We start from the raw sequence: 72,089 nt of genomic DNA, 5'->3' as shown, positions 1-72,089 counted from the left end.
AAGTATCGACACTTTATAGGCGCTAAAACTACTTCTCTTTTAAATTCACAAAGTGTCGATCCTTATATAAAGTTTCGACAATTTCAATATATCCGATAGCGTTTTACCGGTTTCATCATTTTGATACCAGTTTTATCATATTTTTACCTGTTATATCGTTGTTGATCGATATATTTTTTGAAAGTATCGACACTTTATAGGCGCTAAAACTGCATCTCTTTTAAATTAATGAAGTGTCGATCCTTATATTAAAGTACCGACACTTTAAATATATTTGGTACCGCTTTATCGGTTTTATCATTTCAATACTAGTTTTGTCATAGTTTTACCTGTTATATCGTTGTGGATCGATACATTTTTAATTTGGATCGACACGAACCGACAAGTTAAGTTTGCCGATTGCACAATTTTTTAATATTCCTTCATGACTTAGACCTACTACATTATTATTAGTCAACATTTCCAGTAGCACTAAACCAAATTTATTAAATATCTTTTAATATATCCGATAACACCGTATATTAACCCGCCGTTCTTGAAATATTTCCTGCCTACATTTATAAACATGTTGTAGGGCAAAGAGGGAATCCTACTTTATTACATAAAAGTAAGGGCAAAGAAAGGTTACGTGCATGAGTAGCCCAATTATAATAGCCATCATTTCCTACTTCCTTTTCTTTTTCAATCATATCCATTAATTTAATACTATAATAATCAATATTTTTAAAACCGGATCGAATATTGAACCGATAAAGGTACTGGTTCATTGGTTCACTTGTTTAATTGGATTCAATCGCGGTTGAATCGGATTTTATATAAAATAATTTTTTTTTAATTTTACATAATATTCAAAGCAATATTAATATATATGTAACACTTCTTTTAAGTTTACAATATTAAAATGTATAAAAATATCACAAGTCATAACATATATAAATTAAAAACCATAAAATCAAGTGAAACAAAATGATTCAAATCAACTACAACATAATATTTAAGGTAAAACATATTAAATAATAAATATAATTATATAACTATAATAAAAAAATAAAATTGGGGCTTAAAAAAATCATAACAAATGATGTCATTTGGTTTAATTTTTTTTTTTAAATAATCTCACATGGCTAAGAAACATAGAAGAGCATCCCAAAAGTTTAAAGAGAAAATATGAGAACAAAACAATCCTACATAGCTAAGAAACATAGAAGAGCATCCCAACTTACTTCTATAAATAATAGAGGTAATTTAACATTCAAAATCATAGAGTTTTTGGTGAGCACAGAGCGAACTATTATTTTGCTTCAATTGAGCTTAAATTTTAGGCTTCAATCGAACTTCTAAATTTTTTTTTGAGTTCGAGCCTTTTCGAGTTCAAGTTTTAATATTATATTTCGAGTTCAAGTTGAACTTGATATTTTTTAGCTCGTGAGTTTTTTAGTCGAGTTGAGCTTACTTTTAAAATTTTCGAGTTCGAGTCGAGCTCAGCAATACTCAAATTTGACTTGGCTCGTTGAACAAACGACGTCGTTTGGTTTAATTTTTTTTAAAAGAAAAAAAGTGAACCGGCGGTTCAAACCGGTTTTGCTGGTTTTCAGTCGGTTCACCCCGATTTTACTGGTTTTCAGTCGATTTTACCAGTTTTCAGCCGGTTCATTGCCAACCCGATTTTGTGAGGTAACCGGACCGGACAGGCCATCGGTTCACGGTTCAACTGGTTGAACCGGCCGGTATGGTCCAGTTTTGATAACCATGATAATAATGCATGGGTCAGGATTAGTCTGGAATTATGTTTTGTGTATAACAGCCTAAACTAGAAATTTAAATGTTTTATTTTATTTTATTGTAATGTTGCAGCAAAATCTAGATATGGAGAATAAAAATTGTATCTGCTCACGTTGTTTTAATTATTAAAAATATACAATTATTGGTGGTGCTGTAATGTTTTTTTTTGTTTATTTAAGATTGAATTTTGAAATTTAATGTTAATATTAGATTAAAATAATATTTTTATCAACATATTATAAATTGGTAAATAAAGTTATCTTATTATTTTGGAAGTTTCGTTAATCTTAAATCATAATTTTTTATTCTTATTTTTTTCCAAATAAATTTTTAACTTTTCATTATTTTATCCATCCTACCAACCAAACTTAAAGGGAAAAGAGAAAAGATAAATAGAGTGGTTCATTTCGTAAATGTGGAATGTTAAGAACTTTTAGATGACTAGTTTATTTTATTTTTTGCCTTTTGATTTTAAGGTTTTGTCTTGATTAATTCGGATCGATCTACCTGAATCAACCCCTGTTTATTTTCATTGTTAATAATATTATTATCGGTTAAATATAAACTCTGCACGTTATTAACAGTACAATAGCCATGAACAGTCAGCAAGATGATTTGATTAATTAGTCTAATCATATGTTTATTTTATGAAAGACATCGACAGTATTTTCAAATTTAAGTTTTAACCTAACCATGATCTTCTCCTCACTATCTATTTTACTATCGGTTTCATAAAAACTTGTTATAATCTTATCAAATCTCCAATGAGTTGTTTTGTTTGAAATTTTAAATGTATTAGACTTAGATAAATGCCGATATTCGAACTCTTTCAATGTGAGATAACATAAGTATCATCAACCATTCAATCAATTAATAGATCTTGTTTTGTCCGTAATCTTTCAATAAATTTATTGAATATTAGTATGGTGCGTGCATGCATGGAGAATTTTACTATTTCCCGTCGTGGAAGCACACAGACACAGAGAAAAGTCTTAACGTGCGTGCCACGAGTTCTTAGTTGTGCTCAATTTTCAGCGCTCACTGTTTCTTTATCAATCCCGCTTGGACCACGTTTTTGGATGGTTTTGAAGTTAACAGTCTGAGAAGGGGGATTTCTGCAACGGAAGATAGCAGTGTTTCGAAAACGATAAAAGGCGGCCATTGACGAAACCTTACAAAAAAAAACACATCAACCTCCCTTTCAAAACCTTGTCTCTGTCTCTCTGTATTATTAAAACACACACATTGCCGCATTGCACACTCACCTTGCAGTTCAAAAAGATTCTCATCCAACTGGCTTCTCGACACCACTTGGAAACTTCTTCCTTTTGCATTAACATTTGCCAAACTCCATCTGTTTAAATAACTCTCTTCACAATCGACCTGTCTGCAATTACTCAAATTTCATATCAAATGGCTCGGTCCATTAACGTTCTATTTGTGCTATCGCTTTCTCTTAGTATCTTTTTGCTCCCTGAGACAGCATCAGCTCAACTAAGACGAAATTACTATGCTAATACTTGTCCCAACGTAGAATCCATTGTTAGAAATGCCGTTACTCAGAAATTCAGACAAACTTTTGTCACTGTCCCTGCAACTATTCGTCTCTTCTTCCATGATTGCTTTGTCCAGGTTCTTTCAAGAACACCCTTTCGAGTTTTTTTCTCCATGTTGGAGTGAGTTATTGAAGTTTAATCTTCGTGTTTTCTTGGCTTTTTCTTTTTTTCTCACTTAACAGGGATGTGATGCTTCAGTAATCATTCAATCCACAGGCAGCAGTACAGCCGAGAAGGATCACCCCGATAACCTGTCATTAGCCGGAGATGGTTTCGATACCGTGATCAAAGCTAAACAAGCGGTCGATGCAGTTCCTGGGTGCAGAAACAAGGTTTCTTGTGCTGATATATTGGCAATGGCAACTCGGGATGTTATTGCTCTGGTTTGTATTCCCCGTGTTATTATTATATTTTCAATCAATGTAAAGAAGAAACGGGTCATGATATGATGAAATGTGATGAAAATTGCAGTCAGGTGGACCATCTTATGCTGTTGAATTGGGAAGATTGGATGGGTTAAGCTCCACAGCTACTAGTGTCAATGGAAAGCTGCCTCAACCATCTTTCAACTTGAATCAGCTCAATTCTTTGTTTGCAGAAAATGGACTCTCCCAAACAGACATGATTGCTCTTTCAGGTATAATTAATATTAATCGCATGAGTGTCGGATACGAATAAATTTCTACGAATATAATATTTATGATTGTGATATGAATATCTGCATAGGAGCACAAGCATGATCTTTGGGTTTTACTGCTTGTTTTATATTTTTGCAGGTGCACACAGCGTCGGATTCTCTCATTGCAACAAGTTTTCAAACAGGATATACAACTTCAGCCGTCGAAATCCGGTGGACCCGACACTCAACCGGGCGTATGCAACCCAACTGCAACAGATGTGTCCCAGGAATGTTGATCCCCGGATAGCCATCAAGATGGACCCAAACACGCCCAGGACATTCGACAATGTTTACTTCCAGAACTTGCAGCAAGGCAAGGGTCTGTTTACCTCCGACCAGGTTTTATTCACGGACCAGAGGTCTAAGCCTCTGGTAAACGCATGGGCCACCAATTCAAATGCTTTTAACAACGCCTTTATCACTGCCATTACTAAACTCGGCCGTGTAGGTGTTAAGACGGGGAGGAACGGGAACATCCGTACAAGGTGTGATGCTTTTAACTGAGAATGTTTCTCAGAGGTATGAACTGTTGGTAGACAATTTTTCAGGGTTTGGGACAAGTATTGTTTAGCTTCTGATGAGATTACTTGGCACTGTAATGAGTTAGATAAGGGGTTTCATTTACATTGTCATAAAAGTAGCAATAAAAGTGACAGGGTGACGACAACAAATTAACGTTATCTATGGCTATGAAATTGTTAAATTAACAAAAAAATATATAATTTAAAAATAAAAAACAAAAAATTTCCAGTCTTTCATGAAGGAGCATTTATCATTAATGATCTCAGCTCTTATCTATAATTACAAGAAGAAGAAAAACTCTGGAAAAAAGTTTCAATGCTTCAGCTAAATCAAATGTTTGTTACTATCCTAACATAAATACAAGATAAAATCTTTCCTAAAACGAACTGACCTCAAATCTTGCCGATGAACCTTCAGTCATTCAAACTGAATCACTAATAGATAAACAATGCCTATAAGACGCATGCACTCATAGTAACTTTACATGCTAATTGATCCGAGTTATGGAAAAGTAAACAATACGGAAATCTACGAGCAGAGCTACATGTAAAGTGAATGAATGAAACGTTGCCTATAGAAATATGCTCACCATTACACTACCTTGTTTAAGATATCAAGTTAGAACCATTTGTCTCTTCCTTTCAAGATATGCAAGATAATAACACAAATGGTTTATATAAAAACCATTTCCTTTATGGTTTCATCTATGACCCCAAGCAGGTGAATCTCAAATGCCATAGAAGGGGCAAGCAGAAGAAAATAAGTGAAAAGCATCCAATCTCATGTAAGGATATACAGCTCCCTTGAAACAAATGATTTTCAAATTCTATTGGTACGGTTCCGATATAAGGAACCAAGTAGATTAAAGCTCAAATTACTAGATCAACAATAGCAGACCCAAAAACTCAAATATAGCCTTCATTATTAAAAAAAAATAAGTGTTCAATAAAGCAAACAGAAAACTATAAATATCAGAGTGAGATATTTGCTAACCTGTTCGTGACTGGTAGATTCCTACAAAGTGTCGATATAGTTGCATTTCACCATGTTAAAGTGTCGCGCCTCCGGAATCGATGCCTTGACCTATATACAATCTAATCAGATTGATCTGAAACCCTTGTAACTTTTATAATTATTTACTTCATCTGTTATATATAAATGGTACAACCAAGATCCATACGAGAATGGACTTTATAATTGAAATGTCACAAAATTGCTCATGATAGAACCTGATCCAATTCAAGTCATTGTTCACTCTTCTGAGCAGGAAGGCAAACCTTCTCAAGTTGTGTTGGCCAGTCTACTCCAAGAATGAGGGTATTTAGCTCCATTGCGACTTGAAAGTCTAACAGCGATGTAGAAATGTACCGACTTTGTTTTCGGGAAAATTGGTCATGTTGCATTGCATCCCATTCAAAGAGGCAATGGACCAATTACGACCTTGCTCGATAAGTTTCTCCTCAGATCTCGAACCAGCTAGTTCCAAGCATGGCGTTATCAATCTCTTCATGAAGATATCAAGACTATTGTTCAACACATCAGCACAATCTACTGAGATGTTTAATCCTTCCAACTCCCGTTCCAATCTCTTTCTCAAAGAGATGCTATCAGGCAGTACACCTCTGCAATAACAAGTATCAGAAGCAGATTCCAACCCGTTCCAAGGAACTCTCCGTATTCCTTTAGCATTAAAAGAGATGCCAAGCGGGGCTCTAACAGGACTCCTACTCTGAATGCTTGGACTTCCTGCAGCTTGATTAACCACTTCTCCATCCTCCACCGAACCAGGCGGTCGGCTACTCGATGAAAGTAATTCAGTAACAATCTGTTCTTGAACTTTAGGAGGCGCATCTCCACAAGCAGTACTATGGTTCTTCCCATGAGGCCCTAAAGGACTTGGGCGGTCCCTCAACTTCCAGTCTTGAAGATTTAGGGTCCGGCCTTTGCAAGGGGATTGAGAAATGTCTTTGCACAGTGACTGAAGAATATTTCTTTGAAATCTGGTTTCCAATTTAACACTTAAAGAACCTTCCAATTTGTTCTCTCTTGCTGGAGCAGTCTTTGAAAGTGAAGCATTTCTAATAACTGATCTGAGGAGGTGATTATGAAGAAGAACATTTTCTCGCCTTATTGTATCAATGCAGAGCCTATCGAACACGTGTTTTTCGATCTTAAGACTCAAAAATCTAGAAAGCAGATCGAAGTATTTCCCCACATTATTACGATCAATCTTCCTTTCAATCTGAGATTTCAACTGTAAAGTATCTAATCGAGAGAAATGCTGATCAGCGGGCATTTCAGTTTCCAAATTCCAAGTTCCTCACTATCATCCAAAAGCTAAGATTTCAACCAAAGAAATCAATATCCAGATATAGAATAAACATAAGTCTAAATCAAAATCACCAAAAACCCTAATGTCATCTATTAACTAGCAAATCAACAGATTGATCAAATTCAAACAGTCTCAAGTGAAATCACAACAAAGTTGCTAAATTCAAACAAGATGAACAAACCCCACATTAAAAACTACACAAAACAAATAAATGAACTTCGTCTAACTAGCAAATCAATTAAAAACCCTAAATCCACGAAATCTAATGCACTAAAAATCCCAGCGTTAATCATAAAACCCAGATAAGAAACAAAAACATTAAAATGGAATTAAAGCTATAGCTGAATTCAGTTGAGGTGAACTGACTTTAATAAAAAAAACAAATTGATCATTATTATTCCATTCGAAACTTGAGAAAGTTGAGAGAAAAGAGATAGGGGAAAGAAGCAAGTATGATCCTTTTTCTTGAGAAGCTTCTTTCGAAGTCAATATAGTCAAATGAACACGTGCGACAACAATAAACTGGATTCCTTCGTTTTAACCTCATGCTATTTTTTGCTCTGAAATCTTAAAAAAAAAAAATTAGATTTTAATTTTTTTATTTCTTTTTTAAGTTTTTTAAATTAATTGATGAAAAAAATAATAGACCTTTAAAAAATTTATACTTTTTATAGAATATGTTTTTATAAATTTTAATATTTTAATTATATGTTTAAACTTTTAAATAATTTTATGGCTTAATACAAAAATAAGTGATTAAACTATGCATTGAAAAACTTTTTAGTATATAATGTTTTCTCCGTTACCATTTTAGGTGCCTGTAAATCTCCATTAAGTAACATGTGGCACATTATATTAATTTTGAGAATTTTTTTTTAAAATAAAAATATAATTTTTTAAAAAATCAAATCATAAAAAACCCCAAACTTTTAAAACCTTAATTTTAATCCCTTTATCACTACCGGCCACCACCAACACCATCAATCGGACGAACACCCAATGACATATGAATAAAATCAATCGACCAAAACCACCCACTAAGAAAACTTCCATACTTTAGCAACCCTAAAATAAAATCTTTCATTTATATCATTTTTTGGTGTTTGATCGGTTGCGAAAGTATAGGGTTTTGGTCGTAGGTAGTTGGTTGGTGACACGTCGTTAGGTGTTCGATCGATTAACGGTGTTGGTGGCGGCTGGCGGTGGCAATGGGATTAAAACTAAAGTTTTAAAAGGTTTGGATTTTTTTAAGATATGAAAAAATTTAAGGTTTTTTAAATATATTTTTTATTTTAAATAAAAATTCTCAAAATATAATATGTATCACTTAACGATGATTTTTAACGGCGGTTAACGTCCGAGCACCTAAAATAGTAACAGTGAATAAGTTAAACACATATTTTTAGTAAAAAATTCTTTAAACACTAAAATATTTTTTAAAATATAATTTGGACACTATTTTTGTATTAAACCTAATTTTATTATTGTAATTTTATTTTGTTTTCACACAAAGGGAATGTGTGCGACAACTGTAAGTTGAATAGTTTTGGCTCTCGAACCTTAAAAATTATTTATTTTAAACTTTTTTCTTTCCATATTTTTTGGTCTCGAATATTTTTTTGTTATATTTAATTAATTAATGAATTTATATTTTTAAAATTACAAATATAAGATACGAGCATAATCATAATAACAAGATATACATATTTAAATACAAAAATAATTAATGTAACACACTGCAATACATCACTAAAAACAACATATCAAAATATACTACTAAATAATTTTTTTTTATTAAGTAAATATTAACAAAATACAAGGATCACTTTAATTCATTTTAAGAAATTAGTTTTAAGGGTAAACTATACGTATCAGTGGTCAATTTAATTTTAAGGGTAAACTATACGTATAACCACTTAATTGTTGTCTCTTTTCAGTTTGACCACTATTTTTTTAATTTTATCAATCAGATCACTTAATTATTTAAATGATGTCAATCAAATCACTTACTATTATATTTAACGTAAGTGTTGACGTTACAGATAATAAAATTGATATAATCTCACATTTAATCATTAATATTTATATATTCTACAATTTTGTTCCTAAGTTAAATTTAATTCAACAAATTTTTATTCAATCAAATAATGAAACATGTCACTTCTAATTGGATAGAAAATAGCTAAAAATGAATTGCACTTGTGGGAGTTTGAACTTGGATTCCCTTTATTGATGAATAATGCCCTAGTCGCTAAACCAAATGTCATTTGATTAGTTATTTATAACAACTATCTATTTCATAACATTATTAATGATAGAAAAAAATAAAAATAAAAAATATACAAATAATATTTAATTTTAAATGTTTTTACATTTTTTAACAATGCAAGATAAGTTTATTGTTTTTATATTTTTAAATTAAATTTATAATTTTTATATTTTAAAATTAAATTTATGGAAGAAGTCAAGTAATATAAAAAAATAAAAATATTTTAATTGGTATACCAATTGTTTTAGTTATCTTATGCTTTCTATTAGAAATTTTCTGGTGTGTTTATTACGTTCATTTTAATTTAGAATTTTTCTGGTGTGTTTATTACGTTCATTTTAATTGGTTTAATGCGTAATTGTTGTAGTTTGACATTAGAACATCTTTTAGTTATTTTCCCGTTGATTTTTTTTTAAATAATTCTTTGTCGTTGTTATCTTATGCTCATATAAAAAAATATAAACTTATTCTGTTTAAAAATATAGAAATATTTTATTTTTATATTTTTTGATTTCTTTCATAAATTTTGTTTAAAATATAAAAATATTAATTTAGTTTTATCTTGTTTTAAAATGTAAAAATATATAAAGTTAAATATCATTGAAATAATTTTTTATTACCAATATTATAAAATTAATAAATCTTGGTGTACTTAACCAACTAAATGATGTATTTGGTTCAGTGGTAAGGGTGCTGATTATCACACATTTGAACTTAGGCTCAACCCTCAACAAATGTAATTCATCTTTAGCTTATTTTATATCCGATCGAGAGGACATGTGTCATCATTTAATTGGATAGAAAATTTATTTAACTAAATAAATTAAAATTAATAAAAAATTCAAATCAGGTGGTGACATGTGTCATTAACGAAATGTGTCATGACTATGTGTTGACACATGTCACATTATGATTGAAGGGTTAATTTATTGAATTAAATTTAAATTAGGATAAAATCGATAGAATGTATAAGTATTGAGGGCTAAATTTATAATTATACAAATTTTAAATTTATTTAACTATACAACTAAATAATTAGATAGTTTGATTGATAAAATTAAAAGATAATTGATCAAAGTGAAATGGGATAACAGTTAAATAGTCATGGTAAAAACATTGTAGTTTGCAATGTTGTTTTTAATAAAAAAAATTAGTTATTTAATTATATTCTAACTACAATTCCAATTAAATTGTTAAAATGGATTAATCATGAATCTGAGTTTTCTTTTTACTATTTTTTAATAAGGATAATTTATATAATAGTATGTTTTGGTATGTTACAATAATAGTGTGTTTCGATGTACGATGTTCACTATAGACTCATTCATTTAAATATTTTATACATAAAAATTAATTATTACATAGTATAATTGAACTAACTGTTAGTAGTTTATAATGTTGGTAGGTATCTAAAAACAGTAAAGCAAATTCTATTCATAAGTAGTTGTGTTGTAAAGAAATAATTAATTGAGTTTACAAAAACAATTTTGTATGTAAACTTGTCTCCTATAAATACATATTTTTCTATAAATTTATTGTCGAAACGATTTTTTCGAAAATAAAATTAATTATTTTAAGTGTGGTGTAAAAAATCTCGTCTCGAATAATTTGATGAAAAACATAGTTTAAGGAGTCACCATCAATCGTTGGTTAGGGTGTGATTGGACACCCAAAATATTTTGCTATTTTAATAAAATTAAATTTTAAAAATTATTAAAATAACACTAAAAGGTATGCGTACCAGAAAATAAGTTCGAGAGTTGGTTACGTGTGGGGAATGATTAACACCCCTACAATGCCCTAAATTGATACCTTGTCCATTAATTATTTGTCTTTGTAATAAAATTCATAAGTTCGAATTTAATTTAATTAATGATCCCTTCAAATAAAATTCTTGAATTTTGGAATGAAACACCGTAATATTTAATGATTTCCTATCGAGAGGAATTGATCTCTCATACCTTGAGACAATCAATTTATACTCCAATCGAAACAAATAAATATTATAATATCACCCTAATATTCAAATTCATGAAATGAAATCAAATTAATTTAAAATTACAAATCAGAAAGAAGAAGAATATTCGATTATTTAAAGACGTTGAGATCGGACCTTAGATAAAATCTAACGATCTTTTCTCGAAGAATTTAAATAGAGGAACATTTTTTTTTCTTTTATTCCCCAAATTTTAAGTGAGGTCAAATTTTAGGGTTTAATTTAATGCGATATACTTTCATTTTAAAATATTTGAAACTGAACTTATACGTCAAGACAATCACTTTACGATAATTTTAAAATGAATGAATATTACCCTTAGTCAAATTATTTTAATTTCAAGTCGATTTATGCCTGCGAGGGTATCAAACATTTTAAATTGAAAGAATGACCTAGAAGCTATTCAAAACATACCATATATATATAAATAAAATATAATAACATGTAAATTATCCATATAGGTAAATACAATAATATAGCTCAACAACTAGGCGAATGCCAAAATGTAAACAAAACAAAATTAAAGCTTGAAATTAAACATGCAAGAATTTTCATTTAATGACCAAAAAATGAAAATACAAATCCTGAGGCACTTAATATGCAATTAACCCCCAAACCAAGCACTGAAGCACTTCCCTGCCCCCTAAAGCTACGTCATTTCAGCACAGGAACAGTCCCTCAAAACGACGTCATTTCAGTCCAGATCAATAGGGTAAAAACAAGGCCAAACCCGACCTTACCTTCTCATTTCTCTCATTTTTAAACCTAAAACCCGAAGAGAAAAAACGCTCTCCTTCTTTCTTTAAGCCCCCTCACCGTCGAGAGCAAAAACCAAGGCCCCCGCCACCGTAAATCGGTGGCCATGGGGAGCGTGATATCCAAAATAAACTCTACCAAAAACAAACCCTCTCACGATTAGACCTAAAAACCAACTTTCCCATACCCTTAACCAAAAATCAGACCCAAACTACCCAAAGTTAATAATTTACCTTCGATGGGGATGTTCTATGGCTCACGTGAAGCACTCCACAGTCGGATCTACTTCAAAGGTGGGTTTTTATTTGTTTTTCTACCTCTGTTGTGGTTCGGGCTGCATTCGTTTCATTTTGTGTCTTTGTATGGTTTTGGTTCTTGGTATGTTGTAGTTTTTGCTCCTTTTTTGTTATTATTTATGTTTTCCACTTTTTTTCGCAGGTTTGAGTTTCAAATCGCGATCTCGTTTTCGGTCATTTCTGCTTTACCGTGATTGTGGCCGTCGCGGGCGCTATCACGGTCGTCGCAGGCGCTATTGGACGCTATTGCGAGTGTAGCGAGTAGCTCGGACGGCGGCGAAATCACTATTTTGCAGGCGTTATCACATTTTCACACCGTGATTTGAAACATTAAATCCTTTTATAGAACCTCCCGGTGCTACTTTCAGACAAGTCAGAGGGAGGGGCTCTCTGTGAGTCATCAATCTATGGCAGTGGACAACTAGGGGCGACTGGTGCACTTAATGCACCCAAATCTTTTGGGATCTGGCCAGTGACATCGACGTCGATGGTTCGGGTTGAGATAAAACCATATCTTCTTTCGATCTGAGGTAATGCAACGCATGGCTAAGGGTTGTAACCCTAGCTATTGTTTGATCTGGACCGTCAGATTGGCTCAGATCTGACGGTTCCAGGCTTTTGGCGGCGCTGAACAAAAGTATGAAACCCTATCTTCTTTCGATCTAGACCATTGGATGGGTTCAGATCTGACGGTTGAGGTGATGCGACGCATGGCTAAGGGTTGCAACCGTAGCTATTGGTTGATCTGGACCGTCAGATAGACTCAGATCTGACGGTTCCAGGCTTCTGGCGGCGCTGGACAAAAGTATGAAACCCTAACGGGTTTCTCCACTTTGGGCTACATCATTGGGCTTCGGGTTAGTTGCAATTGGGCCTTGAAATGACTCACCAGTTGGATCAGGCTTGTGAGCCTGACTAGGCCTGGGTGACCCGAATTGGACTTGAATCTTGGACCACTGGACTTGGACTTGGATGACCTGAACCCTGCAATAAAAAATATAATTAAATAATAATAATAATGACTTGAAAAAACATATATATATTTCATAATATAAACTCATACTATAATATATTTATTTAAATATAAAAAAACTAGATTATTATATATATTTTATATATATATATATATATATTATTTACTACTACATTATATTTTTAAACCATATCCTACATATATATATATATATATATATATATATATAAAACTATATTATATTATAAAATAAACCAAATTAAAAAAAATAAACTAAACAAAATGAAATGAAACTCTAGGATGAAAACACTTCTACATTTATCTTATTAATAAATACGACCATGAGAAAGAGTGTCTAATTAAAGATACATCTATTCAAAAAATACAAAGATTAATTATATTCAATGATTATATTTGAATAATTATGTTGTAAAAACACAATATTTTTCAAAATATACATAGACATGTTAACAAGGAAGAAACATAATTTTAGCAAAAAGTATGTTAGCTAAGACAAAACTTTAGCCAAAAATATGAAATATCACATATAATATCAAAAGATATGTGTCAAGGGACTACTCAAAAAAGGATATGTGTCACCAAATTGTCTATTTGTCATTTTTTTTACTTCGATTTGTTGTTACAATTTGTTAGAAATAATACGGAATTAATGCAATAATCATTGAGCGTAAACAATATTATCATACACAAATATTAGTTCTAAATTGAAAGTCGTCCGAAGAATGTGGAGCTTCTCAAAGACTTTAATAGAAATCAAACAGAACTTCAAGTGAACTCGAGCAGAAGTCTGAAGGCTTTAAGATTCACTTCAACAGAGCGGAGAATCTTCCAAAGGATCAATGTGTTAACTAATATTTAATTTTGGTTGTGCTTCATGATGAATACGAATCTTTGGCCTCCATCAACCACCTTCTACTAAAAGGTTTCACATATCTTCCCTCTCCTCATGAAGTATGTATACTAAGATATCCTTCTTAATGTTTGTCCATGACACATCTTCATTCAACACCTTCGCCCTAATTATCATATACCCAATATCATAGTCGGTAAGTCTCGATATCCATTTGGGTTCTTCATATTGAGACAATACCTATACACATTATGTAAGGTAATGTAAAGAAATGGAATTGTTCCTCTGTAGCTTTATCCATCAGAAGAACCTCCACTTGTAGCACGTTAGATGGAGCATACCATTCACTCAGAAACTCGAAGCCTCTCGATTAATAGGGAACAAGTGTTATACCCACAACCTTCAAAATAACATTGTTTCGTCCTGTAGGGCTCTGACATTATAGGGCTATGCACTATAGGGTTTATTACTACAAGGTTTAACACTACATAGTTTCACCAGTACAAGGTTTTATCCTATAAGAGTTATGCACTACAAAGCTCTGCCACTATATATTTAAAAGATAATTAAAAAAAATTGTTGAAGAATCGGGAAAAGTAAACGAAAGAACATAAGAATTTTAACGAGGTTCGACAATGTGCTTACGTCATCGGTGCCTAGGTGGCGCTAGAAATTTTATTCAATCTCTCATAGGTTTAGGTTACATCTCTATTTATAATAGAAAACCCTGGTATATAATTACAAAATTAACCCTGTACCATACCGCGGGGGTGACCCTCAACCCACATAATCGTAACCCCCACTACAATACTTTCTTTGTAAGGACAGTTGATGTTCGCTCACTTCACTCCATCCCTTGTCCTCTTTACGGGTATATTTATGAGCCATACCTTACAAATCTCCACCTTGGAGAATACCCTACCCTTTAGGAAACATTCAATGTGGGTTGGGTTACCTTACTTCTTTAACAACTCGAAACATTCAACAAGTCCAAACAATGCTTGAACTTGTCTGTCGTAATTGGCTTGGTGAACATATCAGCGGCATTCTCATCAGTATGTACCTTCTGAAACAAAACCTCTCCAGATGCAACCAACTCTCTGATATTATGAAAACGTACATCAATGTGCTTAGTTCTAGCACGATATACCTAATTCTTAGCCAAGTGAATAGCACTTTGATTGTCGCAAAGCAATTGAACTCCACCTTGCTGAACACCCAACTCCTTCACTAAACCAGTGAGCCATAAAGCTTCTTTTGCAGCTTCAGCCGCTGCCATGTATTCAGCTTCAGTTGTAGATAGTGCCACAACAGATTGAACAGTAGACTTCCAACAAATAGGTCATCCACCAAGAGTAAAAACATACCCTATCGTAGATCTTCTATTATCCAAGTCACCTGCATAGTCTGAATCCACATATCCTACAACCAAAGGATTATCCCGCTGACTACCAAAAACAATACCATGTCCCATAGTACCCTTTAAGTATCGAAAGATCCACTTGACTGCTTCCCAATGTTGCTTACCAGGTTTAGACATGTACTTACAAACTTGACTAACATCATGAGCTAAATCAGGACGAGTACATACCATAGCATACATCAAGCAGCTAACAGCATTAGAATACGGAACCTTTGCCATATCTTCAGCTTCCTTATCTGTCTTCGGGCACTGTTTTGATGAGAGCTTAAAGTGATTCACCAATGGAGTGCTAATTGGTTTTGCGTTGCTCATCGCAAACCTTTCTAGTATTTTCTCAACATAACCCCGTTGAGATAGCCACAGTTTCCTTGAGTCTCTTTCCCTGCAAATTTTCATTTCAAGTATTTTCTTTGCAGCACCTAAATCTTTCATATCAAATTCCTGACTCAATAAGGTTTTCAAACCGATAACATCATCCATGTTCTTCGCAGCAATCAACATATCATCAATATACAGTAACAGAAAAATAAAAGAACCATCATCAAGGCTCTTAATATAAACACAACAATCATATTCACATCGGTTGTAGCTAATCGTGATCATATAGGAGTCAAATCATTTATACCACTGTCTCGAAGACTGTTTCAACCTGTACAAAGATTTCTTCAATATGCAAACTAAATGCTCATTTCCAGGTTGAATAAAACCTTCAGGCTGTCGCATGTAGATCTGCTCCTCTAAATCACCATGCAAAAAATCAGTTTTAACATCCATCTGCTCTAAATGCAAATCCCAACTAGCCACCAATGCAAGTACTGCTCGGATTGAAGTGTACCTGACCACAGGAGAAAATATTTCATCATAATCAACTCCTTTCTACTGTGAAAAACCCTTTGCTACCAAGCGAGCCTTGAACTTCTCCCTCTCTTTTTCTGTTACTGGTGGTTTCTTCTTATACACCCATTTGCAACCAATCGGATTCTTACCCTCAGGAAGGGAAACTAACTCCTATGTACGATTGTGATTTAAAGACTCCATCTCCTCAACCATGGCAACCATCCACTTGTCGTTTTCCTGACTAGTAACTGCATCAAGAAAAGTACTCGGATCATCACTGCTAACAGTAAGTGCAAAAGAGACCAAGTCTTCAAAACCCAATTTGTTCGGAAGCTTTATATTCGTCTATCTCACCCTGTCTCTGGCGATAATATAATCCTGCAAATCATCTGTAACGGAACCACCAGAAGTCGGTTGAGAAGTTTCTATTTTCTCAACTGGAAACTACTCGAAATCCACCATTGTTGTGCATGTCTTCTGCTGCAACATGGATTGTTCATCAAAAAACAGCATCTCTACTGATCACAATTTTCTTCGCAACTGGATCCGAGAACTTGAATCCTTTGACACCTTTCTTGTAACCCAGAAAAATGCACTCCTTCGATTTTGCATCAAGTTTGGATCTCTCATCAGCAGGTACATGCACATAAACAGGACAACCAAAAATCCGTAAGTGATCAAAACTAACTTCATGACCAGTCCATACCTCTTCTGCAACTTTCCCAGCCAATGATGCCCTTGGCGATCTATTGATAAGATAACACGCCATGTTAACAGCCTCAGCCCAGAAGTGTTTGGGAAGCTCCGCATTCAACCGCAAACACCTGGCTCTTTCATTCAACGACATGTTCATCCGTTCCGTAACACCATTATGTTGTGGTGTCTTGCGCACTGTAAAATGCCTCTTAATCTCATGCTCCTTACAGAAGTTTAGAAATTGTGTATCTATGTACTCCGTACCATTGTCAGACCGTAAACACTTAATTTTTCATCCTGTTTGGTTTTTTACCTCAACTTTCCACAACTTGAACTTCTCAAAAATATCAGTTTGTGTTTCAAAAAATACACCCTAACCTTTCGTGAAAAATCATCAATGAAAGTAACATAATACCTAGATCCACCCAAAGACGATGTCGTGGAAGGCCCCTTGTAACCCCCTAGACCCGGCCTATGCGCTTCGACTAAGTCTAGTGGATCACATTATGATTATTAAAGACATTTTTCGCAACCGTTATTCCATCAATATAAAATCACATTATAAATAACATGAAATTATAAACAAATTATACTATCAAAATCCAACTCGTAAATATAGTACCAATAAATAATAATTTAATTTAAAACATGTCTTCAAATTCAAAATCACAATAAACCGAGCAGTATTAGCAAAAGAGTTATCATTATAAAATCCGATATTTTAAAATAAGGTCCATGTCACCAAAATAAAGTCAACTTGCCAGATAAAAACATTACAATCTGATTTACTTCAAGAGATATGTTGATCCTCCAAGTGCTCGAACCAAGGTATCTAACCAACAGTATCTGAAAGGGGGAAAACATTTTCAAAAGGTGAGCTAGGCTCAGTGTGTCCCAACATTTCCATAAAATCACAATAGGTACAAATCATAGTCCAGTAATCTCACAAATTCGTAAAAGAGTTTAACTTTTTAAAAATCATAGTTTAAACCCTTTTCTGGTACACCATCAGTAGTTCCCAAAATTATTTTCCATATAGCTTACTTTATGCACATAGCAAAAAGAAAGCCGACTTAAGGATAGGCTCTGAAGCTTGTATCCTTAAGCCCAAGTCAATAAGTCCATATAGCTTACCCTAAGCACACAGCAAAGGAAAGCCGACCTAATGAAACATCTTGGGGCCCTCAAGAGTCACAATAGGCCCAGTTAGCTTGATCAGAGCTATTTCATCGTAATTCAATTCCAAAATTCAATTGCACCGTGACATAAATTCCATAAATCCAAAAACATGGTAATCATATACCATTTCAAAACAAAAATTAGATAGCATCCATATTCCATAAATTGTCACATTAAATTGGTGCATCAATTAAACAATAACCAATGAATTCGGTGTACCACATATTAAAACCAATAAAACAGTTCAGTAATAAGTAGGGAACACACCTCGACAATAGATTCAAATAACAAATCTACTGATTGCTGGTTTAACCACGCTCTGCTACAGTTTTCGAACGGGTGAATACTGGCACACGTGGTTTAACTGATCTAGAAGAGCTGGGTCGAGCTGTCGAACGATCTGGAGAGTCTCTTGTACCTTCAAACAATAATATTTATCAGTCTCAAATCCTATTTAATTGTTCAAAGCTAAACTTCTTAAGTATATACGCATTTTTCGGGTTTGACTATCAATTTGAGGTATTTCGAGTCTGAATTTGGCCAAACGGATTGCGGAATCGGAATCAGGGTGTCGAAAAACATAAAGTATGACTTTCCGAAAATTCAAATTCTTGGTCAAAGTCAAAGTCAACCACTTTGACCGTAGATTTGGAGACCTTCGGATTCGAATTTGACAAAACGGAACACGGAAACGGATTTGGCACGTTGAAAACTATCAGGATAGGTATACTCGGAAAAGATTAACGGTCGTTTAATGCTCGGTCAAAGCCATTTTAAGTTTTGGTCAAAGAAAGTCAACGGTCAACGGTCAACGGTCAACGGTTCGGTCGGGTCGGGTCAACGGTCAGGTCGGGTCGGGTCAACGGTCGGGTCGGGTCAGACCGGTCAGACCGGTCAAACCAGTTCGAACCGGTTAAAACCGGTCAAACCGGTCAGAACCGGTTGAAAACCGGTTGAAAACCGGTTAAACCGGTTTCCAGCAGCCACTCGCCCTGCGGCGGCGCGTGAGGCGTCCTCCGGGGCCCTAAAAATCCCGAAAAAATTTCTAAAAATTATTTTGAGCGATTTCGAGATACTTACAACGATCGGTTCAAATTTTTGAACGGCGGAGAGCTCGATTTCAAATCGGCCGAATCTTTGACTGCACCACCTCCTCACGCGCTTCCATCTACGGCTGACAAGGTTGACACCGGTGAACTCGGAACGGCACAAGGAACACGATGGTGCGGGAGGTGTCGTAAACGGAGCAACGATCAGCGGTGAATTTAAGATTTTCTCGGCAATAGAGCTAACAAAACCGTGGCTACTTTGACTGGAAATTCCCGACGTTTGGCCGCGTTTTGCTTCAATTAATTTGAAGGGTTTGTTCCTCGCTCGATGATGAACACAACGGTGGTTTCAAAACAATAATCGGAATTCGGACGGCGTTTGGATCGGACTTGAAAGTGGAGGTGTGAGAGGAAGAAAATTGAAGGAATAGCCTTTGTGATTTCTAATTGTAAATGAGAAATCACGCTTAAATCATCAAGCCTACCGACAGTTTTAGGGGAAATTCAGGGCTTGGTCCCTGAATTTCCTTTACTTCGAAAATGGCATACAAGTTTCCATAAATTTTAATTTAGTCACTTAATTTCACCCATTTTCACAATTTACCTCCAATTTCAATTAATATTATTTTGTAAATATTCGGGTTGTTACAATTCTCCCCCTCTACAAGAAATTTCATCCTCGAAATTTACCTTATGAGAATAGTTGAGGAAATTGAGCCTCCATTGACTCCAATGTCTCCCAAGTAGCTTCTGAGGGGCCTCGATTACTCCACTGAACTTTGACCATTGGAATTCGTCTATTCCGAAGAACTCGTTCATCTCTCTCTAAGATCTGAATGGGCTCCTCTTCATATGACAAATCAGGTCTCAGCTCTACTTCTTCAACCTGAATAATGTGACCTGGATCTGGACGGTATCTCCTCAACATTGATACATGAAAGACATCATGAATACGACTTAGCTCAGAAGGCAACTCAAGCTGATATGCAACAGGTCCTACCCTCTTCAAGATACGAAATGGTCCAATAAATCTTGGACTCAATTTACCCTTACGCCCGAATCTCAATACTTTCTTCCAGGGTGAAACTTTCAAAAAGACCCGATCTCCGACTTCAAACTGTATATCCTTCCTTCTTTGATCTGCATAAGATTTCTGCCTATCAAATGCCTCTTTCAGACGGTCACGGATTAATCTGACTGTGTCCTCCGTCTCTCGCACTAACTCAGGTCCCAACGTTTTCCTATCACGCAACTCAATCCAACAGATCGGAGTGTGACATTTACGCCCATAGAGCGCTTCATAGGGTGCCATACGAATGCTGGTCTAATAACTGTTATTGTAAGCAAATTCAGCCAACGGCAAAAAGTTCTCCCAACTACCATGAAAATCGATTACGCAACCCCGCAACATATCCTCCAGAATCTGAATTACTCTCTCAGATTAACCATCAGTTTGTGGATGAAAGGATGTACTATAATCCAATCTTGTTCCCAAAGCCGTATGTAACGCCTTCCAAAATCTCGAAGTAAATCTCGGATCTCGATCAGAAATAATAGACAATGGAACACCATGCAATCTGACAATCTCTGAAATATACAATCTTGCCAGCTTATCCAAAGTATAATTTACTCGCACAGGAATGAAGTGAGCTGACTTTGTAAGTCTGTCAACAATCACCCAAACTGAATCTTTTTTCGAAGGAGTCATAGGCAAGCCAGTAACAAAATCCATAGTAATACGCTCCCATTTCCATTCAGGAATCTTGATAGGCTGTAACAAACCTGATGGATGTTGATGTTCAGCCTTAACTTGCTGACAAGTCAAACACCTAGCCACAAAGTCAGATATGTCTTTCTTCATACCAATCCAATAATACCTCTCTCTTAAATTCCGGTACATCTTATCTCCTCCGGGGTGCATAGCATATGGACTACTATGAGCCTCAGTAAGGATAGTCTGCCTCAACTCAACATCATCAGGCACACAATATCTACCTTTAAAGCATAAAACTTCATCCTGATCAATTGCGTAATCTGAGTTTGTCCCCTGCTCTACTTGCTTAAATATGGAAAGCAAGGAGCTATCAAGGGGCTGCTTAGCTTTGATCTCATCAACCAAGGTCGGCTTAACTTGCAATTCTGCTAACAAAGTGCCATCGTCATATAAATTCATCTTGGCCATTAAAGACCTCAACTCTGATACCATCTTTCGACTCAAAGCATCTGATACAATGTTAGCTTTACCAGGGTGGTAATCAATCACGCAATCATAATCCTTTAGAAGCTCTAACCAGCGACGCTGTCTCAAATTAAGTTTCTTCTGGGTCAGAAGATACTTTAAGCTCTTATGATCTGTGAAAATGTAACACTTCTCTCCATAAAGATAGTGTCTCCAAATCTTCAAGGCAAAATTTACTGCTGCCAACTCTAAATCGTGAGTAGGATAGTTACTCTTATGCGGCCGCAGCTGACGGGATGCATAAGCCACCACCTTACTTTCCTGCATTAAAACACAACCAAGTCCTGAATGTGAAGCATCACTATACACTGTAAAATCCTTCCCGGACTCTGGTTGAATCAACACCGGTGCTTGAGTCAAAACCGCCTTTAATTTCTCAAAGCTCTCTTGTTGTGCCTCGCCCCAGTCAAACATCACATTCTTCCTTAACAACTTTGTCAAAGGAGAAGCAATGATCGAGAAGCCCTCAATAAAACGTCGATAATAACCAGCCAAGCCCAAGAAACTGCGGATTTCAGATACGTTCTTAGGTCGTTTCCAATTCATAATAGCCTCTATCTTGCTGGGATCAACCTGAACACCTCGCGCATAAATAATATGCCCCAGAAATGACACTTCTTGAAGCCAAAACTCACACTTCCTTAGTTTGGCATATAGACGATGCTCTCTCAAAGTCCGCAGAACGATCTTCAAATGCTCGTCATGCTCTGCCTCAGTACGAGAATAGATCAGAATATCGTCAATGAAGACCACCACAAATTGATCCAAATATGGTCGGAACACCCGATTCATCAAATCCATAAAAGCTGCAGGAGCGTTCGTCAAACCAAAAGGCATCACTAAAAATTCATAATGACCATATCTAGTGCGAATGGCCGTTTTTGCAACATCAGATCCTTTAACTTTCAATTGATAATACCCCGAACGAAGATCAATCTTAGAGAATACAGTAGCTCCTCGCAATTGATCAAATAAGTCATCAATCCTGGGTAATGGGTATTTATTCTTGACCGTCATCTTGTTCAATTTCCGATAGTCAATACATAATCTTAGCGACCCATCCTTCTTTTTCACGAATAGAACTGGAGCTCCCCATGGTGAAGTACTATGTCGGATAAATCCTCGATCGAATAATTCTTGCAATTGGACTTTCAACTCCTTAAGTTCCTTTGGAGCCATACGATAAGGTGCCATAGAAATAGGTGAAGATCTCGGATAAGTCTCAATCTCGAACTCTACCTCTCTATCAGGAGGTAACCCAGGCAACTCCTCCGGAAAAACATCAGGAAACTCGCTAACTGTACGAATCTCCTCGATCGTGGACAATGCACCTTTGGTGTTCAAAATACAAGCAATGAAGGTCTCATATCCCTTCCGGATCATATGATCAATTTCCATCGCTGAAACTATATTGGAGAGATAACCACGCCGTTCACCAATTAACACAACAGTCCGGCCATCTGAAGTCTTCAGAGTAGCCCGCTTGTATTCGCAATCCAGCTTTACCTTGTGTTTATTCAACCAATCCATTCCAAGAATTAGATCGAACTCCCCTAAAGGAAGTTCCATAAGATCAGCGAGAAAAATTTCTCCCTGAACCTCAAGAGGACAACGCCGAAATACTTTATTCACTAATACCGCTTGTCCTACTGGACTTGTAACTGTATTCAGTGTTCTCGATCGGAATCTGAAGGTTTCGAGATACTGAGCTCGATACATAGGAGTGAGTGGAGCCATTGTCCAATAATGCAAAGTATGGGGTAGAATAAATAGTAAATGTACCTGTAATAACCTCAGGCTCATCTCTGTCATCACGACGTCTAGTTGCATAAACTAAAGCTGGTTGTCTAGCCTCAGAAGCTGTTGGCCCTCTATTTTGCTGAGATCGGACTCTACTGTCTGTCCTGGACGCTGATCCTCGAGTCTTTCCTTGACTACAATCTCTAATTAGGGTCTGTACTGTAGTCTGCGAACGCACAGGAGTTTGGGTAGTGGTCTGCTCAAACGAAACTAACTGAGGACAATCCCTCCGATAATGACCACTAGATCCACACTGATAGCAAAGACCCATCTTCTTACGACACTCTCCTGAGTACTGTTTACCACAATACTCACAAAAGGGCCCATTATAATACGACGAGGAACCGCCTCGACTGACAGCTAAAGGTGAGGATGCTGCAGGCCTGAAACGTGTATTGTTTCTCTGAGGGGCTGAAGTACGAGTCCTCTTCCCGGACTGTGCTGATGACTCCATCGGGCCTGAAAATTTCTTATATCGATCTTGATCAACACGCTCTCTACCAGAAGCTAAAACCTCCACCTCTTCCGCATCTTTGGCTCTGCCCACCAGCACATCAAATATCTCATCCTGATGGGTTACAACTTGCCTACGCAGCTCGTATCTGAGTCCAAGGGTAAATTTACGACATCGATCTCTCTCCGTAGGTACCATACTGAATTCATACTTCAGCAACTTCAGGAACTCGATCTCATATTGAGAAACAGTCATGTCTCCCTGAACCAGGTCTTGAAACTGTTGTCGTCTCTGAGCTAAGTAGCGCTCTCCCAGAAAACAGCTCCGAAAGCGATCCTTAAAGAAATTCCAGGTCAAACGATCGGTAGGAATACTACTGGTCACTGACTCCCACCAAGTGTAGGCATTACCATCTAACATCGCCACAGCACCCTGATATCTCTTAGTTGAGTCCAAACCCAACTGATCCATGCGTCTCTCTGTATCCTAGAGCCAATCCTCAGCTTCAGTAGGAGCTCCACCTATCTGTCCCCCAAAAGTTCTAACTCCATTGGCAATCAAAGTCTGCGAAATAGGAACCTCAGATACAACACCAGTAGCTCTGACTGCTCCCTGTATTAACTGCAGAAATTGTCTACCAAAATTCTCATCCAAAGCAACTCCGGTAGACTCTGACTCAATATCGGTCGCTCCTATTATCGGTGTAGTCATGCCAATACCAGCGGCAGGAGGCAAATCCGTTGGGGTTGTAGGAGCATGATCACCTATCGGAGGTGGGGGATCTACCTGTATCTCATCGATCGGATCTGCGAATCTAGCCACTCGACCTCGTCCATGGCTAGTTCGACGACTACGTCTAGCACTCATTTTGATGGATCTCAAGTTTACTACAGAAGATAAAACTTAGGGTTAGATAAGCACTTGGAGTCTCAAACATTGTTAAAATCTTAATAACTTTGTGACATGGCCTTAGTAACTCGTTTTGTAAAATATTTCAAAACCGTATTTTCAATGTGGACTCATACACAGTCCGAGGGTTAAAAACCAAAAGCTCTGATACCAATAAATGTAACCCCCTAGACCCGGCCTATGCGTTTCGACTAAGTCTAGTGGATCACATTATGATTATTAAAGACATTTTTCGCAACCGTTATTCCATCAATATAAAATCACATTATAAATAACATGAAATTATAAACAAATTATACTATCAAAATCCAACTCGTAAATATAGTACCAATAAATAATAATTTAATTTAAAACATGTCTTCAAATTCAAAATCACAATAAACCGAGCAGTATTAGCAAAAGAGTTATCATTATAAAATCCGATATTTTAAAATAAGGTCCATGTCACCAAAATAAAGTCAACTTGCCAGATAAAAACATTACAATCTGATTTACTTCAAGAGATATGTTGATCCTCCAAGTGCTCGAACCAAGGTATCTAACCAACAGTATCTGAAAGGGGGAAAACATTTTCAAAAGGTGAGCTAGGCTCAGTGTGTCCCAACATTTCCATAAAATCACAATAGGTACAAATCATAGTCCAGTAATCTCACAAATTCGTAAAAGAGTTTAACTTTTTGAAAATCATAGTTTAAACCCTTTTCTGGTACACCATCAGTAGTTCCCAAAATTATTTTCCATATAGCTTACTTTATGCACATAGCAAAAAGAAAGCCGACTTAAGGATAGGCTCTGAAGCTTGTATCCTTAAGCCCAAGTCAATAAGTCCATATAGCTTACCCTAAGCACACAGCAAAGGAAAGCCGACCTAATGAAACATCTTGGGGCCCTCAAGAGTCACATTAGGCCCAGTTAGCTTGATCAGAGCTATTCCATCGTAATTCAATTCCAAAATTCAATTGCACCGTGACATAAATTCCATAAATCCAAAAACATGGTAATCATATACCATTTCAAAACAAAAATTAGATAGCAGCCATATTCCATAAATTGTCACATTAAATTGGTGCATCAATAAAACAATAACCAATGAATTCGGTGTACCACATATTAAAACCAATAAAACAATTCAGTAATAAGTAGGGAACACACCTCGACAATAGATTCAAATAACAAATCTATTGATTGCTGGTTTTACCACGCTCTGCTACAGTTTTCGAACGGGTGAATACTGGCACATGTGGTTTAACTGATCTAGAAGAGCTGGGTCGAGCTGTCGAACGATCCGGAGAGTCTCTTGTACCTTCAAACAATAATATTTATCAGTCTCAAATCCTATTTAATTGTTCAAAGCTAAACTTCTTAAGTATATACACATTTTTTGGGTTTGACTATCAATTTGAGGTATTTCGAGTCTGAATTTGGCCAAACGGATTGCGGAATCGGAATCAGGGCGTCGAAAAACATAAAGTATGACTTTCCGAAAATTCAAATTCTTGGTCAAAGTCAAAGTCAAACACTTTGACCGTAGATTTGGAGACCTTCGGATTCGAATTTGACAAAACGGACCACGGAAACGGATTCGGCACGTTGAAAACTATCAGGATAGGTATACTCGGAAAAGATTAACGGTCGTTTAATGCTCGGTCAAAGCCATTTTAAGTTTTGGTCAAAGAAAGTCAACGGTCAACGGTCAACGGTCAACGGTTCGGTCGGGTCGGGTCAACGGTCGGGTCAACGGTCGGGTCGGGTCAGACCGGTCAAACCGGTTCGAACCGGTTGAAACCGGTTAAACCGGTTTCCAGCAGCTACTCGCCCTGCGGCGGCGCGTGTGGCGCGTGAGGCGTCCTCCGGGGCCCTAAAAATCCCGGAAAAATTTCTAAAAATTATTTTGAGCGATTTCGAGATACTTACAACAATCGGTTCAAATTTTTGAACGGCGGAGAGCTCGATTTCAAATTGGCCGAATCTTTGACTGCACCACCTCCTCACGCGCCGCCGTCTACGGCGGACAAGGTTGACACCGGTGAACTCGGAACGGCACAAGGAACACGATGGTGCGGGAGGTGTCGTAAACGGAGCAACGATCAGCGGTGAATTTAAGATTTTCTCGGCAATAGAGCTAACAAAACCGTGGCTACTTTGACTGGAAATTCCCGACGTTTGGCCGCGTTTCGCTTCAATTAATTTGAAGGGTTTGTTCCTCGCACGATGATGAACACAACGGTGGTTTCAAAACAACAATCGGAATTCGGACGGCGTTTGGATCGGACTTGAAAGTGGAGGTGTGAGAGGAAGAAAATTGAAGGAATAGCCTTTGTGATTTCTGATTGTAAATCAGAAATCACGCTTAAATCATCAAGCCTACCGATAGTTTTAGGGGAAATTCAGGGCTTGGTCCCTGAATTTGCTTTACTTCGAAAATGGCATACAAGTTTCCATAAATTTTAATTTAGTCACTTAATTTCACCCATTTTCACAATTTACCTCCAATTTCAATTAATATTATTTTGTAAATATTCGGGTTGTTACACCCCCATACATCAGAATGCACATAATCAAGAATCCCTTCAGTTGTGTGCTTCGCAGTCTTGAAACGAACTTTAGTCTGTTTACCAAGAACACAATACTTGCAAAAATCGAGCTTACAGCTTTTAACACAATGCAACAAATTTCTTTTATGTAATTCAGCCATACCACGTTCACTAAGATGAGCAAGATGCATATGCCACAGTTTGGTTGTATCATCACATGACTCAACAGAATGAACTCCACCTACAACGATACTCCCTAACAATCTGTAAATATTCCCTGCAGTCATCTTGCCTTTCATCACAGTCAAAGCACCTTTAACAATCCGAATGGTTTCCCTATCCTCATCAGCCTTAGGGATAAAAGCATTCTTGTGCAAAGTGTCCAAATAAATCAAATTCTTCTTTAAATCTGGGATATGCCGAACACAACTCAACGTCCAAACAGAGCCGTCATACATCTTAATTTTGACCTCACCAATACCAACAATATTACAACATCGATCATCACCCAAAAAACAAAACCAGAATTAACCGACCTGTATGTCGAAAATCATTCCCTATTTTGCGTGATGTGATAAGAACATCCTGGATCAAGAATCCAAACATCCGTCAATTGAGTCGTTGAAATAGAAAGCATATCACCCTCACTGCAATCAGAATTGTCATCCTCGACCACATTCACAGACTTGGATGAATCATCACGCTTCTCATCAGTCTTATTTTTCAAATTCGGACAATCTCGCTTCATATGTCCCGCCTCCTTGCACTTGTAACAGTGAATTGTCTTCTTACCCTAGATTTGGATCTGGAATTCCGCTTGTCAGACCCTGTCTTCCGTCCACGATCTCGATTACCCTTGACATATAAGCTATCGGCTTGAGAGCTTTCCCCTGCATTCTACTTTCGCTGGTTGTGAGCCAACAAGGCTGCAGTAATCTCCTCAACGTTGATAGTCTCTTTCTCATATGTAAGAGTAGTCACCATGTGTTCGTAAGAGGGAGGCAACGAACACAACAAAAGCATCGCTCTGTCTTCATCCTCAATTTTCACATCAATCCGAGCCAAATCAGAAACGATTTGATTGAAGACAATCACGTGTTGCGCCAAATCATGATCGTCCTGCATCTTCAGCCCATACAGCCGCTGCTTTAGATACAGTTTTGTCGTTAAGGATTTGGATATAAACTGATTTTCCAACTTCCTCCAAATTTCGTATGGAGACGATAGATGCATGACGTGATACATGACCTCGTCCGCCAAGCATAATCGTATGGTTCATGCCGCTCGCTGTTGCAATTCTTCCCAATCTTCCTCCTCCATCGATGCCGGCTTTGTAGGTCGCAAAGCCTTCATGATCCCCTGCTGCGCCAACAGATCTTTCACCCTCGTTTGCCATAATCTGAAGTTACCCTAACCATCGAATTTTGCAACTTTGAATTTTGCTCCTGACATCTGATACCAATTGTTGAAGAATCGGGAAAAGTAAACGAAAGAACACAAGAATTTTAACGAGATTCAGCAATGTGCTTACGTCCTCGGTGCCTAGGCGGCGCTAGAAATTTTATTTAATTTCTCATAGGTTTAGGTTACATCTCTATTTATAATAGAAAACCCTGATACATAATTATAAAATTAACCTTATACCATACCGCAGGGCTACGCCCACGCACCCCTAACCCGCATAATCGTAACCCCCACTACGAGACTTTCTTTGTAAGAACAGTTGATGTTCGCTACGTTCACTCACTCCACTACATCCCCTTTCCTCTTTACCGATATATTTATGAGACATACCTTACAAAATTGAAGGTCAGGGTCGAGTTTAGGGTTATCTGCCCTAACTCACTCTAAAATATTTAAAAATATTATATATACTATTTATCATATTTATGAAAATATCAATGTATATTATTTGGGGTTTCGTACTTTGTTTTACTTCTTATTTCCTTTCTTTGTCTCTCTCTTTATTTTGTTTCTCGAATTTCTTCTTCATTATCTCTTTTGCTTTGATGTTCATGCAGTTTTCTTTGAATTGCAGAGGTGTTGTCTTTTTCCCATCAATCACCCCAAAAAAACCCAAATAAGATTTCTAGGTTTGTCTTTCCCTGTTTTATCTCTCATATGTTTTCCTTGCATGACATGTTTTCATAAGGTTTGATTCTTGCACCCTTTTTTTTATATTCGATTACTGTTAAAATTTCATTAATGATTCCAAGGTTGGATTTTGCTCGAAAACTATATTTTTCTCACCAGACACCAATCATTCATGATGAGTATCGATTCGAAGGTTGTGCTGTACACGCACCTGGAAATTAGTTGGATTGAACTTAATTGCATCGTATAAATTCGGAGACAAATTTCAGACATACATACGATCCCATAGCTTACCTGGATGTATTTGTTAATCATTATAAAACTATTTAATCAAATAAACAATAATCTTATTAAGTTCAGCTCAAACTAAAGGGTCTTTTGAACAAAAAGTAAGGTATACAGACAGGGTTTCATAAACTTTATGATTTGTCGTCACAAACATGAATGTCGAGGATCACATGCAAAGGGCTGATCCTTTTTTCAAAACAATACATTACCCCAATTATCAAAAACAATTTTTTCTATAACATTAATGAAAAGGGGTGATCAATTTTAGCTTTGAAATGTGTGCTAGAAAGAGGTGATTTGATTTTGACTAGAGAGTCAAAAATTGATTCCCAATAAAAATATTTGATGATAACGTCCCATCTTGATCTTTGCATGGATTTACTTTAAACAATATAGTCCCCAAAAAAATCAACAAAAGAATTATAAAGTTTACCCTGTTCTATAATCACTCTATATTTATTTTATTAATTAATTAATTCAAATTTAATTATATATTATAAAATCTTATTAAGAAAAAGATTCTTTAAACACATTTTAATTCATTAATAACGTTGGAATTTAAATTATAATATTATTTTTAAAATCTATTTTTCTGCTAAATTAATTGACAATTAACAAAAAAATTACTTAAAAAAATTAAATACAATACTAATAAAAATTGTAAAGTTTGTATTATAATAATAAAAACGTAAGAAGAAAAATATGAGCAGGGATGTAAAAATCTTACCCGACTTGTAAAATTGATTGAAACCGACTTGAGTTAAAATTGTTTGTGACCCGAAATGGTAATGATCCGAAACCGATTCAAGTTTGAACTTGTGTTGACATGTACCCGAGTTGGAACCAAAAATTTATGACATGTACCCAACCTGAGAACAACTTGAACCCGAATTCGACCTGATAATGTGACAACCGAATCCGACCTGATATGAACCCGAACCCGAGAATAACCCGATAAACAACTGATATTACATGATTTGTTATCAACCTCACATGTTATCAACCTGACATGTTACCAACCTGATCTGTAACTGACTCAACCTGTAAATGATCCGACATGTTATTAAATTGAACTAATATTTACCTGACTTGTAAGTTATAATTGATAAAGTTAGAAAATTATAATTTTCTAATATTACAATGTGACATAATACTTCTTCACAATTTATAATACATGACTAACTATGATATAATACAAAATAAATTAGTAATTATCATCATTATATTACTAAATTTACTTTAAATTACTAAATTGACTTTATATATTTATTATGATCATAATATTAAAAAAATAATTATGGCTATTAAATTAATTTTATTAAATGATTCATGAATCATTTTTATGTAATAATTAATAACTTAAATATAATTTATCTTAAATTTTTAATTTATATATTAAACATGATTCTAGTTATTGATAACATAAGAATGTGAGATTAAAAATTTAATAACTTTATAAATATTGAAACTAATAAAATGTATAAATGTACAAATTAAATTTATTACAACTCAATACACCACAATTACAATTAAATAAAGTAAATAAATTTACGTTGAAATTTAAGGTCTCGGATCTTATAGCAAAAGTTTTACAAGGCTGAAAAACCGACTTTACTACCAAAAATTTATTCATCGAGCTTTTGTTTATCTCAAAATATATAAATGATGCCAACATGATTAAATTATGGGCATCTTTTTAGTTTTAAAAGTCAAAATAACAACAACATAATTTAACCATGGGTTACTAATTAGATAAGAATCTACAACAGTTCAATTCTATCATACCAACAACAATAATTTACAAGGAATCAGTCAACCAACAAGCAACAATTCATCATTTAGACCAAAACTAATCAACATTCAAACGATTTCTAATAAGCATTCAGACGAATTCCAATCAACATTCAGACCAAGTCCAATTAGCATTCATACCAATCCAATTAATGGTAAGGGGAATACGATGGCCAACAATGTCAAACAGTTTCGACTTTACGAAACCTACATAATTTAAAACAATACATAATTTAAAACAACGGTAAATCATTCATTTATATGCTTGCTGAAATTTATGAAAATTAATCAAAAAAAGAACCATAAATGTAAAAGCAGTAGCATGCTTGTTGAAATCCATGAAAATTAATGAAAAACCAGTAAATGTAAAAGCAGTAGCATGCTTGTTGAAATCCATGAAAATTAATGAAAAAATAGTAAATGTAAAACCAGTAGCACCATATAATAAATCTTTTCAAGTATTAATGAAAATTATGAAATAAACACAATAAAGAAATTACCATAAAAGGGAATAATCAAGAAAGAATTATTCACAAATTCATTCAAATGTGCTTTTTGTAAATGTAAAAGCAGTAGCACCCTACAAAAGAAAAAAATTAATAAACAATTTAATGAAACAAACATAAGAAAATAAAGCAAATCAAATATTTACCTTTAAAGAGAAGAATCAGTAGCTACAGTAAGATACTCTATCCATTTCTTTTGGTTCAAAACCATACAAACAATTTTGAGTTGTTACAAAAATCTCAACATTTTTATGTAAAAGTTTGGCTCTCAACTTGTTCAAAATACGACCCCCATGCTAAAGGAAGATTCGGAAGTAACTAAAGTAATTAGAATAGCCAATATATATCTCGCCATGCGAGAGAGTACATAATAAAAAGCATTTTGTGATTTCCAATACCCCAAAATGTCAAACTCAACATTTTCATTACGGGGAACAAGAGGCAAATTAATGTAAGAATCAACATCTAATTTTACAGTCCTTGAAGCAGCTAAATTAACATCAAATTATGAAAAGACAAATAAAATAAAATAGTTAGAAATGTGAAAATAAAATTATAAAATTAAAATAATTAAGATTATAAAAGGCTGACTTGAAATATATAAGATTTTTTAAATTTTCGAGGCCGATTGAAAGAACTTGACCCACTTGTCTCTAGAGATGTGTTACTTTGAACAGAAGAAAAAGAAATAGAAAGTGCAGATTTTGAATAATATATATATATATATATATATATTAACAAACTCTTTATATATGACATTTACCCTTCGTTGAACTTCATCCTCTACATAAAGAACAATGTACAACTCCTTCAAGAGTTGTAATTTATATCAAGGAACAAGCAAAACAACAATAGACAGAATCAATGAGTGATCAGACCAATATTTCTCATATAATTCAAGCATGGATCATGCCATTGCAGAAATGCCTTGATAATGATCATTGTGAGCATCACACAACAACTTTTCAATTGCAACAATATTAACCAAATACAAGTTAGAGGTGGGATACTTAGATCTAGAGAACATAGTAGTAATTTCATAAAATAGCTCAAGAAAATCACAAATTGTTTAAACAGTTTCCCACTCATATTCAATAATAGCATCCAAGTCATTTTCCTTATTCACAAACAAATTAATGGCTAATTTAGCATCAAGTGCCCTATGAATCATTAAGTAAGTAAAATTCCATCGAGTAGGAACATCTAGTAATAATTTACCACGAAAATAAGATTCACAATCTTTAACAACTAATTCAAAGGCACAAAGTCTAAAATCATAAGAATCAATAAACTTGACAATTTCTCGTAACTTAATAACGAAAGAATCAATTACCTTCAAACCTTTTTGAACTATCAAGTTCAAAATGTAGGCAGCACACCTTACATGAAAATATTTACCATTGCATGGAAGAGGAGAAATAACATGCAAATGATCTCTAAGTCTTTTAACCATTTTATCATTTGCAGAAGCATTGTCAAGAGTTATAGTAAAAGCTTTTCTTTCAAGACCCCACTCGCATATCATTTTTTCACAAACTTAAAAATTGACTCAGCATCATGTGGTGGAGAAAAAAAGACGAAAATTTAGTATTTTAGATTGAAGTGTCCAATTATTATCAACATAGTGTACAATGAGAGCAAAATAAGAACGTGAAGTGCAAGCAGGTCATCCATCACATGTAAAACAGATTCGACTTGAAACATTATGCATTGAATCAAGTAGGTACTTCTTTTGCTTTTCATGTTGTAACATGTAAAACTTAGTAATAGTATACCTTGAAATATCCTTCGCATTAACATTAATGTAATAATGCAAAACCCTAAGTTTATTATGCTTAACCATACACAAAGCATAACCATGACACAGAATAGCCTCAGCAAATAATTCACAATATCTATTTTGATTAAAAAGAACTTACCATATTAGGATTTTCAGCCAGGAAATCCTTATAAGCTTGGCATTTATCAGTATGTATTTTAGGGTTAGATGTAACAATATAAGAATCAACTTTATACCTTTTGATTTTGCAATACTTACATTGGGCATAAAGACCACATTCGGGAGACTAGATAATGGTATAATGGTCCCAAACATGGAAGTTCTTCTCCCGAATTCTTATGAAGCCTTCATCTTAGAGGAAATAATGTCATCAACTGCTACAGACTGTTGATCATTGAAATCTTCTCCAAAAAACAAATAATCATTTATTAGAACATTAAATATAAACAAAATAAATTATATAAATAACAAAATAATAATAATAGAAAACAAATAAAAAACAGAAACTAAATAATAAAAATAAATAAATAAAAATAAAAAATAGAAAACAATATAAGAGTCAGCTAATTCAAAGTCCTTCACATTAACATAAGAATCAGCTAATATCCTTCACATTAACATTAAGAATCAGCTAATATCCTTCACATCAACAAATAAAAATAGAAAACAATATAAGAATCAACTAATATCATTCACATTGACATAAGAATCATCTAATACCCTTCACATCAACAAATAAATCAGAAAACAATATAAGAATCAACTAATTCAAAGTCATTCACATTAACATAAGAATCAACTAATAAAACAAATAAAAAGATAAGATTAAACTTATAAAAAACAGAAAACAAATAAAAAATAAATAGAAAACAGAAAATAAAAAACAAATAAAATAAAATAGAAAAAATAGAAAACAAAAAGTAAAAACATATAATGTATACAAAAAATAAAAAGAAAACAGAAAATAAAAACATATAAAATTAAAAAAACAAAAACGTATGAAAAAACAGAAAACAATTAGCAAATAAAAAACAAATAATAAATAGTGGGTTTTTACCTCTTTGGGATTGTTAATCATTTTGATATCTTTGTAGGTTCACTGCATGAGAAAAAACATAGTCATTTGTTAGTTACAACCTTCAAAAATAAAAATAAAAACAAATAAAATGAATATAGAAAAGAAGTAAAAAAAATCATTTGTTAGAACATAAAATATATATAAAAATAGAAAACAAAAAACAAGTAAGAAAGATCAATTTTTTTAAAACTTTTTTTGAGGTTAACAAATATCTAAGAAATTTTAAGAAACATATTAGTAAAAAAAGTTTTTTGATGTTGTTTTGGATCGAAAATAATAATAATGAATAACTGACGAAGAAATTTGTGTTTTGATAAAAAAAAATACAAAAAAAGAATGAAAGTTTTTATTTTTTTGGATAGGACAGCTTGTTATGGAAGAACATATGAGGATCACATATGAATTTTAGGGGTTTGATCTAAATTTTTTTGAAATCTGAAAAAAAAATGTTTTTCTAGAGAGAGGAGATGATTTTTCGAGAGAAATAATTTAGAGAAAGAGAATTTAAAAAATAAGAAAATTGAAATTGAAAATCAGTAAAAAAATGGTATTTATATTACATTTTAATGAATGACTTCTAGGCTCGCACTTCTTTGGAGACGATAGTCTTGTCTCTTAAATTTAAATTATTTCAATTTAATCTTTTATCTTATTTTAATTGCTTTTAATTTCAGATTGTTTTATTTATTTATTTAATTTAGTCGTACACATATATACTTTATATATATATTATAATTATTTAAATTTTTCTCAAATTTTGAAACGAATGCAATTTAGTCCATTGTACATGTTTTCTTTACATTTTACAATTATTTCGATTTGATCCCTTTGTGTTGTTTATTTATTTAAATTGTAATTTCATATTTATTCAATTTAGTCCTTAAAATTATATTTGCATATAAAATTGGCCCATACTTATTACTTATTTATATTTTTGTAATTGGCCCATAACTTTTTAAATGGGTATAATTTAATATTTTTTATATTAATTCAATCTCACATTTTAAAATTATTTCGATTTTGTCCCTCATCAATGCGTGTTTTTTAATTTATTTAAATTTTTACTTGTAATTTCATATTGGTTCAATTTAATCCTTAAAATTATAATTTTATCAAAATTGATCCATAATTATTTATATTTTTAGTAATTTACTCTAAATCATATACAATTACAAATTGCAATTCAATGTTCACGAAAGGCGAAAAATAATTAATCCAAAAATAAAAAATGACCCGACCTGAAGTCAACCCGTATCCGATAAAGATTCGACTTGAATTTTATCTACCAATGATATGACCCAATCTGAGCGAGACCTGACTAAAGTTCATTTCGAACCTGAATTAACCTGGTGTTTAGCTATTCCGGACCTGAACCGTTTTGACGTGAATTGAAATCGATCTAAACTGAAATTAACCCGAGCTAAACCCAAACTGAATCTGATGTCAAATCAACCTGAAAATAACATGAACTGATTTGATATGAACCCAACCAAATCCGATTCAAATCATCAAAATGACATGACACGACCTGTATATGATTTTACCTAACCTGACAGGATTCAACTGAAATCTGAATGATTACACGATTTTACGCCCCTGAAGGTTGTCTCCATGCTTGAGATTACAACTCAAGCGCATGTTCCCTAATGTGTCGCCATAACTTTATTCTATATGGAAGGTCATTTCAAGGAAATAGATATTACATTATTTATATCAGGAATACGTATACATATATTGATGTTAATGTTAAAAGGTAACGACATAAGCTAAATTTATGTTAAGAGGTGCGAACTTAAAAATTATATTAAAAATTTAGGGAGTACAAAATTATAAAATGTCATAGATGTAAAATTAGATAATCCATAAAAAAAATAAAAAATTAAGGGATGTAACCGTACCCTTCAGTACCTTCTCGATCCATCACTAGTTAAAGGGATGGGGCAAAATATGAGGGGACCATCCCTAGTTAAAGGATTGGGGCAAAACGGGAGGGGACATGGTGCATAATGATAGGGATTCGGCCGAACCCGGACCGTACCCTGGTGTCGGATTCGTGGCACACAATTTTGCTCAAAACCAAACAAATTTACAATTTGTGAGAAACGATAACTCCTCTCACCTTTGTCTCTCCTCCCCCACCATTTTGAACTATTAAACTTCACAATTTTTGGTAAATTATTTCAAATGATTTAATAATAGAGAATTCTTTTTACTAATATCATCTATTTAAAAATTATTTTCTATTATAATATTCATTTTAGATTATTTTTCTGATTAACATTTTTTCCTGTCACGTAGGATAAAGACATGCTATGTGAAAAGTGTCTTTGAAAGCACGTCTTGTAAAACGTGTCTTTTATCTATGTAGCGGGTAATACATACACATTGGATTGAAATGAAAGAGAAAAATGAGGATCAAAATATAAAAAGAATACACGAATTTTATCAAAAACGAACAAAAGCATGTGGTGAGTGTCAAATACACATAACTATATAAGCATGAGCATGAGTCGGGCAACGATGATGACATATGTATTAATCTTATGTTCAATCACTCAATAAACACATATTTAAGAGATTATATTTAAATAATTAAAAATTCACATATCTAAAAGATATAAAATTTAAAAATAACGTTTTGATAGAGATCATAGGTAGGTCTTTGCATAGGGTTACGAGGGTGAAGCTTAGCTTTCTATATAATACATGTCACCGTCCATAAAAAAAATTGTAAGGAGAAACAAACAAGGGTCTTTGATTTTGGCTTAAAATAGATCAGCAAAATCCCAACCTACTCGACCACAAAATATCAAACTATGCCTTCTGTCTAGGTCAAATGTTTGAAGCTCCCGACGACAAAATACCTAGGCTGGTCTAGGAGCCAGCCTGAGCAATAACCCCCTTTATATTTTATTATACAAATAGCCCTTTTCATAACCTTCTTACTCCAGCCACACCGTATCAATCCTTTTTAAAGTAAAAAAATGATCTTTGCTGGTCAACTTGCTTAACCCTAAACTTTCCAAATGTACCAACTATTATATATACAATTTCGATTCCATTAGACAAGACAATTTGGAAGACAACGGTAAACATGTTGGATACTTGTTAATCTATTTTTCTAATCCATGATTGGTTTCCCACAATAAACGAGAATTTCTTTTCAATTAGTTGACGTTATCATTTCAAACATGGTCACTCGAATCTCGTCACCTAACTGTACCTAACATGCTAAAATAAATTTTAAAAACCCTAAAACAAATGTAAATACAAAACAATATGCGTTATTGCCTAATATGAGGATTTGATGTTTCAAATTGGCCCTACAATGTTAGTTGTGCTTCGAAGTACGTAAAGTCATTAATTAGTACATCATAAGGTTAAAAATGCACTCGAAGAACAAACCAGATTACATGCAAGAGGGAACAAGATCCCTACAATTATCATATCGAGGAACTTGTTGTGGAATTTGTCACCAACTGTATTATTTATTTCCTTTTTTATTTACATCCAGATGAAACATGTTAACATGACATGTGTCGAGGACCCATATTCTTCTTTGACTTGAATTTCATTAATTTTATGCATATTAATATATATAATTTAAGTGTTTAACGTCATACGTGAATTTGATCATGCGATATCATGTTCTTGGTATTAGGGTTTTTGTGGTCCTAATTGGTTAAAACTGAAAACCCTATAGTTCTAAATACACACATGGCTAGGTCTTTCGATCCATTATCGACGTAATCAATCTTTTCTATGTTTCCAAGTATTGACTGAGGAAGAAAATACGGAACAAAAGCCAAAAACATGGCGAGAATCATGTGTTCTTGCCATGGTTAACATGTTCGTAAGGTGTTTCGGCTTCATGGCTTAAGCATAATTAACTATTAATTCAGACTGGTGCATGTAAATGGGGTTCAGGATGGCTTAGTGTCCACCATAAAATTTTATTTATGTTTATTTTATACAAAATTTTTTTATTATTAATATATATGTGTCAATCCTAAAAAAAATATTTCTACATCAAGTTGAGAAACAATTTTTTAAATAAAATCGTTAGTCCCTACATTATTTATTGTGTAAAAGGAAATTAAGACCTATTGGACGCCATCTTTTTTTGAATTAATCATTCGTATTCAATCTATTAATCGACTAATCTAAATCAAGTACTGCAAAGGCGATGGCAACTCTCTCAACCCAGTTTGTTTCATTCGCAAACGCAAGGATTCGAACCCCTAACCTTGCTTAAGGGACCTACTGCCTCATCCCACTAGACCAACTGATTGTTAGTTATTGGACGCCATCTTTAATGCATACCTGTGAAGTGGAAGGGCATTTTAAACCCTTAAACAATAAGTAATTGATGATTTAATGTGTTTATGTATTCCAAGTTTGATTAATTTATTTCTTCGTAACAACGTGTTATCAAGTAAGGATGATGAAAACATTATTTTAAAAAGACATGAGAAGATTATACGTATACAGATAGTTTCTTTATTAGTGCAAAAAGAATCTATTGTTTTTTGGTAGGGGAAAGAAGATTATTCTGATATTTGAATATATAATGTTAATTATGGATAACAAGTACAGTATCATCTCTAATTTTCTCCACAAATCTTAATTAAAACCAAAGTAATGTACTTCACATCAATAATTGCTATCTTCCAACCGAAAAGACTCCAAATCAACTTCCAATAATCACATACAAACTCCACCACCCAACCCGCATAGATATTTCAAATGATCACCAGTACGTTACTTCAATAAATGTTTTTTATGATGTAAAAATGTATTAAATTTTAAGATAAATTTACATAAAATAAGATAATATGAATATCCTTAATCAATCGATCAATTAATGAATCTATATTACTTCAATAATTTTAATTATGGGTTCTATTACATGAAATCTATTCCACGAATTTTATTTTATTTTTACTTTTAGTTTTATGTTAAATTTAAATTAGGAATTAATTTAGAAAACCTATACATTAGATATAATTTAAAAAAAAGAAATTTTAGATATTAAAACAAACTAAAATTTCTAATTTAAGTACTAAATGTTAGGGTTGTTCATTCGGTTAATTTGGTGGCCGATCGAACCGAATTACTCTTAACCGAATTAACCAAACTTTTTTTTCTAAAATATTAACCGAACCGAATAAATTTCGGTTAATTCGGTTAATTTTTGAATTAACCGAAATTTTTTAAAATTTTCTAATTTATATAAAAATTAAATATTTTTAATTAAAAAAACAGTTTCTAATTAATTTAAATAATATATAATTATAAAATAAAAAATTTATATAAAATTTTTAATTAATTAATATTGATTTAGGTTTAAAAGTTATTGGATCTTAAATTATTAATTGAGTTTTAAATGATTTGGGCTGAGCCCATATGTTATATATAATATATATAATATATTTTTAATTCAAAAAAAAAGTTTATAATTAATTTAAATAATATATAATTATAAAATAAAAAGTTTATATAAATTTTTTAATTGATTAATATTAATTTAGGTTTAAAAGTTATTGGATCTTAAATTATTAATTGGATTTTAAATAATTTAAGCTGAGCCCATATGTTATATATAATATATTTAAAATTTAAAATTTAATTTCGGTTAATTAACCGATTTCGAACAGAATTAACCGTTAATCAAATTCTAAAAATTTTCTTAACCGTTAACCGACCGAACTAATTCGATGATCGATCGAATTAACCGAACTAATTCAATTCGATCGATTAATCGAATTAATTCAAAATTTTGAACATCCCTATTAAATGCATAATTTAACATAATGTCTTTCGGTGTAACAAATGCAGTGCAAGTACAATTTTAACCAGCAATGATGGCACAACTAATAACGTGTCCATTACCTTTTGAGAATCCAATCATTGTCGAAACCGTCGTGAGTGGTGGGCTTCCGATTAAACTCCCCTCTATCTCAACTCATATCCCTAGCATGTAACGCCATTCCATCATCAATCATGCGAATTCACTTTTTTTATATATAATATATAAAATATCACAAATAATGTATCGAATACAAAATCGGGAAAGTAAGTTTTAACATCTTAAAAGATAATTTTCATATTTCGAGTTTCATATTTACCGATTAAATTTTAATTTTTTATTATTTTTATCATATTAAAAATAATTCATAAATTTAAATATAAAATATCTCTAAGTTAAAAATTAAAGGAGTAAAAATAATTTAAACACCATATGAAACTATCAACATATAAAAAAAATATTGTTTTTATTTTTCACAAAACAAATCTAACTGTAATTATTTTAAATTTTAAAAAGTGACAAAGACAGCGCAGCAATAGCCGCCATTTCCACTCTCATCCCTTTGGTGATGATTGATGATGAAAAGCATTACTGTAGAATAGATTAATATAAACAAACAGACAAAAAGAGAGAGATTTTTAATAGCACCGAATTAAATGAAAGCAAAAGCTAGAAGATATAAAGTTTGGGAATACTAAACATAGATCCTAAAAATCTTTTCCTTTTTTAATTTTTTTTCAAAGAAATTCAACTTTTAAAGCCATCTTCAAACCATTTGTTCTCTGTCAAACCTTGTTATTTTGCTTGTTTAGTACGTTATTCACCCAAATTTCTAACATTGAGGAAACTGGGGTTTCACCTATATAAACCCTTCTTCTCTCGATCCCATTCATCTCCACTCATTTTCTCCCTTTCTTTTTTAAGAAATTGAATAAAATGAAGGGAGACGATGAGTGTATTATAGTGGTAAGGGAGTTTGATCCTAGCAAAGATGTAAGAGACGTAGAACAAGTAGAAAAAAGATGCCAAGTTGGTCCCAGCGGCAAACTCTCCCTCTTCACCGACCTCTTAGGTGACCCTATTTGCCGGGTCCGCCATTCCCCTGCTTTTCTCATGCTGGTATATATAACTAAACACTCTTTTCTCCCATTTTCTTTCCTCACTATAATCTCACTCTTTCTTGGTTTCCCCCGTACCAAACAGGTGGCTGAATTAAGCTCCACAGAAGAGATGGTGGGGATGATCCGAGGTTGCATAAAAACTGTTACTTGTGGGACGAAACTCTCTCGCAATTCCAAAAACAATGATCCCATTAAACCTCTCCCTCTTTATACCAAACTCGCTTACATTTTAGGCCTTCGAGTTTCTCCTTCCCACAGGTATTTTGCTAACCAAAATAGCCGAAAATCCAGTCTTTTATTACGTAGAATGATCAATCAGTCAATAGTAATCAATGATCTTAATTCTGGTTTTTTTCTTTTTTCTTTCTTTTCTCAGGAGAATGGGAATAGGGCTAAAGCTGGTTCTTAGAATGGAAGAGTGGTTTATCCAAAACGGCGCTACATATTCTTACTTAGCCACTGAAAACGATAACCTAGCTTCTGTCAATCTCTTCACCGATAAATGTGGTTACTCCAAGTTCCGTACTCCGTCCATTTTGGTTAACCCGGTGTTCGCTCATCGACTCACCGTTTCCAACCGAGTCACCCTGGTCAAGCTTTCCGTATCCGACGCCGAGTCGCTGTACCGACGACGTTTCTCCACCGTTGAGTTCTTCCCTCGCGACATTGATTTTGTTCTTAAGAATAGATTAAACCTGGGAACGTTCTTGGCCGTGCCACGTGGATTTTATACGCAGGAGTCGTGGCCCGGGTCGGATAAGTTTTTATCTAACCCGCCAGAGTCATGGGCGGTAATGAGTGTTTGGAACTGTAAGGACGTGTTCAGGTTGGAAGTTCGTGGCGCGTCGAGGATGAGGAAAACGTTGGCTAGAACGACGAGGGTTTTGGACAAATTGTTGCCGTTTTTGAGGGTGCCGTCGATTCCGGAAGTGTTTCGTCCGTTCGGTCTGCACTTTTTGTACGGAGTTGGTGGGGAAGGGCCACTCGCGGCTAAGTTCGTTAAAGCGTTGTGCGCGCACGCGCATAACTTGGCGAAAGATGGAGGGTGCAGTGTGGTGGTGACTGAAGTGGCGAGTCGTGAGCCGTTGAAAGTAGGGGTCCCACATTGGAAGAGATTATCGTGTGAGGAGGATTTATGGTGCATCAAGCGCCTTGGAGAAGTCTATAGTGACGGGTCTGTCGGTGACTGGACTAAATCACCTCCTGGACATTCCATTTTTGTAGACCCCAGAGAATTATAAAGTTCTAACAAAAATAATAACAGTAGCTTTTTTTTAGGGTTAATACCTCAATTATCACTCAACTTTAAGCTCGTATTCGAAATGTCACTGACGTTTCAATTTTGTCAATTTTATATCTGACGTTTATGTTTCACTGCAATTATGTTATCCCGCCATTAATGACTTAACGACACGATGACATGACATCTTCACACCGTGACGTTGCTAACGTGGCTCTCTCCCCAAAACGACATCGTTTTGACGCAACTAATTTGATGCTTAAAAAACCAACAACGATGTTATTTTGTTAGAATCATTTGATGAATAATTGCTTTCCATGGGATTTGAACTTGTATCCTTTGGAAATAAATACTAAGCACCCAACCACCTAGCTAATTTAATAATCTAATATGTTTTTAACAAGTATAATATATATGTTAAATTCCAGTTGTATGCTTCTTCTCCAGCGTTTTCAACAAGGCGACTGCCACAGACAATCTTCACTGTCAACTATCAAACAGGATAGCATGACTTTGAGCGTCTCTTAGAGTACAGTCACGAGAAATCAAGCAAAAATTTTTATCAAAATTCCCAACAATCCATTTCACAAATATCTCTTCCTTTTCCAAACCAATTCATTGAATTTGAACCTTCAAAGGTCGAAACTTTACGTCGAATATGCTACTTTACTGCAGACTCCTCACCTGTTAATTTGACAAGAGTCCTCATCCTCACCTTTCCCATTACAATGGTTTGCTCTTCGACTACTCTCGCAATAACAACAACAAGGAAGCTCTAAATCTCTTTGTGGGTATTCATCGTTTTGGTTTGCTAGTTGATGGATCCACTTTATCTTGTGTTTTAAAGGTATGCGGATGCTTGATTAATGCGATAGTTGGAAGTCAAGTTCATTGCCAATGTAAGAAACTTGGGTTACTTGAGGATGTCCGTGTAGGGACTTATCTTTTAGATATGTATCTGAGGACAGAGAATGTTAAAGATGGTAGGAGCGTTTTTTATCATTTAGGGGAAAGAAATATGGTTTCTTGGACTTCATTGCTTGGTGGCTATGCTTAGAATGGAATGAAAGTGCAAGTTTTGGAATTGTTCTTGCAATGCAAATGGAAGGCATAAAACCCAATCCATATATCTTTGCAACTGTTATTCGAGCTTTGAAAGATGGTTTTATTTGTGACACTAAGATCGAAACCGTGCTTATAGTAGCTTACAGTGGAAACGCTGGAGAAGAAGAGTGGAGAAGAAGTATACAACTGGAATTTAACATACATATTATATTTGTTAAAAATATATCATTTTTAAGTTAGCTCGGGTGTTTAGTATTTATTTCCGAAGGATACAGGTTCAAATCTCATGGAAAGTAACTTTTTATCAAATGATTATAATAAAAGACATCGTTTTGGATTTTTTTTAAGCATTAAAATAGTTGTGTTAAAATGATCGTTTTGAGGAGGGAATCACGTCAGCTACGTCACGGTACAGAGATGCCATGTCACCGTGCCATTAAGCCATTAACGACGGGATGTCATAATTGCAATGAAATATAAACGTCAGAGATAAAATTGATAAAATTAAAACGTCGGTGATATTTTCGAATACAAATTTAAAGGTAAGCGGTATTTGAAATAGTTAACAATTTATTATTATTGATTTTAACAAAATAAGGGAATAAAAAGATATGGGTTTTGTTTGGATGTAGATTTTTGTTTTTGGCTTTTAGAAAAATTGATTGATTTTTTAAAATCGTGTTCCAGACAAAGGAAGCCTTTTGCGGGGTTGAATATTTTCTTAATTTAATTCATTTTTCAAAGTACATTTCAAGGATGGTTTTAAATAAGACAAAATAATCTCAGTGACCAAAAATGCTTTATAATATACGATTTATTTTAAGTTCGTTGTGATAGTCGAAGTTCGCGTTGCGATTTATTCCAAATTCGTTACGATAGTCCAAGTTCGCGTTGCGATTTATTTCAAGTTCGTTGCGATAGTCGAAGTTCGCGTTGCGATTTATTACAAATTCGTTGCGATAGTCGAAGTTCGCGTTGCGATTTATTCCAAATTCGTTGCGATAGTCTAAAATCGCAACGATGGTATTGCATTTGTTTCTTAAGAATTTTCTCTAAAAAGATAGTATTCGCGCGGACGTGTCGAAGACACGTATTACCACGGCCACGACCACGACCCGAGACGAGACGGACGGCGGCGGCGGCGGCGCGCGAGAGAGTCCCTTGTTCTCTATCACTCAACAAGGAAGTGGGAAAGCCAAGCCTTAAATACCATTCCCAATAGTGTTTTCAATACTATGTGACATTGAGCATTACCAACACTTGTTCCCAACACAAGTTCGCATTGCGATAGTCCAAGTTCTCATTGCGATAGTCGACTATCGCATTGCGATTTGCATATCGCATTGCGATTTACATATTCGCATTACGATAGTCCAAGTTCGCATTGCGATAGTCCAAGTTCGCATTGCGATAGTCCAAGTTCGCATTGCGATTTACATATTTGCATTGCGATAGTCCAAGTTCGCATTGCGATAGTCCAAGTTCGCATTGCGATAGTCGAAGTTCGCGTTGCGAATCTGGAAATTGATTTGCGATACCGGAGATCGCGTTGCGAATTATCGATCGTATTGCGATTTAGTTGGTCATTTTGGCAAATCCAAAAAAAGTTGGTTAAAATCGTATATTATAAGGTATTTTTGGTCAATGAAGTTATTTTCTCTTTAAATAATAGTTGAAGTTTGGTTGATTTTTTTTAAAATTTAATTTATTTCTCGTTTCGTATAGATAGTATTATTTGATTTGGAGTGTCTAAGAAAAATAACAATATTTTTTACTATCAGAGCTATTTTTAAATTTAATTTTTTAGATATTATAATTCTAGATAGATACATACATATTCAGAAATAATTTATAGGGTGGGTGGGCACTTATATATTAACACCACCAGATTTTTGAATGAGGTTGACACAAATAAAATTTTAAAGAGGACAACCTCAATAAAATAAATAATTAATAAAAAATTGAATTTCAGGGTAAGCATGTGTTCACCCTCACCAAGTGTTAAAATTCTCTAAAAGACAATTTTACCATCTAAGTCATTTTATTTTGGTATAAAAGTGTTAAAATCCTAATGATAAAGAACACATATGATCCTATGACTATAGTATGTTATTTTGTTAAGTTCATCAACTATTAAAAGTTATAAAATAGTCCACCAATTATAGGTCACTACTTTGTTAAGCCTCCCAATTATAAAAGTTACAAAACGATCAATTGACTATTAATATATTCTAAATTCATCATTTTTTCATTAAAAATTGATGACCATCTATGTTGAATGTTAACCTGCTAATTGAGAAATGATAAAATTTAATTTCAGAATCGCAAATCACTATACAACTCAAATGATTTTGTGATTAGATTTTATTATATCTTGGTTAGCAAGTTAACACCCAGCTCAGACGACTGTCAGTGTTTCAATAGAAAAGGATGAGTTTAGAACATATGAATAGTCAGATGACTATTTTGAAAATTTTAATAGTTAGAAGACTCAATAAAATAATATCCTATAATTGATGAATATTTGTATACTTTACCCAAAAATTAAAATGATTCTTTCGATGAGAGGAAAAATCATTGGTATTGAAGAGTATCTCTAATAATATGGGAACTCTTTACTTCCAACTCAGAAAGGAAAAAAAAAGCCATTTGACTTTGGGCCCTAATCAATTATTCCCTAGTAAAAAGGAAATAAAACTTTGAACATATGCCGTTAGACAGGGTACCCTACGATATATAAGCGTACCCTATCTATCTTTATATTCAATAGATTAATTAGGTTCTTAGTATCTTTCCAATTGAGGATCGGTGGAGGAGAATAAAGGAATATATGAATAAATCCTAAATAATCTTTTGTGGAGCATAAATAAAACTTTTGTAACTGTTTTTGATTTATTTTGTTCTTCTCTTTAAACTGGTTCTGTTATGAACAATGGGCCATGTAGGAAGTTCTATAGGATTGTGATTTGACCCAATAACAAGACAAAACATAAACTTTTTTTTATATATATAAATAATTATTAAAATATAAAATATCTAAATTATAATAAATGTTTACAACCTCAATCGTAAACTAAATACAGAATAAAGACATTTTCTTATAATCATTAACATAAGAAAACTAGTCACTTAAGATCACAAGGATCATATAAGAAAAAAGTTAAAAAACATAATCAAATAAACTCAAATAAAAGGTAAATATGAACAGATCTGGCTACATCGGTAAACGAACTACAAAAAAAGATCAAACTATTAAAAGACCATTGATAAACCACAAATCAGAATTGAGCAACATAAAAAAACTATTCACAAACACAAATCGTGTATCTAAATCCAATCCGGTAATCCAAAATAGGGAAAAACAACATGATAACAAATAAGTGTCATATTGATTAGTAATGACAATGTCAAATGCGATCCTAAGAAAAATGATAAAGCATAAATTTTAATGATTTTTTAAGTCTAGTAAATTTAGTTCGATTAATATTATCGTTAGTATAATATATAGGAAGATATAATATTAAACATATTTAAATGTCTAATAACCTTTTATTTATAAATAGGAAAGGATTTGAATGAAATAGATATTATATCAAATTGTTAAGAAAACTTAAAAAGAATAAAATGAATAAACAAAGTTTGCAAGGCTTACTTCATATATGTTTTAAAATATTAATAATCACCCTTGCAGTAGATAGTGCTCAAACTCATAGCCTCTAGTAACAATAATAATTCCTTTAACCACTAAGATAAGTTGGTTCATGCAACCAACTAGTATATTTTGAAATAATTGTATATGAGATATTCAAATTATAATCCTTATTTTAAATTAATCCTTAGATTTTTAAATATTATATATCAATTCTTAAATTATGACAATATTTTAAATTGTTTCTTAAACTTTGAAATATTCTATATTAGCCCTCAAATGATTAACAACACTTTATTTTGATCAGGATTTTAATGTGTTGTTAAATTTGTTGGTTAAAAAATTTAATCTATTTTTTAAAGTCACAAGAATTTAACACAATTATTAAAAAATTACAGACACATTTTAAAATGGATAATAGTTGGTATTGCTCTTTGTAAAAAACTAATTTTGCTGAAAAATATTTCCCCTAATTATAATATGGAGATAAAAAAACACTCAAAAAAACAAAAAGAAGTTTTTAAAAGAGATAAAAGGAAATAATAGATGAAAGTTTGATTGTTGTGTTGGAAATAAACAAAGAGGTTGCTCTTGTCACGGGTCGTGCATTAAGGTCCAGGACATTGGTGCAAATATCCGCTAAAGAGGTTCTATACAAAGTGTGGGCTTCCCAAGACCACCATACTTGGCCCATCACTTGGAGAATATTGTGAAGCCCATTCACATTGGCCGTACAGATAAGGGAAGTGGTATCATATTTGAAGATGATCACAAAATCTCGATAAATATGACAAGAGACAACAAATCAGAAAGATAATGTGGTGGAGTCTTACCATATCCGGTGTGAACACTTATCCAATGAAAGAATCCTACTAATGGATGTAATTAGATATGATTGGGTTGAGTTTCCTTGATTTAGGGGATCTTGTATTGATTGAGCAGATCTTAACCGTTGATGTAAACAGATCTAGGTCATTGATTGAGAGGGAACTCAATTATAAATAGAGAGCCTCTCCCCCTCATTTGTATCATCTTATTAAATTCATTCTCTTAGGAGAGGGTAATAAATCTTTGAGGCATTTACTCTAGTTCTTGTGTTCTTGTTCTTTATTCTCTTTGTGCTTGTTGCCTCTCTTGGTAGCTAAGGTAGCCATGCTTGTGTTTGCACTTCCATACCATAGTCTAACATTGGTGGCTTGAGTGGCCACGTTGGTGTTTAAATATTTCGTATATGTCGAAGCCTTGAGGGCTTGGTTCCAACCTTAAGTGAGTTTGCATGCTCACAAGGCTTAGGTAAGGCTTACTTAGTCGTAGAGAAGACCTAGAAGCGTCCAAGGCTGCACGTCCTGTCAGACCTTAACTTTGATATTGTAACAGTTTGAGCTTGAAGGTTTTGAGGGCTTGACAAGTTGTATCAGAGTGAGTTTTTGTGGACAGACAACGATCATTTTGTCTGCGTTTGGTGAAAGTGGTAAACCGGGTAAGTGAATTTACTTACTGTTTAACCAAACTTACTATTATGTTAAGTGTGGCAAGAATTTACTCTTGAGACTAGTTAAGGGAGATTGAGCTAGTTCGTGGCAAATGAGTTTTCGAGATGGCAAACAATTTTTTGAGATGGCAAACAAAAGATGAGGATTTTCCACACAAAAAGGTGATAAGAGCCATAGTGGAAAGTAAAAGTAGACATGACCCATTGAGGATTACATCGAGGATTTGTACGATCGAGGTAATAATTGTAAATCTTGGATAGATGATCTAAGGGACGTTGGTTTTTTCAAGAGAAGAGGGTCACTAGTTTAGAATAGCCAGTGTACTCGATCAAGGATGATGTTCAAGAGATCCTTGATGAGCTAAAAGAGGAGACGACCCAAGTATATGATTCTGTTAGGGATGAGATGTTGGCTTTAAGGAATGAAAAGGAGAAGATCTCAACTTTATTGGAAATGAGGGTCATAAGACTTGAAAAAGTCAAGGAAGAGGTCAAGGTGGCCCATGGTATTGTGGAGTCCCGTCTTGACAAAATGGAGTCCATGGAGGACATGTTCAAGGACAAGGCACAACATGTTCTCAACGATTTGGAGATGGTTTGAGGGAGTAATGCCCATGAAGCCGAGGTGATGGCTTTGAGGAACGAGGTGGATGAGCTCAAGAAGTAACTTCTCATATGTAAGAAATCAATGAGTGAATAGGGTGTGCTCAAGACCTTCCTAGAGGGACTTAGACTAGGGGTGATACTCATAGGAGAGCAAGGTGATACCCAGAGACTTTCGGAGGCTATAGTTGTAGCCTGAAAGCTAATTGAGTTTGTCGGAGATAAGTCAAATAGCGTTGTGTCGTCTAGGCCCATGCCTAGGGATAGTGGCAATGGTAGGAGAGACCAGGAAGAGGTGTATCAGGTATATGGTAGAGGAAACTCTTCGAATGGCCAAGGTGAGTCATCGACTGTTAATAGCCAAGGGAAGCCATCGGGGAATAATGAAAATGCTAAGTCCAATGTGAAGAAGAAGGAGAGCAAGGAAAAGTTGAAGTGTTACTTATGTGATGATCCTCATTTGATTAGAGGATGTCTCGAGAAAAGTCGTCTTACTGCCATCGTCAGGAGAATAGACGAGCCAAAATGAGAAGTAACAAGACTTGGTGCGATTACGAGTGTCAATGTCGTCAAGCAAGGAAATAGTGCAATTGTGAGTGGTAAACCAGCCAAGCCAGGAAAGGGACTTGGAACGATTGGAGGTGTCAACACGACCAAGTTAGACGAGGTGCGACTGCGAGTAAGAAGACAACCAAACCCGAAGAGAGACCCGGTGTGATTGCAGATGTTAATGCTACCAGGCTAGGAAGTGGTGCAACTACAAGTTCTAAAGTAGTCAACCTAGGATCGAGACGTGACGAGACTATAAGTATCAAAGTAATCAAGCATGGAAAGAGACCCGGTGCGATAACAAAGGAAAAATTCATCAAATAGAGCGTGAAGAGTGAGCAGGTTCGCTCACAATATGCTAGGATGGAGGCGTGGTCCAAGATGAGACGTCTCAGGTATAAGGGGACACTTAAAGAGTATGTAAGCCGATTCAGAAAGCTCATGCTCAAAGTCCCGAGTTTGACTAAAGAAGATGGGTTCTTCACCTTCATATTTATATTGAAATCATGGACAAGTTAAAGTATGAGAAGTGTAAAACATTGACAATCGTCGAGTCCATTAAAGAATTTGGAGTCAAGAAGATTAAGACTTCCAAGACAAGGTCGAAAGTTGAGGATAATGGTGAGAAAATCCGTGATGAAGGCAAGTTAAAGTATGAGGAGTATAGTTCCTCGAGTGGCAATAAGATTCCACTTAATGATAAACCAAATTGTGAGTCTGGGGAAGATGTGTCAGACTTGACACAAGTACAAGTGTCAAAGATTCTAAGTCAAGGGTAAGAGTTGATCAAACAAAGGGCAATCGAGTTAAGATGCCACGTGTGTTGCAAGATTACTCGAATGAAGCTGAGTCATCCAAGGTGATGGATGGTCCCAAGATCGAGTTGTCCAGAGAAGAGGAAAAACCCAGGATAAAAGGCGTTTAAACTTGGCTACATAAGGTTCGTTTCTACCAAGGCGAGTGGAAGCCAAGTGCAAGAAGGGTTGGTTGTGTCCGAGTGGTTTGTCGAGCATGTTCATGTAGAAAATATGGCTTCAGAGCCCATCATAAAAGAAAGGTTTAAGGAGGTGCTTGCCGAGGATGTTAAAGTGAAGAACAGTCATTCAGAGACTATTAGACAAAAGTTGAAGGGGCCCAAGACGTTGAGGGACAAGAAAACCATGGAGAAACCACTCAATTGCAAGGTGAAAAGTGAACTCCAACCTTCAAGTTAGAAGGAATGAGACAAGGGGCATCAAACTTTTCCGTGAGAAAGTGTCAATACATGGAGACACAAAGAACTTCAATAAAAGAGGTTCGATGCGAGGAGTGTCAGACTTCGTGGAGTAAGAAGGGCTGACATGTTTTAGAGTAAATGCCACGAAATCATAGAGGAAAGTACATCTCAACACGATTTTATTGTTCTTTTAAGTTTAATTTACCATCTTTAATGAATGCATGTCGGGTAAGACCTAACCTTTAGTGCGAGGGAAACAAAGATCGGAAGAGATCCAAGACTTTACCGCAGGACCATGAAGGTCCAAGCCGAGGAAAATCAAGACTTATAGGAAATGGTTCCTATGGTAGAGATGTACTTGTGGGTAGTTTAACCCATGTCATCACTTGGTGGCAAGAACCAAAGCAAGCACAACCTTTATGGGGGATGTTGAGTCATTATGGGGGGGACGTAAATGAATGGAGGCGTCGTAAGGCAACCAAGTTGATGTGAAGTATGACACGAGGGACCGTGAAGTTACATACGACATAAGCCAAGGAAAGCATTTTGTATAGGAGGATCGCAACAAGCTAATATGTTAAGAAGTAACCAAGGTGATGTTACCCAGGATCTTCAAGTGCAACGACGAGAGGGTCGCTAGGATCATCGAGTGCATTAAGGTCAGGGACATTGGCGCAAAACTCTGCTAAAGAGGTTCTATACGGAGTGTGGGCTTTCCAAGACCACTAGACTTGGTCCATCACTTGGAGAATGTTGTAAAGCCCGTTCACATTAGACGTACAGTTAAGAAAATTGGAATCATATTCGAAGATGATCAGAGGAGCTCAATAAATATGGTAAGAGATAACAAATCAGAAAGACATTGTGGGGGAATCTTACTTTATCTGATGTGAACACCTATCCAATAAAAGAATCCTGCTAATGGATGTAATTAGATATGATTGAGTTGGGTTTTTTTAATTTAGGGGATCTTGTATTGATTGAGCAGATCTTAACCATTGATGTAAGCAGATCTTAACCGTTGATGTAAATAGATCTAGGCTATTGATTAAGAGGGAGCTCAACTATAAATAGAGAGCCTCTCATTCTCATTTGTATCATCTCATTCCATTCACTCTCTTAGGAGAGAGTAATAAAGTTATAAGGCATTTACTGTAGTTCTTGTGTTCTTGTTCTTTATTCTATTTGTGCTTGTTGCCTCTCTTGGTGGATAAGGTAGCCACGCTTGTGTTTGCACTTCCATACCATAGTCTAGCATTGGTGGCTTGAGTGGCCACGTTGGTCTTTAAAGCTTCCACATCTGTCGAATCCTTGGGGGCTTGGTTCCAACCTTATGTGAGTTCGCATACTCACAAGGCTTGGATAAGACTTACTTAGTTGCAGAGAAGACCCAGAAACGTCAAGAAGCATCTAAGGCCACACGTCCCATTAGACTTTAATTCTGATATTGTGACAATTTGGGCTTGAAGGTTCTGACGGCGTGACACTTTATATAGATGAAAAAACATAAGAGCGAAAATGTAAAAAAAAAATAAAACACAAGATTGTTACCAACTCATAGTGGGTTATTCGAAAATTTATTAAAACATATTTTTAATAATAGATTTCATAAATTTTCTTAGTATATTAAGTATTAACAACATGCGTACATATCTTGTAGACATACATGCTCGAATCCAGATCAACAATAATATCTAAAATATGTTTTAAATATTAAAAAAAGGGCTATTTAATACGTGAAATTGATAAAAAGAGAGCAGAAATAAAGAACATATGTATATTTAAAAATGACAACGGGGCGGGTTCGGGGCGGGTTTTTCTCCCCCGTCCCTGTCCCCGCCCCATTCCCTGTCGGGGATTTTTTTTGCCTTATCCACGACCCCGACCCGAAATGTTGTACCCGAACTCAACCCGAGTATTGTATGCCAATCATTTACAAAAATTGGTGTAATTTATGTTATTCATTAAGGATGGTTAATCGAGTTTTAAAAGTGCTTTGTTGTTGGTGTTAGATAATCCATAATCAAACCTGCTAAAGTAATTGTGAATTAAAAGTCCATTTTAAAGTTCCCATTCTGCTACATCAAATCATATTAGCAATCATTCACGTCAAAGTAGTAATGTTAACAAAGAAATATAGTATTTCCACTTAAATTGATACCCTTCCCAACAACTTTAGATTTTTTTTTCTCATCTTCTTTTGTTGAATGCAACCATGTGATTCCCCAACCAACAGTTCTGTTGAGTTAATCGATTAACGGAATCGACCAAGAGGGGGGTGAATTGGCAATTAAAAAGTTGGTGGAAGCTTTTGTAGAAAATTGAAAGAAGTTACACAGCGATTTAGAGTGGTTCGACTTTCTCAACCAAAGTCTACGTCCACTACCTTAGCTATCCACACTAAGGATTTTCCAACAAATTCACTAATTTGTTCTTTCTTTTGAGGCCAAAGAGATAACCTTACAACTCCCTCAAGAATATACCCCAATTCTTGAGAACACTCTTTCTCAAAGAAAAATACACAAATTTGCAAACTTACAAGGAAAAACCTCACAAGGTAGATTGTTTGCACAATTCTAGAACAAAGAAAAGAACACTCAAGAATGAATACAATTGAGTACAAGTAGTGTTCTTGAAAGAAAAATGAATATTGAATGAAAAATAGGCTTGAAGTGCTCAAACAATGAGTTTGATGCTTTCTCTTTGATTCTCACTTGATTATTGTTTCTTGTTATTTCTTGTTGTTGATCAATGGCTTCTAAGCTTGTTTAAATACCTTTCAATTGATTCTGAACGTTGGGGATGATTAGTGGAGTCAATAGAACCGTTTAAATGTGAAAACAATTAATAAAATCAGTTGGGAGTGTCAGTGCATCGATGCATACCCAAGGTGCATCGGTACATCAAGTGTAAAATTCAAATATTTTGACCGTTGGACCCTTAGTGCATCGGTGCACTAAGAGTGAATCGATGCATAAAATGCATTCGATTTTTTCATAAAACCCTGAGTGCATCGATGCATGGTATGTGCATCGATGCATGAAATGCATTCGATGTTCAATTTATTCCATGGTGCATCAATGCATGGATTGGTGCATCACTTTAAAAAATTGATTTTAGGCTTGATTTTGGTTCAAAATACTTTGTGAAAATTATTTCAAAAAATATATTAAGTATAAAACACAATTTTACACATTTAGTAAGGTTTGAAATTGATCTTGAAAGACTTGGAGTAATAATTTGATATTCGAGTAATTAAATCGAATATACTTAGAAAATCATTTGTAAAATCTTAAAATTCATTTATACTTAATTTGTTATATCGAAACATCAAAATGTTTTCAACAAGTTCCAAACATCACAATTTCCATGTCACTTTCTTTGTTAGCTCCCTACATTGAGAAATTTATCAATAAATCAACCAAATTTTACTTTAATAATTATAAAAGCATGTTACCAAAATAGTAATGTTTTTATAAACATTATTTACCTCATCCACGTCATAATCATATTCAACAGAGCGACAATATGCCTCGGTCTCTTCTGAACAAGTTTCTATAAACAATATAACATAAATTATCCTTTAACACAAATATTATTCAAAAAGGAAATGACATATAAGTTAATATAGAAAATAATGTTACCGACTTACCTCGAATCTCATTCAACAACCAACTTTGCGCACACATTAAAGCCTCCAATTTTTTTGGATGAAGTCGACTTCGATGTGGACCTATTAATCTTCCACTAGTGCTGAATGCGGATTCTGAGGCAATAGTGGAAACAAGAATTGCTAAAATATCTTTTGCTATCTTTTGAAGTGTCGAATACTTACCTCTATTCGTCTTCCACCAAGCCAATAAATCAAGATCCACGTCTTTAGGCAAAAGCTTCTCTTTCAAGTAGTTGTCCAATTCAACCATATCACCCGAGTCATCATTCTCACTAGCTATTGAAGCAATGTCAGACAAGAGTTTTTTGAATCCACCACGATACTCAGATGACAATCCTGAACTCATATAAGATGAACCATACACACCATTTATAGTTTAATAGAAGTAATTTTTAATTTAGAATATAAAAATAAGTACAAAGTTGATATTTTATAGGTAATACAATAATACCTTCATAGCTTCTTGCACATGGATCGGTAGATTCATATTCTTTAAATAAAGTTCTAACAAAATCCTCAAGAGTTTGAAACTCAACCTTTGCCTTTTCACGTCCATAAAGTACAGGCATAAGCAACTTTACAAATTTTAACTTGTACCGTGGATCTAAAACCGCCACCATCCCCATAATCCCATGAATTACAGACCAATATTTATCAAACTTAGAAAGCATTTTATACGCCATCAAACCAATCTTATCAATTCCAGATTTTGTCCACTCACGCAAGGAATAACCAATTTCACATATCAACGGGAAAAAGGCATTCATCGTAGGATACTTGTTACCAGAAAACATAAGAGTTGCCTCATAAAATAATTGCAGTCTTTCATATATCTCCTTTGCTAACTCCCAATCAAGCTCTGTTGGCAAACAAGTATACCTTGATTCTCTTCTCTTTAATTGCGTAAAAACATCTTTATAACGTATAACGACACTAAGCATAAAAAAGTAGAGTTCCATCGAGTCTTGCAATCAATGATCAACTTCTTAGTGTATTCTATTCTTAGTTGATGAGCAGCTTCCTCAAATCTTTGCTCCCTCTTTTGTGATGCACCCCAAAACGAAACACTATCTCTAATTATTTCAATCCCCTCCTCGATAATAGATAAGCCATCTTGAACAATCAAGTTAAGAATGTGCATGCAACAACGCATATGAAACAACTGGCCTTTCAACATGAGTGATCTTAATGGAAGCTTTTCTAATAACTTGTTGATAATTGCATCATTTGTGGTACAATTATCAACGGTAAGAGTAGACAACTTTCTATCTAGATTCTAATCACATAAACAACCATAGAGCATCTCAACAAGAACATCAGCTATATGTGGACATGACATGTAAATAAACATGTTTACAAATTAATATGTTAGTATAAGTGCAAAAAATACAATTAAACTAACTTTATATTATAATATACCTCCTGATTCGACTTTGCAAGTTCCATTGCTCATCTATGAAGTGTGTAGTGACCACCATAAACCCTTTTCTTTTATGGTTAGTTGTCCACATATCAGTAGTAATTGCTACCCTACTTGTGTTCCTCCCTAATAACTTCATAGTTCTTTGCCTTTCAAACTCGTAAATATTTAAGATGTCGTTCTTGATGGTATTTTGAGATGGAACCTTAAACAAAGGTTGAAGGCCGCTAACAAATTTCCTAAAACCATGGTGCTCTACCATTGAAAGAGGATACTCGTGCACAATTATCATCCCCGCTAGATCTTTCCTTGAAGTATATGCATTGAAGGTGTAGTTGGAGAGATATGATGAAATACCATCAACTTTCTTTTGCTCATTTACCAAGATGTTTTGACGTATATTTTTTACCGTTCGTCTTGGACAACATTCAAAATGGTCTAGTAAATATTTTGTGCCGTTTTTGCTATTTCCTCCTAATTTTTTCTAGCAATAGTTACATTCCGCCTTATCTTCACCATTCACTTTCATTTTTTTAAAATGATTCCACACTACATATCTTTTCCTTTTAACGTCGGACTTTTTAGCATCATCGAAAGTTTCATGGGTATTATACTCGTTTTGGGTATTACACTCGTTTTGGGTATCAGACTCGTTTTGTGTAGCAGAGTTACATGGGAGTGGTTGATTGGAATCTTTTACCCCTTGACTGCTTCCTAAAGTACTAGAAGTAGGAGTGTTTGAAGTAGATTTATTACCTTGTGATTCCATATGACTTGAAAAAAACATATATAACAATTAATTTTCAAGTTTTCCTTAAATGTATTGTATCCATATGGCAAAGCAAGAAATAAGATATGCACACATGTATGCCTATTACAATCACATAAGGTTATGAAGTAGAAAATCACCTAACACATACAATAAACAGACTAAAACATGCAAATGATAATATAGTGGAGAAACTCATTAAGGTACCGCACTACCACCGCATAAGTATAACAGAAACTTAGCTCGGAAAGATGCATCAAGTTTACAAATGATCTTCAGGTTCAAATACAATGGGATGGCTTTCTCATAAATGTTATGGCTAAAGAAGTTAAACTTCAAGCATATGCATCGGTCACAACACAGTACCAAAACACCATAAATGCAAGAGGTTAATAACTGCCTCAAAAAAGGAAAAACAAATTAACGAAAACCTCAGTTAGAAGGTAATTCCAAACCATAGACGTGCTGGCTAAATGCAAACTATGCAAGCATTTGCTTTTCCATACTGACAAAAGAAACTTTTTGTTTTTGCTGAAGTTCCTAGCTTATAAACAAACAATTAATTCATTCTATATAAATGCTGCTGACAAAGCATGACAATCCAAATGAAATATACTTGATTCATTTAACTGCGTTTATCAGATCAAATTATCAACCATGAGAAGATTTTCATATCCATGTGTTTCACGTTCATCCGAATGTAAGGATGAAAATATGCAAACCATACACAACTCACAACTCTCTAATAAATAGAAGTGCAACCAAAGCGAACAAAAATGACTAGTTTTCAACAATCAAAGACTCGTAAAGTCTTTACCAGGGACAAAGCCCAAAAAACATGAAGATTCGTCTTTCAAGATATACTGTTAGAAAGGCATCAATGTTTCAAAAAAAATGTACAAACTAGCTTGTATGCAAACGAATAGAAAAATCCAAGAAAAAAGGATGATTTTATTTAGTGCTGAGCATCATAGCTGAAGACATGAAAAATGCAGAAATCTGCCATTTATCAATGGGTATATGTCTACACGTAAATTGTAACAATCTCTAAAAGTAATTGCAATTAAGAGAGTAGGGAATCTAATTTTCTACGGCATCCAAAACAGCGCAGTCAATGAAAATGCTGAGCAATTAAATGAGAAAACATAAATTTCTATTAAAATCCCTTAATCAAACAAAACCCTGAGATTAAATCCGATTCAAAAGCCCCTCAAAATATAATTAATCAAAAAATCAACCGTGACTACTAGATTCAGAACCAAAATTAAAGGAAACTGAGAAGGTAAGGATAGAAATACACAACCCTATCGAAAGTAACAAAATCGAAAATCAAATAGCAGAATCGAATGTATAGAAAAGTAAACACATAAAGGAAGTACGAACCTGACGTTACCGGGTGCAATTTAACTATAGTTCGTAAATGAAAATGAACAATGAAAGGAAGATTTGTTGATGGTGAGAAAATTGGATATGGAGAAAGAAGAGAGCAGCTGCTAATAATCGTGGATTCCGAAGATAAGAGTGTAAAGTGAGGATCGGGTGAGAAACCTAGGTTAAATATATATATATATATATATATATATATATATATAATCGGGGCGGGATACTTTGCCCCGATACCGAACCCGAACCCGAAAAAATCTCTGATACCCAATCTAATCCGATATTATTCAAACTCGACCCGAATTTAGCCGAGTTTCCGATTTTCCCGTCGGGTTCGGGTCGTTCTGTCATTTCTATGTATATTATCGATTTGTTGTGATTGTATGAAGTTCGTGAAGTTGCATTTTTAGAATCGTTTCCTTTTTCTCAAGCGTATATTATTGACTCCTTTGTGTATATTAAACTGTGTAGCATGTACACGTGTTTATATTATAGTTTATGTTAGTGTTTTATGATTATGTATAGTTTTGAGTATTAATTTGATTTTATTATGTAACCTCTTAGATCTGGTCTAGACATTACGATCGAATCTAAACGGTCACATATTGTATTCATTAATCAATTGACGTGCTTTTTTATCCAATCATCATTTGTCTTTCATAGTCTGTTAATTTTATATATCTTGTCTAGGTATAGTCTGTTAATTTTATATATCTTGTCTAGGTTAATAGTTGATTTCACAATAGATTGTGCGAACTTAAATTATTATAATATACGACCATTCAAATGTCATTTATCAATTACATAGCATATAAAAGATAGAATCGCATGTCATATGTCTAATGGATCACTTTTATCTCATGGGATGGAAACCACTGATTCATGATTTAATTAAAGTATCCTTTCAAACAACAAAAGAACAATTATTTTTATTACTAATCCTAAACTTATAAATAAATTTTTAGCAATTAAGATAATAATATGAAATTTGTAGTTATTAGCAATTAGTCTTATTATTATTATTATTTGAATTAAAAGAAGCCTAAAACAGTAGGCTATGTAAGACTAAGGCCATCTTCTTGCTGTGCGATGCCTGCTTCTAAAGCTAGGAGATCAGCAAGCTCGTTTGGGGAGAATCAAAATGAACCATTCTGAAATGTTGCCACGAGGCAAGTTTTGCCATCCTGTCTGTAATCTTGTTTCCATTTCTTGGAATCCATTGGATTTTTTTCGTCCAAGTTCGATGCTGCCGCAAGTTCATAATTGCACGAGGTAAAGGAATATGGCTATCAATTGCTCCACCATCTTCTACCAACTTTACTGCCCGGCTGCAATCAGATTGGATCCATAGCCTGGGAATGCCTAGGCTCCATGCAATGAGCAACCCTTCGTAGATGCTCCAAAGCTCCGCATGTAAGATCAATTAGTAATCTGATTTCTTCAAACAATCTCTAGAATACTCCTATGACCCTATGATGTGTTAATAACTCTAGCTCATGTTCGAAGTATAACATCTCTTAAATTTGTTGAAGTTTTTGCAATCCACGTCATAGAGATTCAACCATCATTGAGCTCATTCGACAACTTCCAAAGCAATAAGTAGCATAGACCAAGGCAGTCTGCACCACTCGTACTGATCAAAACATAACTATTAATTGGGAGATCTAACTAAAGTGAAATATCCTCTAATATGATTTTATACTCCTTACATGAAATATGAAAGATTCGTATCTGGTTTCCACATCTCTATGAATGTAAAAATAAATGACTATTGCAACTTACAACCTCCAAGGACCTAAGACACAAAATTTGTCTTGGTGCAAGTACTCCGCAGTAGTTTTAGGCGAAGAGTCTTTGGTGGTATTTATTTTTACTATGTAAGGTTTGTAAAGCTTTTATGTCTGTGCCGTGCAGACCACGTGCAGACATTTGGCTTCGCAGATCGTTTGTTTTTTAGAAGACAGAAGCTCTTCTAACGTCTGCGAGTGGTCTGCGCAGCGCAGACGTGGTTTTATGTCTGCATACGTCTTCTAACCTCTTCAAAGAGGTTTTATATTTAATTTTATATTATATTTGATTTTAATTTTAATATTAATTTTTCAAATAAATTAAATATTAATTTTTTAATATTATATTATAGATATTAATTTTGATATTAATTTTTTTAATAAATTAAATATTAATTTTTTAATATTATATTATAGATATTTAATTTTATATAATATAAATTATTTTATATATTATTAAAATTTTATATTTATTTTAATTATTTTGATTTAAGTTTAAATATAATATTTTTTTGGATTTATTATTTTTAAATTATATTTAAACTTTTTATACAAAATGTAAGTATTTAAACCACATTGCTTAATAAAAAATGATTTCATTGTTTGATAATTAAGATTTTAAAATATAAAAAATTATAAATTATGTTTTTAAAATTTTAAAATATAATCACAATTAAATAAAAAAATAATCATAAAATAATTTGATAAATTAAAAAATATTTTCTAAAAAATATCATATAATTATAAAAATAAATTATGAATATATATTTAAAAAAATTAAAAGTATTACATAATTGCATATTTAAAAAAATCATATAATTTAATGATCATTTATAAATTTTATTCTATAAAACTTATAAAACTAATAATACATGTGATTATGTGAGACTTATAATAGAATTAATAAGGTGGTGTTTGTTTTTCTAAAAAAATTATTATTGTAGTTGTATGAATTATTTAAATTTCAGTATTGTAAAACTAAAATTATTTAAATTTCGGTATTGCAAAACTCTTTTAAGTTTAAAAAATCAGTTTATTTATATTTCAGTTTATTTTAGCAGTCTGCAGACGTTAAAAAACAGTCTTCTTCTTGCAGACTACAAACTTTTGGTCCACCTCTTCTACTGCAGATGCCTGCAGATGTGGTCTGTAGACTGCAGACATTTTACCTCTTCAAAAACAAACATTACCTTAATGTGAATAAATGAATTGAGAATAATGTTTCGCCTACCACACTTTCCTAAAATAAAATTAAAAATTTTAGATAAATATAATTGGTCAAAGATATCTTTTACGCTAATCAATACATCTAGTTAGGGATAGATTAAGGGGCAAGCGGGAGATACATTCCCTAAAAATTTTAAATTCTCATATAGTTTAGATATTTTTTCATATTTTCTATTAATAATATGTTCTCACTCCCTAAAATCTTATAATTTCACCTCTAAAATTTTATAATTTAACCCTCACCCTCAACATAAAATTTTTATATATTCACCCTCAACATAAATTTCTCATCAAACATGTCCAATTCTCAACACAAATTTTATAATGAGTGTTGAAACGTGAAACCACCAAACATGTCCAATTCTCTCTATTCGTGCATTTTTCATGCCCAAACATAAGGGACAAAAATGGGATAAAAATGTGAAACCACTAAGCATTTGAGACAAAAAAAAATGCTGACCAAACATGTCTTTAATGTCTACATTCATGCATTTTGTTCCATATGATTCTGGTGTTCTTTTCTCTATCGTGGAGCCACCAAACATCATTAAATATTGATGACTTGACATCATTTTGTTATTATTATAGGGTTGCTAAAATAACATGAAAAAAGAAGACTTATAAATCAGATCTTTCAATTAGGTTCTTCAAGATTTGGCCAACTCTTCATTTCACCTTTCTGATCTGTACATCTTCAATCATTCTGGAAAACCATCCCATCTAATATTTGCCATTACTTGTTGGGGCTAGAGTTTACCGACAACTAGAAGAAGACAAGCTTTTAGGAAGAATGAATCTTTGATTTTATAATTTCCATTTCAAATGGTACGGAGTTGAAATCAAATTTACAAATAAAATAGATCATCAGCATCAGGATTTAGTTAACCACACTGGTCAGGCTGTGATTTGGATTTTCTCTAATTTTCATATCCAAACTCAAACCCAAGCTATCCATTTACAATTAAAAAAATGATATATATATTATACATTAATATTTAAGTATTAAAAAGTACTTAGTTGAATGAGTCTAAACTTGAAGAAGAAAAAAAAGCACACCTTGTTTGGTGTCGATCTGTACGTGCTAAGCGGGTAGCAGGTGGCTTGAACCTTCTATAGATAGAACTTTGATTTATCAGGAAGAAATGGAATTTAAGGACACAAAGAATGGTTCACCCCCAATTCTCTTTATGCTCAAGATCTTTTTCACTAGCATCTTCCACTTGATCTCATCCTTCTTGCCTTGTTTCTTGATCTTCTCTTTGAAATTCCTGAAATCAAAAGTTGGGTTTCAATATTCTATATCATCACAATATATAAAACTGGACATATAGTTTATTTATGCAGATAAATTAGTTATATTTGTGAACAAAATTGACATCAAGCATGTTGAAAGAGAGAGAAGAAAAGTCTTAATTACAAGCACAAAGGAACTCTGCACAAGCTTGGATCCGCACAGAGGCGAGCATGTAACTCCAGTAGCTGCCACATTCTTTTGCAATGGATGCAGCCTCCAGGGACTCTCAACTTGCAACCGGCGAAATGGCGAACGAGCAATTCTATCCCTTTGCAGGCTGCATAAGTGCAAGGTTTCTGGTCCTCTTTAAAATCCTTATCACATGGACCAATTGTCCTGCAACCATCTCTGCAAATGTGAATAAGAGCCTCCATTGCTTCATATAATTGAAGGTAGATCTTCTGCTCGTTCGATTCTCTGATTTTCTCTTTTCCAATCTAGGAAATTACATTTACCATTGGATTTAGAGTTTAAGACCAAAGTGCTAATAACAATGGGAAACAGCCTTACAAAGAAATATCCTTACATTTTCTTCATAAATCATGGATTCCAAAATTTCTTTTTCTAGTAATGGATGGCTCTTCTTCATGGCATTCCATCCTTCGGTTGCAGAAACAGCCTTGAAGTTCCTTAGGATCATACGGTGACTAATCAGTGCGAGCCGAGGTGCATCACAAAGTAAAGAAAGCTGGAAGACGTCAACAGCATTTTCTAGTGTAAGCAAGCCATCCTCTAGTTGTTGCTCACAAATTTGCTTCAACCGAGGAACAACATATGCATGTGACATCACCAACAATGGTAAGACAAGTTCCTTCATTTCTTCTTGTTCATAACTACAAATAAAAACCAATTACAATTAGCACATAGTAGCATGATTCAGCCACAAGATATCAGAGGCAGTTTCCCTACTTTTACCTTCAATTTAGTTTGACATTTATAAAGGACAGAAGACATGCTTAAAGAACTGTTTCCTAGACTTCAGGAATCTTTTGAACATAATGCACTTTCCCCACAAAACTTTAAAGTCCCTCTCCAATTAATCTACTGGTTTTTGAACTGTGCTCGGCAAAATCTCTAATGAGGAAAGGGTAATTACCAGGAAGAGTACAAGAACCGGATGAAAACCCGAACTGCATCATGCTGAACACCAGGGATTGAAATTGATCTCTTACGACCAGAGCCTTTTGCTTGTTTCAGCAAGCCTCTTAAGACAGGAGAAGCCATGCCCTATAGGCAAAATATCCAATGAATAGATTGAATTGCTAAATTAAGATACCATGTTAGCACTGTTAAATAGTTATCATTTGATCTACTTTCTTATACAGTTAAAACAGCTTGATTTCAAAAAGACACACAGATAAAGGGGATTTTACTATCATCAAAATCAGAGATGGGAATAGAGGGACTTACAAGAACAGCAGCATGTGCATAGATGATTCCACCATTATCAGTTGTAATGGTAACATCGGCCCTAAAGCCTCCATCAAAGAGGTTATCCCACATATTTCTCATGGCAGTTGACTCACCTTTTGTTACCGATCCATTGTTCATCACAAATAACCCCTTCCGCCGACAGTTTGTAGTTGGGCCTGGTAATGGAGGTGGCGTTGGAGAAACATCATTGCCACCTTCAGGAGATTGCTTCGTAACAACTGCCATCTGTCCAATTAACTTCCCTTTTGGAAGGATTTAACACGGGTTTTTTTTTCTCTCTCTCTCTAGAATCTGAAAAAGATTGAAATAGCATAGATTTGATAAGCAATCCAAAATGAAAAGTATTTACCTGTCACAATTTGCAATGCAAAATCGAATGAAAAACGTGCAAAGTATCCAAATACTTTATCCCAATTCCCATTGTCTTGAATTTCCCTTATGTACGAAAAAGGGGGGAAAAACTAATCACCATTGTCAAAACGATCTAAGAATTCATGGAATTGAAACATTTTTTTAAATGAGAACTAAAACAAATCTTCACCTAACCTTCTTAATCAAATCAAAACTAGTCGAATTATGGAAATGCACATTCACAAGACTAAATTAACAATGTTTACCCAGTGGCGGATGCACTAAGCCCCATATGGTCAAGTGCATCCATTATTTTAGAAGAGTAGTTAAATTTAATTTAACATATTAAGTAAAAAAGATATAAATTACAATTTTTGCATACTCGTTATTTTTACGGAAAGAAAATTAAAATTTTAAACCCGATCTTAAATATCTGGTCCGCCACTGTGTTTACCTCAAAAATTCTCCAATAGAATCTAAAAGGAAAAGTGAAATTAAGAAAGATAAACGAGTAACATACCTTTATTGTTTTGGCTTCTCTTCCTAACGTAATTGTTCAATGTAGAGGGGGGTTGGAAAAGGCGAAGACCGATTGCTTCGTTTCCGGCTAAAAATCTAGAGAAGTAAAGAAAGAGCCAAAATTAAGCAGTGCCGGATTCTGTCATTGCAGACGAACAAACACCGATGTGAAGCGCCACCGCTAGTGGTAAGAGCTTAGGTGAAGAGGTTAAAGAGAAAAGTAAAATAGAATTGAAAATGGATTGCTTTCAAATTCCAGTCTGCTCCTCCTATCTCTCACCAACTCCCCAGAAATATCGCTAACTCACTTCCACGATATTTCCCCAACTTCTTCTCACGCGCTGGATTTTCCGCGTTTAAATATCCTCTCTTTATAAATAAGGGTAAACGGCACAAATGGTTTACAATCTTTTAGAACTCTTACATTTTGGTCACCAAGCTTTTAGTTTGTTTTTAGTAAGATCTCTTACATTACCTCTCGTTAATTTTATATGACGTGGCATGTTACTTTTATTTTTTAACTTAATAAAATAATCATTTTAACCCATTTTAGAGTATTAAAAAATTTCTCACCCAAAATTTTGACTGAAAACCCTAAAAATAATTACAACTCACTCTATTTTTGTTTTGTTTTGAACCTATTGGGACTAAAATCATATTTAATATGACAAATAGTAATTCCAGAATATGAAAATTCCCTCAATTTCATATTCCAAAAGATTTAAACAAATTTCAGACAATTGGGTAACACGTGAATTAAATCAGAAATAAATGTTCAAATACATTAGAAATAACAACTTATCGTCCACCACACTTGAACAAGCCTTCGATCGAGTCCTTCTCCCCCTCATTTTCATCCACTAGCAGCCAATAATCTATAAAATAAAGCCTAAACTAGAAAACCAAATTAAACTTAATTTATACAGCATCGTTTCAGAATATTTTTTTTAATGTTTATTAAGCTGAAAAATAACAATAGCATATCACGTCAGATAAAACTAACGAGAGGTAACGTCAAAGATCTTATTGAAAACGAACTAAAAGTTCTGTAATTGTATTATAAGTTTTAAAAATTAAGTGACTAAAATGCAAACATCCTAAAAATTTGATGACCATGTAGTTTACCCTATAAATAAATATACATTTTAACTGTTTTGACTTTTAGTAACACTTTTACTAAATTATTCAACGATAAACTACAATTTAATACAATAATATACAAGGTGGTATCTTTTTAAAAAATTTTGATCATTTAACGATAAACGTTTATATCTATGATATATGTGATGCTTAAATCCGATATCTCAAAACATAATACTAAATCACTTAACCACTAAGATTATATATTATTTAGTTTATTAATTTTTAAAATGTTATAGAATGTAAAAATATTTAAATAATATAAAAATACCAAATTTTCATAAAAATATAAAAAATTTACAAAAATATAAAAAAAAACGTTGAGTTGTAAAAATATATTTTAAGAAATAATAAATTTAAATCTTAAACAAATAATTTATCAAACCAAGTTCTTCTATCTTGTTTTTGTTTGTTTTATTTTATAGAGTTTTAAAACAAATATGATTTTAAATTTATTTATACTAATTTAGAATTTAATTTAATATGATTTATCTTTTAATTTAAATAAATTTATTTAATTCCATTTGACACGACAAAAATTTTGTTTCATCCTATTTAATTTGAAGATTTTTTTAAACAGAATTAATATTATAAAATATGATTAATTTTAAAAAAATTGATCGAACAATCACATTCATAATTATTGTTTTTTATAAATATTTATTAAAAATATTCATTTAAAATAATAATAAAAGAATTATTATTATTATTTAGCTTGTCTATTGGAACTGATGGTGGACAGAGCCTCTTCATTTGACGTTTTTCTCGAAAAACCACCATTAAACAGTATATTTCTCGATCAGGCACCCGTCAGACTATATTTCCTGATCTAACACCCATTGCATGGGGCGCACTTTATCATAGGTGAAGTAAAGCGCGCCCCCTGAGGCGCGCTATACCTGGTTTGTAATAAACCCAGGTGTTAGTTTTGTAAATATTTTTAAACTGGTGCCTAATGTGTAATTAATTTCTGTTAGGGTGATATTTGTGTAAAAATACTAATTTCAAAATAAACCAATATGCAGCTTAGACAAATAATTCTGCAAGGAATCTTTGATGGCCCCCACACGTTTTTACTGTCTTTCTTTTACTAATAATTTTTTTAATATTTAATAATATTTATTAACTTTTAAAATTAATTTTTTAAAAATATTAAAAATTATTATTCACTTTTTAAAAAATAAATAAATATTAAAATTTAATTTTATTAAAAATGAATAAACATTATTAACTGTTGTTAAAAAAATTAATGAATAATAATTCATTTGATCTCTCAAGTGTAATTAAAAGTTTATTTTAGTATTTTTTATATTTTTAAACAATTAATTTTAAAATATTGTATTTTCAAGACCTAAAGTAAAGTTTATGATTGTTAAACAGTCGTAGGTGTGGAAAGCTACAAGAATCGAATGAAAATTCGATCATACAAAGTTAATAACTCAAAATTGTCTAACTGTTGTCTAAATATCAACTCAATTGTACCACAAATAAACATTCGATCAAAGAGTTGATCTTTTCTGCTCAATCTTCACAAAAACTGTTTTGTCTCATCATTTTTTCCCGCGTATGAACTCTTTTTTTTATAACATTCATACAAAAGAATATATGTATTAATAATATTTATAATGTTTATTCATTTTTTAATAAAATTAAAATTTAATATTTATTTTATATTTTTTAAAATTAATATTATAAATAATATTTTAAATAAAGAGGTGATATTTTTTTAGCTTTACATTATATTTTTATTGAATTTTATTCATTTTAATTCTTTTTATTGCATTTTTATTTATTTTATATTTTTTATAATTAATATTATAAAAAATATTTTAAATAAAGAAATAATAATTTTTAAGTCTGATTTGTTTGCAACAGTCAATCAAACAAAAAAGACAAAACAAAAGTGATTAGCATTGAATTAAAAAGCACAGCTTGTAAGGCAACTCTGACTCCCTGCATTGGCAGTGGCAGTGCCAACCACAAATAAATAAAAGCAAGGACTCAGCTGAATTCTCCAAATAATGCAAAGGATCATAGCAATATTTTAAGGCTGTCAAATTGTGTTATTAATTCATATATTATATATAAAATATAAATTTAATTATTTTTATTTAATTAAATTGTATAACTTTTCTATAATTATTATGTGGAAATAACAAGTTAACTTTTCTGTAATAATATTAATATATTTCTAAATAAAAAAAATTAAAGCTAAACAAAAAGGATAATTAAAATCGAATAATAAATTGTGGGGGTAATACATTGTAATTGAATCCGTCAGAGTAGGGTAAATGTAATTTAAATCTGGTAGCGGAAGAGACAAAAGAAAGACAGTAAAAACGTGTGGAGGCCATCAAAGATTCCTTGCAGAATTGTTTGTCTAAAGCTGCAGATTGGTTTGTTTTGAAATTGACATTTTTACACAAATATCATCCTAACAGAAATTAATTACATATTAGGCATCAGTTTAAAAATATTTACAAAATTAACACCCAGATTTATTACAAATCAGGTATAGCGCGCCCCAGGGGACGCGCTTTACGCCACGTATGGTAAAGCGCGCCCCTTGGGGCACGCTATACTGTAATGGGTGTTAGATCGAAAAATATAATCTGACGGGTGCCTGATCGAAAAATATACTGTTCAACGGTGATTTTTCGAGAAAAATGCCTCTTCATTTTGGTTCGTTAATTATTGTACGGCATGAAAGTCAATGATTCAATCAGAGATGTCTTTTCCATTATTTTAGTTGGACTTGATATCAACTTTCGGCCTAATTTTTTTTTATTGAAGTCCCTAGTTTTATTAGGCGATTTTATCGAAATATCACATGTATAAATAATAATTACTTGTCAGACATTTTTTTTCAATTAATATTATCGATCTAACATCTTTTATGAGAAGTAACGGGGTTTTATCTGAGCTGGCGCCACATAAGGGAAGGCGCAGATCATGAATCGCGCCTTCCATAAGTCCACATCATCTCTCAAAGTATTTTAAAAAAATATGCTTTAAAAAATAAAACTATAGGAACTAACATCGTAATTTAATACATATTAGTTCCATGAGTTGAAGAGTTTAATGAGGTTAGCTTAAATAGGCATATTAGAGTATTTATGTTATGTTTCTTGGCAACGTGGGATAAAAGTTAAAAGGTGTATTCCTTAACTTTTTTTTATCTCTATATCTAATAAATCTACTTATACACTATTGTTAAATTACATTATGTTAATATTTATTATTAATGTTTATATTAATTATGTTGAAAACATTTTGATGTTTTGATATAACAAATTAAGTTAAATGAATTTTAAGATTTTAAAAAAGATTTTCAAAGTATATTCGATACAACTATTCGAATATCAAAATATTACTCCAAGTTTTTCAAAATGTCAATTTTAATTCTTACTCAAGTGCAAAAATTAAGTTTCAATGTTAAAATATTTTTGAAATAATTTTACAGTATTTTGAGCTCTATTCAAGCCAAAAATTACAATTTACTCAAAGGGTATCGATTTCCCCCAAATGAGGGAACCGATACCCCCTGAAAGGTTTTGGCTCCGAGAAATAACAGATTACTCGGAAGGTACCGATCCCTCCATGAGGTACCGATTCCCCCTTCTCATAACGGTCGAAATATTTGAATTTTACACTACATGAACCGATTCCCTATAAGGGGGTACCGATTCCCCCCACACTCCAAGTTGTTTTATTAATTGTTTTCACACAATAACGGCTCTATTGACTCCATTAATAATCCCCAACGTTCAGAAGTGATCCAAGGAGTATTTAAACAAGCTTAGAAACCATTGATCAACAACAATTAAGAAAAATTGAGATACAATCAAAGAGAAAACATCAAACTCATTGTTTGAGCACTTGAAGCCTATTTTTATTCAATATTCATATTGCTTTCAAGAACACTTATTGTACTCAATTATATTATTCTTGAGTGTTCTTTCTTTGTTCTAGAATTGTGCAAACAATCTACCTTGTGAGGTTTTTCTTGTAAGTTTGCAAATTTGTGTATTTCTCTTTGGGAGAGGTGTGCTCAAGAATTTGGGGTATAATTCTTGAGGGAGTTGTAAGGTTACTCTTTGTCCTCAAAATAAAGAACAAATTAGTGAATTTGTTGGAAAATTCTTAGTGCGGATAGCTAAGGTAGTGGACGTAGACTTTGGTTGAGAAAGTCGAACCACTCTAAATCGCTGTGCAAATATTTTTTATTTTCTGCAAAAGCTTCCAACAAAATTTTAATTGCCAACCCTTTTGGCTATTTCGTCGATCAATTAACTCAATAATTAGCATCAGAGCCTCACTCATTTGAAGGTTTAACCACCTCTTGAGTCGATTCGGGAAGAGTTAAATCGATAAAGATGGCGTCCACTTCTGGTTCATTCTCCATGGAAGAATCCAGACCAATTGATGTGCCTCCACACTTCAATTGAACAAATTATCATCGTTGGAAGAAGTTTATGATGATATTTATCCAAGCATTTTATATGGAAGCTTGGATGATGATCGAGAAAGGATATTATTCTCCTACGAAGAAGGGAAAGAAGTGGAGTAATCAAGAACGGAAGAAAGCTCAACAAAATACAAAGGCTATGCACTTGTTGTATTGTGCAATTGATCATAATGTATATAAATGAGTTTCTTCTTGTTCAAATGCCAAGGAGATGTGGGATAAGCTTGAGGAGATCTATAAAGACAAGGAAGAAGAAGAACCAATAAATGTGATGTCTCTATTAGCTCTCACATAGCCAAAGGTATCTTCTAACTCAAATAGATTAAATTCAAAATCTTTTAATGAGTTACAAGATGCTTATGATGAAATCTTTTCGGAGTTTGAGACCATGAACTCCAAATACAATAAATTGATTTCTAAATTTATAGCTAAAAATGATCTTCTTTTGAAAGCTAAAACAGATTTAGAAAATCAAAATGAAATGTTGAGAAAGGAGTTAGAGCTTTCAAAAACAAAATCTGAAAACTCTGAAAAAGAAAATTTCAAATTAGACAAACTTCTTCTAGAAACGAAAATGGATTTTGACAATCAAAATGAAATCTTGAAGAAGGATTTAGAGCTTTCAAAAATGAAATTTGAAAGTATTGAAAAAGAAAATTTCGATTTGAAAGTTAAGCTTGAATGCTTAACAAAAGAAAAAGAGATCATTTTAAATAATTCATCTAGTTGAATAATGACAATATGTTCACATTGTCATTATCATGGTCATAAGGAACATACTTGTCCTTTAAAGAAAGGAAAACGATTTAAAATTAGACAATTATGGGTTCCAAAAGGAACAAGAGGCATCGAAACTAACATTCAAGGATCCAAAGCAATTTGGATACCAAAATCTACTTAAATGTCTCTTGTAGGTGTGTGGGAGCAAATTGTGATGAAAATGACGATATTCAAGATGCTCTGGCCACACATGAAAAAGGAATGGGTAACCTCTAAACTTAATATAATTATTTTATTTGGTTGCTCGTTTAGTTTATGCATGCATGAGGTTTTAAATGTTAAATAATTCTAAATGATTATGTTTTATCTTATGAATGTTGAAAAATATTGTATGATGAACATAGTAATTTTTGGTAATGTTTTATAAACTCTAGTTCATCATATTAATTTTTGGTCTAAATTGTTTTTAAA

General features: G+C 33.6%; 3 protein-coding genes across 4 annotated transcripts; 2 read left to right on the top strand and 1 right to left on the bottom strand.

The window, feature by feature from the left end:
• The first annotated feature begins 3,180 nt into the window (after positions 1-3,180).
• Positions 3,181-4,615, top strand: LOC120122697 (peroxidase 51-like). Its single transcript, XM_039141819.1, has 4 exons — positions 3,181-3,414; positions 3,521-3,721; positions 3,810-3,975; positions 4,115-4,615. Exons 1-4 carry the CDS (start codon positions 3,196-3,198, stop codon positions 4,519-4,521), a joined length of 993 nt encoding a protein of 330 aa, XP_038997750.1. The 5' UTR covers positions 3,181-3,195; the 3' UTR covers positions 4,522-4,615.
• A 27,760-nt stretch (positions 4,616-32,375) lies between these two features.
• LOC120122734 (BTB/POZ and TAZ domain-containing protein 4-like) lies at positions 32,376-65,081 on the bottom strand. The gene is made up of 9 exons (XM_039141845.1): positions 65,038-65,081; positions 64,770-64,855; positions 64,397-64,677; positions 64,083-64,213; positions 63,513-63,819; positions 63,110-63,423; positions 62,799-62,960; positions 41,098-41,117; positions 32,376-32,391 (listed from the first exon to the last, which is right to left on the bottom strand). Exons 1-7 carry the CDS (start codon positions 65,079-65,081, stop codon positions 62,825-62,827), a joined length of 1,299 nt encoding a protein of 432 aa, XP_038997776.1. The 3' UTR covers positions 32,376-32,391; positions 41,098-41,117; positions 62,799-62,824.
• Positions 41,420-42,860, top strand: LOC120122456 (probable N-acetyltransferase HLS1-like). 2 transcript variants are annotated; one of them, XM_039141593.1, is made up of 3 exons: positions 41,420-41,617; positions 41,702-41,877; positions 41,996-42,860. In XM_039141593.1, exons 1-3 carry the CDS (start codon positions 41,435-41,437, stop codon positions 42,858-42,860), a joined length of 1,224 nt encoding a protein of 407 aa, XP_038997524.1. In that variant the 5' UTR covers positions 41,420-41,434. The 2 variants fall into 2 exon arrangements, with proteins under 2 accessions (XP_038997524.1, XP_038997523.1); XM_039141592.1 differs by having other exon boundaries at positions 41,420-41,877.
• Positions 65,082-72,089: the final 7,008 nt, after the last annotated feature.

This window comes from Hibiscus syriacus, unplaced genomic scaffold (genome assembly GCF_006381635.1).
Source record: "Hibiscus syriacus cultivar Baekdansim isolate YM2019G1 unplaced genomic scaffold, ASM638163v2 tig00110387_pilon, whole genome shotgun sequence".
Lineage (NCBI taxonomy): Eukaryota > Viridiplantae > Streptophyta > Magnoliopsida > Malvales > Malvaceae > Hibiscus > Hibiscus syriacus.
This window is presented reverse-complemented; position numbering and strand designations above follow the sequence as displayed.

Excerpts from the sequence above, each read along its gene's own strand:
- LOC120122456 (XM_039141592.1), top strand. The coding sequence starts at position 41,435 with ATGAAGGGAGACGATGAGTGTATTATAGTGGTAAGGGAGTTTGATCCT. Across the intron at positions 41,878-41,995 it reads CGAGTTTCTCCTTCCCACAG|GAGAATGGGAATAGGGCTAA; the intron begins GTATTTTGCTAA and ends TTCTTTTCTCAG.
- LOC120122697 (XM_039141819.1), top strand. The coding sequence starts at position 3,196 with ATGGCTCGGTCCATTAACGTTCTATTTGTGCTATCGCTTTCTCTTAGT. Across the intron at positions 3,722-3,809 it reads CTCGGGATGTTATTGCTCTG|TCAGGTGGACCATCTTATGC; the intron begins GTTTGTATTCCC and ends TGAAAATTGCAG. Across the intron at positions 3,976-4,114 it reads AGACATGATTGCTCTTTCAG|GTGCACACAGCGTCGGATTC; the intron begins GTATAATTAATA and ends ATATTTTTGCAG.
- LOC120122734 (XM_039141845.1), bottom strand. The coding sequence starts at position 65,081 with ATGGATGCACTTGACCATATGGGGCTTAGTGCATCCGCCACTGG. Across the intron at positions 63,820-64,082 it reads CGGTTCTTGTACTCTTCCTG|TTATGAACAAGAAGAAATGA; the intron begins GTAATTACCCTT and ends TTTTATTTGTAG. Across the intron at positions 63,424-63,512 it reads CCATGATTTATGAAGAAAAT|ATTGGAAAAGAGAAAATCAG; the intron begins GTAAGGATATTT and ends GTAATTTCCTAG.